This window comes from Aethalodelphis obliquidens, unplaced genomic scaffold (genome assembly GCF_003676395.1).
Source record: "Aethalodelphis obliquidens isolate GAN/ISIS:26980383/991018 unplaced genomic scaffold, ASM367639v1 scaffold4, whole genome shotgun sequence".
Taxonomy (NCBI): domain Eukaryota; kingdom Metazoa; phylum Chordata; class Mammalia; order Artiodactyla; family Delphinidae; genus Aethalodelphis; species Aethalodelphis obliquidens.
The window spans coordinates 84,603,328-84,675,171 of record NW_020837948.1 but is presented as its reverse complement, the minus strand read 5'-3'; the positions used below and the strand labels follow the sequence as shown (position 1 = coordinate 84,675,171).

The following is a 71,844-nucleotide window of genomic DNA, read 5'->3' as shown; positions in this document are numbered from 1 at the left end:
CCCAATATTCTATTATGAAATATTTCAAACTTAGAAAGCCTGAAAAAAAATTCCTATCCCATGATAACCTATATTTTCATCTATGACTCTTTCCCAATATTCTATTATGAAATATTTCAAACTTAGAAAGCCTGAAAAAAAAAATTCACAGTGGAAACCTATATTCTTGCCATCTAGATTCTACCACTATCATTGTTCTCTTCCTTTCTTATATATCTATCCATCTTTCCATCACTCTATCCATCACATCAATCTATTTTTATTCATTTCAAAGTGGCACTCATCAATTACATTTCCCAAATGCTTCACTACGCATACTGTATGTATTTGATATATATATTTTGCCTTTTTACTTTTACATGTAGTTTTGTTTCCTATGGCAACTGAAACTAATTACTAAGAACTGGGTGGCTTAAAGGAACATATTTATTCTCTTACAGTTTTAGAGGCCCAAAGTGTGAAATCGGTTTCACTGGGCTACAGGTGGCAGGACTGGTTCCTTCTGGAGGCTCTAGGGGACACTCCGTTTCCAAGCCTTTTCTAGCTTCTAAATGGCTGCATCCTTTGGCTGGCAGTTGCTTTCTTACATTACTCCAACCTCTTTCTTCCATTGTCACGTCTCTTCTGTAGTCAAATCTCTCTTTGTCTTCCCCTTTCTTATCACACTTGTGATTACATTCAGTGTGTACCCAGATATTCTAGGATGATCTTTCCATTTCAAATCCTTAACTGAATTACACCTGCAAAATCTCTTTCGCAAGATAAGGTAACATTCACAGGTTCCAACGATTAGAACCTGGGTATCTTTGGGGCTGTTATTTAGCCTACCACACATGCAAACATTCATTTCATCTTTTTTTTTTTTTTTAACAGTATGAAGTAAGAATCTGATTGCATTTTTCCCAAATAATTGCCCCATGTCTTTGAAAATACAAATATAAATGATTTTAAAATTAAAAATTCTCTAATCTAATTGAGATGATACTTTTATCATATACTATGTTCCTCATGTTTTCTCTATACACTGATTTAAAGTTTAGTAACTTTTTGTCATTAGTATGACAAAATGTGGTAATAATTTGATTTTTTGAGTCTAATTCTAGGTGTTTTTCTCATCAAAATTTCTTTAAAGTTGGAAAAAAGAAGTGAAAAAATTTGAAGAATGTATGTTGGTTGCTGCGGGAAAATGGCTACCAAATTCCTATAAACTAATTTATTCTCTGCCAGAAAGTTTATATCAGATAATTATTTTATATGAGAGTAGGCTATTTCAATTCATTTGTGGAATACAAGAAAGAAAGAACAAAATAACACACACTCAACTCTGTCAGATATTAAATGATAAGGAGCTAAAACAAATGACACTCAATCAGAAAACAGGCCAGGAGGCTAAAAGCTGTGTATATCAGAATCTTCATGCTAATTCTAAAATATGTAGAGCATTATAATTTGAGAGTTAGCTTCCTTCCAGTAAAAGCAACACTTGTACTTAATAAACATTGTTTTTCCCAGTTGTCTGTTTTCTAAGCAAGTTATGGAATTACTAGCATTAAAATATTTTAATTGAAACAAAACCTTTGGCACTGTAAGATAGTCTTTAATCTTTGGTAAATAAACATATGACTTCGCAAGCAAACACATTACGGGATAAATGCTCCATGTTGAATGGATCAGGCCCATTTGTAGAGAGTGTGTTGCCAGTTCATTGGTTATACAGAGCACGCTTTTTACAAAATAATGGATGATGCATCTATTCCCAGGGCCATCCCTTAAATTGCCATGTGAAGGTTTCTTCGTCATTACTATTCTAAACTATGGAATCATGGCTCAATATGCCTGTAACTCAATTATGAATAAATTCTGTCTGCATGGCTCTTTCTTTTAATAGGATTTCTTTTTCAGGTTCACAGCAGAATGGAGCAGAACACTGAGAGTTCCTACATACTCCCAACCATACCATCCACATCCCACACAAAACTGGTATATTTGTTATAATCTATGCACCTATATTGTTACACCATTGTCACCCAAAGTCCGTAGTTTATGTTCAAGCTCACTCTTGGTGGTGTGCCTTTTATGGGTCTGACCAATTTATAATGACATGTGTACTCCATACAAAACAGAGTAGTTTCACTATCCTAAAAATCCTCTGTGCTTTGGCAATTCATCCTTTCCTCCTCCACCACTCCCCAACCCCTAGCATTGATCTTTTTACTGTCTTCATAGTTTTGCCTTTCCACAGTGTCATGGTTGGTATCATACAATATATAACTTTCTCAGGTTGGTTTTTTTTCAGATCACAATGTGCATTTAAGGTTCTTCCATGTCTTTTCATAGCATTTCATGACATTTCTTTTTAGTGCTGAATAATATTCCAACTGTCTAGATGTAACACTGTTTATCCATTCACCTATTAGAGGACATCTTGGTTGCTTCCAACTTTTGGCAATTATAAACAAAGCTGCTATAAATATCCATGTTCAGGTTTTTGTGTTTTGTGTAGACATAAGTGTTCAATTCATTTAGGTAGATACCAAGGAGTGCAATTGATGGATCGTATGGTAAGAATATGTTCAGTTTTACAAGGAACTGCCAAGCTGTCTTCCAACGTGGCTGTACCATTTTGCATCCCCACTAACAATGAATGAGGGTTTCTGTTGTTCCACCTCTTTGCCAGCATCTGGTGGTGTCAGTGTTTTGGATTTTTGCCACTTTCATAGGTATGCAGTAGTATCTCATTGTTGTTTTAATGTGAAATTCCTTAATGACATATGATGTTGAACATGTTTTCATATGCCTATTTGCCATATGTATATCTTCTTTGGTGAAGTGTCAGCTCAGATCTTTGCCTAGTTTTTAATCAAGTTGTTCATTTTCTTATTGTTGAGTGTTGGGAGTTCTTTGTGTATTTTGGATAACAGTCCTTTACCAGATATGTCTTTTGCAAATATTTTCTTCTACTCTGTGACTTGTCTTCTCATTCTCTTCCGTGAACATATATATTTTGTTTTCCTTGTTATTTTATATATCTGACATTTAAGTATATTTCTCTTTCCATTATAATGTTTATTAATTTAATGTTAACTATAATGATTGTTTAATTAATGTTGACTTTTAGAGGCATCTGAAAGAACTTCCTGTGACGGTCAGATACTCAATACAATGGCAATATAAAATCCTCACTGTAAATTGTGTGGATGACAAGGAGTTAAATGTTACAGAGTCACACTGTGATGGATGTTGGGTCAGACAAGGCTTACTTATTAGCAGTGACTAACTTGGACATACCAGTCTCAAAGCAAAATTCAAATGGTTGCCTCTGCAAAATGACAAGGTACTGAATGCCAAGAACCTTCTGAGTTGCTTAAAAATAGCTGAAATATGGAATGCTAAATACACAAATGTAAATATGTTTAAATCACATTTGTTAAAGCTTGATTTTCTTCCCCAAGTTTTATAGACTGGATTTCATGGATCCTTAGGAGATGCACAGATGCATTAGCAGTGTTTCTCAAACCATCTATCGTGAAGGGTTTATTTTCTAATTTGTTGTAGGTTGATCATTTGCCTTATATATACCTCTCCTTTATTTTTACAATTATGAGTGTGTGTTTGTGTGTGTGTGAGAGAGAGAGAGATAGTGATAGTGATAAAGGTTGCAGCTTTTTTTTTTTTTCGGTACGCTGCTGTGGCCTCTCCCGTTGCGGAGCACAGGCTCCGGACGCGCAGGCTCAGCGGCCACGGCTCACGGGCCCAGCCGCTCCGCGGCATGTGGGATCTTCCCGGACTGGGGCACGAACCCGTGTCCCCTGCATCGGCAGGTGGACTCTCAACCACTGTGCCACCAGGGGAGCCCAGGGTTGCAGCTTTAAAAAGCATTTTGACTGTTTTCTGTTGTTTGTAGTCCCTGGTAAAGAGAGTGCTATTGAGATTGGTTCCCATATTTCAGAGAAATGAAAGAATCTCAAGTTGTCGGAGACAAATGGCAGTTCTAAATTTCCAGACAGTAGATGGGCTATGTTTATCAGAGTAGGCAGAAAGTGTGTAAAAGTAATCAGAAAGATCTGAGCACACGACAGAAATATATGTGTAACCCACTAGTTTTATACTTGATTTTTATAACTGAAAGGACTCTAGTTCTGTCCACCAGAGACCTGATTTAGGCCATCACCATATAAAGTCAAAATATCTCACCCCTAATCCAAATCTAGCATCCCCTGAATTAAAAAGAAGCTGGGTAACTTTGAGGCAGGATGGATCAATCACTTCACAAATACTTTCTGTAAATTTTCTTCTTACTTTTCTCTAATATGCTTACATCCATTTATCAGAGTAAATGTGCACTGGGCAAAGAGAAATAACCAGACCCTTCAGGTTTCATTGAGTAGAGACTACGAGTCAACTCCAGCTCCTGAGATCACAAACACAACAGCCAACCAGGAATAGTGGAGCCTTGTGTAGTGAGCTGATAAATGTAGTTTTAATTTGATTCCATCTCACAGTAAGCCCAGTATATACTGAGTCCAACTCTATTTCCAACTGTATGCTTGAAATAAATATTCTCTACAACTAGAAGAATCCCAGCCTGAGTTTCTGTCACTGTGAAGAGCCATACCAACCTGGACAGGATATCTCCAGACCCTTGACTATGAGATAGTAATGAGTAGCTAACTTGTTTAAGCCACTGTGATTTGGGGTTTTTCTCTTACAGTTAAAATTAATCTTAACCAATATATTATTTAGTATCCTTTCATAATTATTCGAGAAATGCAAATAAAAACTACAATGAGGTATCACCTCACACTTGTCAGAATGGCCATCATCAAAAAATCTACAAACAGTAAATGCTGGAGAGGGTGTGGAGAAAAGGGAACCCTCTTGCAATGTTGGTGGGAATGTAGATTTATACAGTCCCTATGGAGAACAATATTGAGGTTCCTTAAAAAACTAAAAATAGAACTACCATATGACCCAGCAATCCCACTCACTACTGGGTATATACTCTGAGAAACCCATAATTCAAAAAGACATATGCACCCCAATGTTCATTGCAGCACTATTTACAATAGCCAGGACATGGAAGCAACCTAAAAGTCCATCGACAGATGAATGGATAAAGAAGATGTGGTACATTTATACAATGGAATATTACTCAGCCATAAAAAGGAATGATATTGGGTCATTTGTAGAGACGTGGATGGACCTAGAGACTGTCATGCAGAGTGAAGCAAGTGAGAAAGAGAAAAACAAATATCATATATTAACATATATATATATATATATATATATGGAATCTAGAAAAATGGTACAGATGAACCTATTTGCAAAGCAGAAATAGAGACACAGACATAGAGAACAAACATATGGACACCAAGTGAGGAAAGGAGGGGTGGGATGAATTGGGAGATTGGGATTGACATACATACACTACTATGTATAAAATAGATAACTAATGAGAACCTGCTGTGTAGCACAGGGAACTCTACTCAATGCTCTGTGGTAACCTAAATGAGAAGGAAATCCAAAAAGGAGGAGATATATGTATACATATAGCTGATTCACTTTGCTGTACAGCAGAAACTAACACAACATTGTAAAGCAACTCTACCCCAATTTTAAAAAAAATCCTTTCAATTCTTTTTTCTAAGTTAAGTTGTTTCTTTATTTATAATCAAAAAAACTTAAATAGGACCTATTCAAATTATATCAATTCTCAAAACACCAAGAGTTCGGCATTATTATTTTTATATGTTAAGGCTCTGGTGCTCAGAAAGGTTAAAGATATTGGAAAACATCACAGGGGAGGAAGTAGTATATCAATGCTACAGGTCATTCTCTCTTGATGCTTATACAATATTACCTCTTAAGTTGAGAATACCCTACTTTATGGGGTCTATTTTCTCTGTGAAATAGAGAATGAGATAATTTCCTGACAGTGACAGGGATAGTGCTAGGTTAGTGGAGAGTGATGATGAATATTTGAAATAAGAGAAGGCGATAGAGCCTTGTGACTCAAAGAGTAGCCATTAGTCAAGTAGCTTTGGCATCCCCTGGTAGCTTGATAGAAATGCAGCTCTCAGCACTCCACCAACTGAATCAAATCTTCTTTTTGAAATATCCCCAGGTGATTTGTGTGTACATTAATGTTTGAGATGCACTGGGACAAGCAGGCGTATTGTCAAGTACCACTGAAGCGCCAACTGAAAATGGAGACTATGCATTTATAAGCATCAATGTTCATGTTTAGGAAACCCTCATTGTTGCCTATCCAGAAGCCAATCCATGCTTGGTGACAAACCTGAACTCCTTACTAAAACGCCAGATCCTTGCTTTCTCTCTCGCATTTATATCAAGGGCTTATGACCCAAACCTGGCCAATGAAAGCTTAGGGGAAATACACCGAGAGAATTTTCAGAGAGACTTTCATCTCATTCAAACAAATGAATAGGATTAAACTCGTACTTTCTTGTTCTGAATATTTTTCTGTCTATGTGTGATGCATAAAACTGTAGCAACCATTTTGCAGTCTTAAAGGCATAAGCCCAATGACCAAGCCAAGATCACAATCTGATGAATCAATGTTAGGAATGAAGCAGCATTCCTTTGGATTTCTTGTTATATGAAATAATAAACATCCTTATTGTTTAAAGCATTTTCATTTAGTTTTTCTATAACTTGAAGCTAAGAATTTCCTAAGTAAAAGAAAATGGTTTTGTGGTTTTTCTGTTAAAATGCTCAGAACAGGGGGCTTCCCTGGTGGCGCAGTGGTTGAGAATCTGCCTGCCAATGCAGGGGACACGGGTTCGAGCCCTGGTCTGGGAAGATCCCACATGCTGCGGAGCAACTAGGCCCGTGAGCCACAACTACTGAGCCTGCGCATCTGGAGCCTGTGCTCTGCAACAAGAAAGGCCACGACAGTGAGAGGCCCGCGCACCGCGATGAAGAGTGGCCCCCGCTTGCCACAACTAGAGAAAGCCCTTGCACAGAAACGAAGACCCAACACAGCCATAAATAATTAATTAATTAAAGTTGCAACCTCCCTTAAAAAAAAAAATTCTCAGAACATTAGATTAAGGTAAAATGAAGCAAATTACCGGATTACCGGTGGAACTTGTACAGGGTGAGTTTGTCTGAGTAAAAGCAGTTGAAGGTGTAGGCAAGTGTTTCCCTAAAGTACTGAACCATGAGGTTGGTGCTGGGTAGGGACATGCCAACAGCCAGGATGGTGTTTATGGGATGACCAAAAACAGAAAGTCAATATTTGATGAGACTAAAAAATTGTCACATTGGGAGAAAGAGTTAGAGGGGAAGCTGTAGTCAGAAAAAGGGCTTTAGAATTTAAGATTCCAGAGGTGAAACAATTCCTATGGATGCCATCCATGTAGATGGATGAAATGGAATAAATATGAAGACCACTGGGGTTCAGGAAGTCAAAGAAGTGTCAAACTAGGTTGTCAAACGAGTCAACCACATGGATATTGGAGACACTTGGAATTATAATAGATCTTGAGGTCGAAATAGAATTTGATGAATATGGGGGAGCGATTAGGACATTGGGGAACAACGAAATTGAGAAAAGCTTCATAAAAGGGGGGACATCTGACTTGGATCTCATAGAAAAATAGGAATGATCTACATAGAGAAAATGTAATGGTAGGTATGTCTGGCAGAGGAAATAGTATGTGCAAGGTTCATGGACACAAAAAACCACTCGGGGGATGGTGGGTGGTTCTATGCTGCTAGAACAGAGAGAGGAAATACAGATTTGTGCCAGCTTATGAAGCCTCTTACATGTTATAAAAAGGGGTTTGGATATATTCTGGTTAACAACTGTTGCTGATTATAGTTTTCTAAACCTAGGGCATCAAAAGCTTTTATTTTATGTGTGTGAAAGGAAACATTCTCCACAATACAGATAAGACAAATATCCCACCTCCACCCCTTTCTTTTTGGACTCTGTGCATTGCTTGGGACGGTTAGGAGGCAAACAGGTCTGACTTAATTACAATTTTATTTCCTTTGCTTTATTGAATCCATTTGGGCCTGGGTAGATGTAGTTCATCACCCATGTCTGACTGAAGGAGGGGGAAAGGTCAGGTGATAAAGCATCTTCCAGGACAAGGGTTTCATGGCTTATCAGTCAGCTTTGCTACAGCAGTAAACGATAGCATATAGGAAACAACATTCATTTCTTGCTGTGATTATCTGCTACTTTCCCGGTCTCTTCTGGGATCTATTGGATGTCACTGGCTTCACTGGGCTCTCTTGGGTTTTTCTAGGCCTTTTCGAGCTCTGTTGGACTCTACTTAGCCCTACTAGTAGGCTTTTCTGAGCTCCATTGGGTTCTGTGGGCTAGACTCAGCTCCATACATCTTTTGGTAGTTACTTTTGGGGATATACTGTTACCACAATGGAAGGCCAGAGGAAGAGGGCAGTAAACAAGTCATTCTGTGGTGTTTAAAGCTTCTTCTGGACAGCATTATGGCAAAGAGGGTCTCTCTGACCAAACTCTAGTCAAATTCCTCTGATCCTCTGATCCTTTTTCTCCACTAGGAGAATCTTGGCTCATAAAAACATCAGAATCTTGGCTCATAAAAACATCAGATCCTCAGCACACCCCTCTTCCCTTCCCCACTCACACACATCTTGGATGACCCCAACCCTTCTTAAAATGCATGCCTGAGAAAGCTCAGTACTGCCAGGAAAATTTACTGTTTGTTGCAGCCCAAACCTGGTGATAGGTAGGTTCCTAAAACCCCTCTTAGAGCAGTTACTTGAGAAAGCTTGCAATTATAAATCCCTTCTCTGCCTCTTTGACATGTAACTCTTTCACCAACTAGAACCATCTCCTCCGGGACCTGAGAGCCATCTCTTTGAAACTTAAATATGTGACGACTCTAGCTTCTGGTCCCCATGGGAGGATAAGAACCTAACTTCTTACATCACTACCTCCTGTCATAAAGATACAGAAATTTGTTTCTCCTCCAGATAAACACCAGTTAACAAACCCAGATGGCCTGGTCACATTATATGACCCCCTTCCTGCTTTTTGTAAGTAAGTTTTCCCTTCCCCAATTCTGCTCAATCTCTATTCCCTCACTCTTCCCTAAAATCCCAGTCACCTCTGCGAAGTTGAGTTCAGTTCATGTTAGACCCTTTTCCCTATTGCAAGAGTTTATTACTGAATAAAATCCATCCTCACTGCTTTACCTAGTGTTTATTTATCTTCGACAGTGACAAATGTCACATTTCTCATACAAGGGCAGAGAGAATAAGCAACTAGATAAACCAATGATAACACACATAGCTTTTTAACAAAAATGAGTTCTTTAGATTCCAGGAAGTGGTCTTCCTATCAGATTTCATGAAAGAAATGTTAAAAAAGTGTTTTGACACAGCAAATATGAATAGAAAAAGTTACAGCCGTGTGGCTTTCTTAATTGGCCAGTACAAAATTTCCTCAAGGGAACTAAACCCATAAATTGAAAAAGTGTATAAACTTTAATATCAGAAATATTTTAGGGCTCCCCTGGTGGTGCAGTGGTTGAGAGTCCGCCTGCCAATGCAGGGGACACGGGTTCGTGCCCCGGTCCGGGAGGATCCCACATGCCGCGGAGCGGCTGGGCCCGTGAGCCATGGCCGCTGAGCCTGCGCATCTGGAGCCTGTGCTCCTCAACGGGAGAGGCCACAACAGTGAGAGGCCAGCGTACCGCAAAAAAAAAAAAAAAAGAAGAAATATGTTATTCATTTTCATTCTGAACTGATGAGTAATGTTCAAATGCTCTTTAAATCAAGCCAGTTAGATGTACTGCCTTGTTATTATTAAAAATGTGTATTTGGTAGTGAAAAATAGGAAAAGCCATAAAAATTGCAGGCAAATCAGAAGTTTAAAAAGCATCTAAGATCCCTACTTCCTGTAAATTTTGTTAAATATCTCTCCACCAGATTTTATTTTTAGTTTACTTAACAAAATCAAGGTACACTGTGTGACTGCCACTTAATGTGCCTTGTCAGATCTTTTACAGCCATTTTTTTTAGGCCACATTAGGATAGATAAGGCCAACTATTTAAGACAGTAGGGTATCTAGCGAAATTGTTCAGCCTTTTAAATTTCAGCTCACTATGCTCCAGCACAGTACAAAATGTACTACTTGGATCATATTCACAGCCCAGTGTTGACAAACAGTCTCAGAATATTAAATTCCATCCTAGTGTGTGTTCCCTTATGTTCTGTGATATTTGACTTGAAAGGAAAACGCCTCTGCAATGTAGTGTCAAATTTGAAGTGAGAGAGGTAATATATCTTCACTTCAAATACATATGCTTAACATTTTTAGTAATTAGTTGGCGGGGGGGGGGGCAAGAGACACAATAATAAGTGGACAATTATATTGAAAGATTTGAAATTACTTTATTCAAGGCATTAAATGATCATCTATTAGGTGAAAAGATTATCTGCATTTTGTAGGTGGGGGAATAGAAAAAAAAGGGAAAAATTAATGAGGTATCATCTTTGTCCTCCATGAATTTGTTGGGTAGTGAAGAGTTCTAGGAATTGATGTTAAACATTTGTGTGTTTGATGTTGCTCGTGACATAATCTGTGTTCACAACAATATCATACTGAGTGGAGGACAGGAAAAAAAGAGGAGGAAGCTGCTCTTTAGAGAGGATTAGATTTCAGAATCATTTGAACAAATTGGAACCATAAATGAACACTGCCAAAATAACATTTAAAGAGAAGCAAATTTATCTAAAAATAACTTGTAGTAAATTTGGAGAGATTGTTTTATATAAATATGACTAAAATTTACACAAATTTTAGTTACAGCAAATCAAATAGGAAGCCAAATGATCTAAGGAATTAGATCAGATTTAAAATAAAACTAATGACAGAAATAACAATATTAACAATAGTAAAAGCTACATATTCACTGAGTATTTGCTCTGGTGCCAGTCATTGTGCTAGGCCATTTATATACCTTACTCTTTTTTTTTTTTTTTTTTTTTTTCCGGTATGTGGGCCTCTCAGTGTTGTGGCCTCTCCCGTTGCGGAGCACAGGCTCCTGACCCGCAGGCTCAAGGGTGATGGCTCACGGGTCTAGCCGCTGCATGGCATGTGGGATCTTCCCGGACTGGGGCACGAACCTGTGTCCCCTGCATCGGCAGGCGGACTCTCAACCACTGCGCCACCAGGGAAGCCCTACCTTACTCTTTTTTTTAATTTAAAAATTTTTTGCAGCCATTTTTAAAATTGACATATAGTTGATGTACAATATTATACAAGTTACAGGTGTACAATACAGTGAATCTCAATTTTTAAAGATTATGCTCCATTTATAGTTATTATAGAATATTGACTAATAAGAAAATAAATAAATAAATAAACATTAACAAAAGACTCTTTTGTATTTAAAGGAAAAAGATTTGTATTTAAAGACATTGCTTTCAGTGTAATTTATAATGATGAGAAACTGGAAATAACCAAGTTTTCCAAATAAAGAAAGCTGGTTAAAAAAAAAATTTGGCTATATTCCCTGTGTTGTACAACATATCCTTGTAGCTTATTTTATACCTAATCATTTGTACCTCTTTATACCTTACTCTTTTAATTCTTAAAACTGGCCTGTGAGTTTTGGTGCTATTATTATCACTATTTCACCAGTGGTGAAAACTAAGGCTTGGCATGATCTGGTAACTTTCCCAAGTTTGAAACCTGTTAAGTTAGGGGAACAAAGATTTGGATCTGACTCCAGAGTTTGTATTAGCCTGAATAATCAGCTGGGGTACCTTTTTCAGTAGTAAGAAGTAAAAAGTCTCTAGTTATATGATCACAGTATCATAATACTCTACAGACTACCAAATAGGGTACCATGAGTTTTTGGTTTTATTTTCTCTACAGAATAACTCATAGTTGGTTCCAGGAGAGTAATTCTTTATGTTGGTCCGTGTCATCCTAGGGGGAGGTAAGTGACTTTAAATGGGGGTGAAGGGCAGGCACAGAGAACAGACTTGTGGATGCCAAAGGAGAGGAGGGTGGGGAAGGAAGGATTGGGAGTTTGGGATTAGCAGATGCAAACTCATATATAGGATGGATAAACAATAAGATCCTACTGTATAGCACAGTGAACTACATTCAATACCCTGTGATAAACCATAATGGAAAAGAATATGAAAAATAATGTATATATGTATAACTGAATCACTTTGCTGTACAGCAGAAATCAACACAACACTGTAAATCAACTATACCTCAATACATTTTTTTAAAAATGGGGGTGAAGGAGATGAGATTTTTCTGACTTGATTAGCTAAAAGAGACATGATTTTAGAGAAGACAAAAACTGGAACAATCTTATTCTGGAATCTTTCTTGCTAGAAAGAAGCTATTTACAAATATTATTTTGCCTTATTGGAATTTTGCTATTTAGGAGTGAGGCCTGACTTCTCCCAGCTGTTGCGTGAGTCTATAGAGGGTAAATTATCCTGAGTCCTGGCATTTGGTAAATACATGTGAGATTGTCCGAACTCCTGGGGTAACATTCCTGCCATCTAAAGTTCCCTGAGCTGAGCATGGGGTCTTGGTGGCAGTTGAAGCGACATTTCCCCTCATCACTTGCTCAAGAGAACCACAATATAAAGTCAAGTCAGTCAAGGAAAACTATTGATAAAATAGATAAACTCTGGTTTATGTAGAGAAATTCCAGACTGAGACTCCTGCTTCCTAGAGAGACACTTCTACCCCAGGAGTGATTTCAGTGATGCTTTACTGCTAATGCCCCTTCCTCACTGGATCTCCAAACCTAGAGAATGCTCTCTGTGCTGCAAAGATTTTCCCAGGATAAGCCCAGTTCCTGGTATAGGTCTTGGACATTGTCTTCTACAACCCCAAACAAACTGGCCCCGTCAGGACACAGAGGAGACTTGACGAACTCAAGAAGGTCTCCGAAGACTCTCTGGGGTCAACTCTTACTACAGTTTCAGCAATATTATGGTTTTAAAATGGTTGGATTAGACGATTTTTTAAGTCCCCTTAGCTCTAACACTTTATGACTAAACAGTTCTTGGGCAGGCCTAAGAACACACCCATCACATTTCTCTGGGAAAATACATTACAAATCCACACAGGCTCAATAAATGGACTTCTGGAACACAACTTATTAACGCTGGGAATAGGCTAAGTCGGGGCAAAGCATATAGGCTTTGGAAGAGAACATGTTGTGTCAATATTTGGGAGACCCTAGGGTCACTTTGCTACTCCAAATGCTGAAGTAAACATGGGGCCCATTCTTTTGGTCTAAGAATAATCCTGAATACTTTGACTGAATTTGGTGATGATTTTTTTTCTCTCTGAATTGATCTACTTAGCTGGTTGTTTTATTATTACAATGACTATTCACTCACAAGGAGAGTTTTTAAAGTAATAGAAACTTTGGAAAACTGACTTCATGAGGAAAAACTCAAATATTCAGTATATGATGCTATGAAGGAACTTAAATTTTTTATTTAATTTGATGCTATGTAGGTAGCTATATAGATAAAACAATGTTACTTCTTGTACCAAAAATGAGGACACAAAATAAGCTAAATATGAATATTCTTAAAGGGCAAAATAGAAAATAGTTTTTACTATCCTTGAAAATCTGAGAACTATATGCGTGTCAAATTTATAGGTTTTGTATTTATTTCCTAAGCTTGGAAAATGAGAATGTGAGATCAGTGGACTAAAAGCTAAGAATGAGACAAAATCCTGGTTATGAAAAACAGGAGTTTTAAATGGTGAACAGTTGAAGATTCTTCTTTTTAACTTTCAGGGAATAAATTTCCTCTTCCTCCTTCTTCTCAAATGTTGTATTTCACCAAGGGGGTGAGGAGATGAGGTTGGATTTTAAAAGTGAAGTGAGGTAATGTTTGGTATGAGACAGTGATGGTCTGAAACTTGGGGATCATGCATGCTGTTGATAAAGATTTTGAGCTGAGATAGAGAAGCACTGCCAGAAGATGACCCAACCCCAGAGATAGACTATCATAGCAGTAATGTGGTGAACTAATGGTAAGAATGCAATTGAGAGATCCAGCCTGGATACTATATATGGTCAATATTTATTACATGTTTGTCCAATGAATGAAAGATCCTTTATATCAGGGATTCTTAATTGGGATTGCAAGAGGATGGGGCTATACCCACAGGGACAGAGTAAATCACAATCATAAATCATTTGGGGGATCATTTTTACACTATGTACTGTACTTCAGAAATGTATATCTAGGGTTGTGTTTTGTATTTTCTGTCCTCCTTCTCCCCTACCCTGACATTAAAGCAGTAAGAAACCCATGTGTTTGGGGTGGGAAAAAGAAATCCTGACAACTAGTGTCCTATATGAAGATAGAATGTATATGAGAAGAATAGTTGCTGGAAGCAAACCAGAAAGAAAAAATACCCTTTTTTAAATATAAAACTTTGGTCACTCTGGTATCTCTGTAAAATACTTAGTTTCTATACATGTACCCACACCTCTATTTCTTTCTTTCTTTTTTAAGTGTATTACCCAGGTAACAGTTGGATTCTCCTGGCCTTGGGAGCATCATATGAACCTTGACAAGATTTTTACTAGTTCTCAGAGTTTATTCTATCTTGATGCTGTTTGGATCTGTGCACTGGCACAATTTGGAGTGGATAATATTTTTTGTCAAAATTCTGCTTCTACATGATAAAGTATTCTTAATGCTAATCATGAAATTAAATAATACTAGTGGCCAGAAAAGATAGTGGAAGTTCTCAGGTATTGCACTGTATATATATACATATATATATTTTTCTTACATATATACAATTATGACCATAAAAACATGAAAAATAGAATAAATACAACAGTACTGAAAGAAAAACTTATGGGCTAATATTTTTAAATTTCATTGATTCATTTTTGAAACAAAGACATAAGGACTTATAACTACAGATTAGTCTGTCACAATAATAAATAACATTACTGTGTCTGTTTTTAATCTCTAACTTCTGAAAAATTGAAGTGACTTCATAGAAATTATTTTTCTTTGTGTATTTATGTTCAATAGAAAGCATAGTCAGATTTTCTCATACTTAATGAAAGAACAATTTTTACTAATTTTAGCTTCAAAATTTTTCTTCCACATGCAGTAATAATTATATAAATAATCATGAAGCTAGCTCAAAGAGTTCCCATACACGAGCACCCATTTCCCCCTATTAACAAGCTACATTAGAATGGTACATTTGTTACAATTAATAAACTGATATTTAAGCATTATTATTAACTAAAGCACGTACTTTATTTAAATTTCCTTAGATTTTTACCTAATGTCCTTTGTTTGCTAGTTAGGAAAAAATGTAAGCATAAGAATGTTAGGCAGAGATCCATAAAACCCCCCCATTTTACAATACATTCAAGAAGTTGCAAAACTGTCATGTCTGCCTAGATCAATTTTAGTTAGTGGCTTTCAAATGATATATTCACCAAAAAAATCATAATTTCTGTATATGGTTTGAAGAAGTTTGAGATCTAATATTACATATTCCTGAATTTAAATAGTCAATTTGAGTTGATCAAGATGGCAGAGCAGGAAGATCCTGAGCTCACCTTCTCCTACAGATACACCAAAATTACAGCTATTTACAGAGAAACAAACTGTCTATGAGAATGACCTGAAGACTAGCAGAAAAGATTTTCCAGAACTAAAGAGAAAAAGAAAGAGCCACAACAAGATAGGTAGAAGGGGTGGAGATGCACTCTAGTCAGGACCCACACACCCTTGTCAGTGACCCATGAATGGAAAGGATATCACAACGACAAAGGTCCTCCCTGAGGAGTGAGGGGTCCAAACCCCACATCAGGCTCCCCAGCCCACGGGTCCTGCCCAGGAAGAGGAACCTCCCAAAAGTCAGGCTATGAAAACTAGTGGTGCTTACATGAGGGCTATAGGAAACAGAGACTCCACTTTTTTTTTTTTTTTTGGCTTTAATCAGCAAAAATTTAATATTGCTCATAATTCCATGAATTGGCTGGGCAATTCTGGCCTTGGCTCGCTCAATTGGGACTGGAAGGTCTAGAGGTCCTCTACATTCACATGTCCAGCAGTTGGCTCGATGACCATGCATCTCTCATCGTCCAGTGGGCTAGCCCGGCTCCTCCCCACAGTGGTGACTGCAGTGTTCCCAGCAACAAGAGGCAACAATCCCCAGTGCACAAGTGCTTTTCAAGCCTTTGCTTGCATCATGTTTGCCAACATCTAACATGCCAAAGCAACTTACATAGACTGGAGAAATGGACACCACTTCTTTTTTTTTTTTTTTTTTTTTTGCTCATGAATGTAAAATTTTTTTTTACATTTTAAGTTATTATCAATTTACAAGGTGGAAACCCATTGTTGTTTATGAGACCCCACACTTAAAGGGAGCATGCAAAAATCTCACATGCCCCGAGTCCCACAACAGAGGAGGCAGCAGGGACACCCCCTGGGGACTGATACACTGGTGGCAGCCATTTTGAGGAGCTTGGATTATTTTTTATTTCTTTCACTAGCCTGATTGCCTTGGTTAGGATATCCAATCTTCTTAGATTTAGTGCGATTGTTTTGTGGCCTGTCATGTGATCTATCCTGGAAAATGTTCCATGTACACTTGAAAAGAATATGTATTCTATGTTTGGATGGAACATTCTATACACAAAACTATTAAGTCTATCTGGTCTAATTTATCTTTAAAGCCAATGCATCCTTTTTGATTTTCTGTCTGGATGATCTGTCCACTGATGTAAGTGAGGTGGTAGAGTTTACTATTATTATTGTATTACTATCAATTTCTTCCTTTCTGTCTGCTAATATTTGCCCTATGTATTTAGGTGCTACTATGTTGAGTGCATATGTATTTGCAAGTGTTCTATCTTCTTGTTGGATTGGTCCCTTTATCATTATGTGATGCTCTTCTTTGTCTCTTATTACAGTCTTTGTTTTAAAGTGTAATTTATAGGTATGCTACCCAAGCATTCTTTTTGTTTCCACTTGCATAGAATATCTTTTTCCTTCCCCTCACTTTCCATCTATGTGTGTCTTTAGATCTAAAATAAGTCTGTTGTAGCCAGCATATATTTGGGTCTTGTTTTTTTATCCATTCAGTCACTCTTTGCCTTTTAATTGAAGCACTCAATCAAAATTAACATATGGAGATCTGTTGCATTTTTATACACTAATAATTAACCATTAGAAAAAGAAATCATGAAAACAATTCCCTATACAATTGCATAAAAAACATAAAATACCTGGGAATAAATCTATCCAAAGAGGTAAAAGAATTATACTTGAAAAACTATTAAGACATTGGTGAAAGAAATTGAAGATGACACAAACAAATGGAAAGTTATACCTTGCTCAAGGATGAGAAGAATTAATATTGCTAAAATGACCATACTACACAAGACAATCTACAGATTCAGTGCAATCCCTATCAAAATACAAATGGCATTTTTCACAAAACTTGAACAAGTAATCCTAAAATTTGTATGGAATCACAAAAGACCCTGAAGAGCAAGCAATCTTGAGAAGAAAGAAGAAAGCCAAAGGTATCATGTTCACTGACTTCAAACCATAATACAAAGCACAGTAATCAAAACAGTATGGTACTGGCACAAAAACAGATACATAGGTCAATGGAAGAGAATAGAGAGCCCAGAAACAAACCCATTCTTATATGCCCACTAGTCTATGACAAAGGAAGTAGGAATATACAATGGATGAAAAGACAGCCTTTTCAATAAATAGGGCTGAGAAAAATGGACAGCTACATGCAAAAGAATGACACTGGACCACTTTCTCACACCATATACAAAACTAAACTTGAAATGTATTAAAGACTTAAATGTAAGAGGTGAAACTAAAAATTCTAGAAGAAAACATAGGCAATACACTCTTTGGCATTGGTTTTAGCAATATTTTTTTTGACCTGTCTCCTCTGGCAAGGGAAATAAAAACAAAGTTAAACAAATAAGACAGCATCAAACTAAAAAACTTTTGCACAGCAAAGGAAACTATCAACAAAATGAAAAAGTCAGCCTACTGAATTTGCAAATGACATATCTGACAAGGAGTTAATAACCAAAATGTACGAAGAACTCATACAACTTAATACCAACAAAACAATAGGATTAAAAAAGGGCAGAGGACCTGAATAGACATTTTCCCAAAAATGTGCAGATGGCCAACTGACTCATGAAAAGATGCTCAACATCACTAATCATCAGGGAAATTCAGATCAAAACCACAATGAAATATCACCTCACAGCTGTCAGGATGGCTATTATAAAAAGTAAAATAAAATAAAATAAAAATAACAAGTGTTTGCATGGATGTGGAGAAAAGGGAACACTTGTGCACTGTCGATGGAATTGTAAATTGGTGTAGCTACTAATGAAGATGGTATGGAGGTTCCTCAAAAAATTAAAAATAGAAGTACCACATAGTCCATCAATTTCCTTTCTGGGAAGGAAAGAAAACCAGAAGCAAAAAAGTCTCACTAATTAGAAAAGATATATGCACCCCTATGTTTATTGCAGCATTATTTACAATAGCCAAGTTATGAAAGCAACATGTGTCTACTGACACATGGATAAAGAAGATGTGATATATATAGTGAACTATTACTCAGCCATTAAATATGCCACTTACAATAACATGGATGGCTCTAGAGGGCATTATGCTAAGTGAAATAAGTCAGACAAAAGAAATACAAATACCATATTTTATCACTTACATATGGAATCCAAGACACAAAACAAATGAATAAACAAATAAATGGATAAACAAACCAGAATGAAAATAGACTCATAGACACCAAGAACAAACAGGTGGTTGCCAGAGGGGAGGAGGTGGGGGGATGGCAAAATAAGTGAAGGGAATTAAGCAGTACAAGCTTCTAGTCATAAAATAAGTAAGTCATGGGGATGTAATATACAACATTAGCCTTATGGTCAATAATACTGTAATACCTTTGTATGGGGTCAAATGGTTACTAGACTTACTGTGGTAATCATTTTGTAATGTATTTAAACGTTGAATCACTATGTTGTATGCCTGAATTTAACATAATATTGTACATCAACTATATTTCAATGGAAAAAAAAGAAATTTGAAATGAACAATGATACCACAGTGACTGTAAAATGAAAGAAACAGTTGACTTCTTGGTCTTGAAATGAATACATGACACCAAGTCTGCATATTTGGGGGTTGATGGTTTAATTGGAATTTCTTCAAATTAACATCTATGTAGAAGACAATGCTTATTAAAAGATAAGTAATAAAAGTGTGCCCATTTTTAGCTTACTTATATGTTATTAAATTTCAACAGTAATAAGGGAAATTGTTTAGATTTAGAACTTAGAGCAAGAAAAAAACAAAAGTTTTTCCAAGGAAGAGTACTGTATCACTCATGTTGTTTAGAATTGGTAGCCTAAACAGACAGACATTTAGTTCATTTTAGTAGTGCCTTTAAAGCTCCTACTGGCAATCCCCTTTCCCATCATTCACTGTGCCTCTCCCATTACCCACAGCTCTGCACTTGGTACCTCAATGGGTATGTCAGGGCTCATAGCACCTTAGATGCAAATCTCAGCTTCCTTCAGCTGTTTTCACAGGAAATCTGTTTACTCCAGTCCAAGAAAGCATTTTCCCTCCTCCTTTATTTTGGTATAATTGACAAATAAAATTGTGAGATATTTAAAGTGTACAGTGTGATAATTTGATATAAATATATATTGTAAAATTCATCCCATCTCGATTCATCCCATTGAGTTAATTAATACATCCATCACCTCACGTATGTATCTTTCTTTGTGTGTGAGAGAACATTTAAGTTCTACTCTCTTAGCAAATTTCAGTTATACCATAACAGTGTTATCAACTATAGTCATCACATTTTACATTAGACCCTCAGAACTTTTTCATCTTATAACAAAGTTTGTACTCTTTTATCAACCTCTCCCTATTTCCCCCACCCCTAGCCCCTGGCAGTCACTTTTCTAATCTCTGTTTATATGAGTTCACTTTTTTTTTTTAAGATTCCATATATAATTGATACTATGAGGGTATTTGTCTTTTTCTCTCTGGCTTGTTTCACTTATCATAATGCCCTTTGGGTTTATCCATGTCATTGCAAATAGTAGGATCTCCTTCTGTTTTAAGGCTGAATAATATTCCACTGTCAAATTTTAGAAGATGTACTGATGATGTGATGTGTTAAGGGCAGCCTCACAGAGTTCCATCTCCTGTTGGGGTCAAGGCTGACACTGCCCCACCCAACCATATTTTTCCTTCCTCTCAGAAACAACAAACAAATCCCTATCTCTCTTTGTCGCTGCATGCCTGACAATGCCCCTTACCAACCCCCTTCCCCTCCACTTTCAAGATTATAACTGATTGTTTTAACAAATGTGTGTCCCTCCGTAAAAGAATTCTCATAGGGACTGCCAAGAGAATGGCATTTTACCTATTTTGTTACATAAATGACAGGTTATATGTAATTTTTTCAGAGAGTAGTTCATTTTTTTTCCCCAAAGGATTTTAGCTTTGAGAATGTATTGATAGTCATCACTGGTCAAGTTCATGATCTGTAGCTAGAAAAACATAAACACTAAGAAGCAAAATTGGTTTCTCCTTTCTAGAAAGACTGACTGCAAGCCTAATTCTACAGCTTGTCCCAGATGCTTAAAAACTATTGCACTTAAGTTTTGTCACTGATTAAGCCCCTTTATTAACATTTTGAGGAAATTAAAGGAAACACAAGAATTCTTTTATATATTTTTTGCATATTTATAAGCAATTATTAATAAGTGCTTGCCTGTCTTTTCCTTTTAAACTGATTGCATAAATTTCATGTGAAACTTTCTCTCCTGGTTACCATTTTCTAAAACTTTAATCATACCTCTTGCTCTTTTCCTAACTTTTCTGCATTTAACATTCTCTGCACTTATTTGATTAGTTGTGATTAAATAGTAAAACTATACACAAATAATTTGGATATTTTTACTGATTATAACATTTAATAAATATATTTTGATTTTAATTATATTTAATCCACATGAATTAGTGGATTCTAATTTCATATACGTACTTAAGTGTCTTCCATGCTCACATTTTGGTTATTTCCTTTACACAACCCATTTCCTGCTTTTACTGGAAGTTGAGCAGGGTTTTTCTATTTTTGTTTTTAATTTTACTGTTCCCCAAGGCTTTCTTCATTGTGTTTTTCTTGGGTAGGCAACATCTTGCCATGGAATATTTGAGCAATCACTAAAGTATACCCACACGCCACTTATTAAATGAGTTGTTTTTTTTAAAATGAAGTATTTGGTTAATAGGTAACAAAGACAATTTCCAATACATCACTCCACAACCCAGTATCTAGAATTTTCCTAGTGAAATATAATTCTAGAAATGATCTCCTTTCATATTTGTTATTTAACTTATCACATTATGGATCTCAAGAGTTGGTGGTAATAGCCAATGAAATACTACGCTTAAGAAAGAAGGTAAATAATGTTATTTGAACGCATTCATTAGTTCTGTGCTTTACATAAAATATTTTATTCTATTCTCTCAACTCTCATAATATAATTAATTCCAAAATTTAGAGATGAGGAATTTAGGATTTATAGATGTTCAAAACCTTGACCAAGGTCATATTAGTAAGTGGTAATGCTCCTCTCCCCTACTGCTTAAGTTTTTTCATGATTTTTGCAGAGCCCGTGAATTTTAAGACTAAATTGTTTTATTTTCCTGGTGTACTTAGGCCTACATTTTTTAGAAGAATGATGTATCAAAAATAGTATCAAAAGGATTTTCAAATGAAATCAGCTCTACAGAAAGTCTTCCTGTTTCTTTCCCTTATTCACTCCTGTGATTGTGATGAGTGCAACGATGTGTTCTATTCCATATGCTCTTCTTGCAACTAAATTTTGACACTTTTCCCACCAAGGAAAGGGATCTGTGTTCTTTCCACTTAAATCCGGTTGTCAGTGGTAGTGACACTTTGTGACTTCCAATGCTAAATCATAAAAGGTGACTTTTTTATTTTTTGCCTTGTTCACTTGGGCCCCTCACTCAACTCAGTCACCATAGTGTAAGGAAGCCCAAGAAGCTCGTAGAGAGGTACACATGGAGAGCCTCCAAGGCTCCAGTCATCAGCCACGTATGACTAAACTCCCAACAAACAGCCAGCACCAACTTGCCAGTCATGTGAGTGAGTCACCTTGGAAGTGATCCCATAGTCCTCAGCTGAGCTGATGCCACGTGGAGTAGAGATGAGCCTTCCACACAGATCACAGTCCAAATTGAAGGTATGAAAGCTCAATAAACTATTGCTGTTGTTTTAAGCCACTAAGTTTTGTGGTGATTTGTAATTCAACCACAAATAATTATTGAAAAGATACATGCACCCCCATATTCATAGCGGCACTGTTTACAATAGCCAAGATAATGAAGCAACCTAAGTGTCCATCAACAGATGAATGGATAAAGAAGATGGGGTACATACATATAATGGAATATTACTCAGCCATAAAAAGAATGCAATAATGCCATTTGCAGCAACATGGATGGACCTAGAGATTATCATACTAAGTGAAGTAAGTCAAAGACAAATATATGATATCACTTATATGTGGAATCTAAAAACTAGTACAAATAAACTTATTTACAAAACAGAAACAGACTCATAGACATAGAAAAAAAACAACTTATTTTTACTAAAGGGGAAGGCAGAGAGGAGGGGAAAATTGGGAGTATGGGATTAACAAATGCACACTATCATATAAAATAGCTAAACAACAAGGATTGACTGTATAGACCAGGGAACTATCTTCAATGTCTTATAATAAACTATAATGGAAAAGAATAAAAAAAGAATATAGATATATACATATATGTATAACTGAACCACTTTGCTGTACACCTGGAACTAACACAATATTGTAAATCAACTGTACTTCAATTTAAAAAAAACAACGTAAACAAGTACCAAATATTCGTTTGGATTCATGGAAAACTTACTTTTAAAAATCATTTTCATTGCACTATATTTCTGAAAGTTTCCTATCCATTAGGTGAATTCAGAACTACTCTGATAAACATGACCCAAGCAAAATTGCCCAGCTCCAGGAAGACTTGCACAAACAGAAATCATTTCTGTTTTGTACTTTTATACTTATTCTGCTTTACTGTAAAGCCCTGTTTGTCTATTTTGACCAGAAAGTTCTAGGAAAAAGGAAATTAATTTATTTGACCTGGACTTGCTGCAGTGGTATGAATAGAGGAAGTAACCTTTGTACTAGTTAACAATTTAAAATAAATGTATTTGAACCTCAGACTGTTCTATTGCTACAAGTTATCTAACTTCTATTAATTCTATAATTGGATAAATATTTTATTTAAGTTAAGGATTTTTTTCCTTCTAAAAACCTGCTTCTTTCAGTCACAGCTTATCCCCCTTTAGTCCATTTTTTGTATTTTATTCACAGATTTTTTAAAATGTGATTTTTCTTAGAAATATAATTTTTCTTTCTCATTTTCCTTAGTCTTACCATGATAATTGGTCATAAACATCAAGGTCATGGTTTGCAATTATCCAGATTAGACATCCATTTGATAAGCTTGTAAGATCATCAATTATATTGTCTATTTGCATATTTTAACATGACATAAATAGACCATATTCTGCAATGTTGTTGAATATATGTACCAATAAATACATAACTCATATTAACTATTTGAAAGGGTAAGTGGACAGGAACTCAGGAAATTTGTATAGGTGGCCTCAATTGTTTCTGAGGGTCCATTTTCTAGGGACACTAAATCCGAGTGTCTAGTGTCGCAACTGCCCTAGCCTCGGTTGCCCTTCCCTTTCAAACAAAGCTTGAAACAGGGGCTTGTGTGTAGGTAATTCATTTAGGAAGAGACCCCAGGTAACAGGAATGGGGACTGAGGGAGTGTAACCTGGAAGGAGGGAAAGGAATGATTGGAGTAATTTATCAAACTGGTCATCACTGTAGCTACAGGGGCTCAATTCCAGCTTCTGATGAGCTGTTTAGAAGGTACATGCACCATTGTCCCGTCAGACTTCACTTCGGAAACACAAGTTCAAAGACAGAATAATTAAGAATTTCAAGAGAGTTACAACAGGGGACTAAACTCAGGTCCTTCTGAATGCAGGACCATGCATAACTGCAGTGGTTACATGCTCATGAAGCTGGCCCTGCTTGTGATCTTTGAGATGTGGCACTAAAAGGCTGGAGATGGTTGTCTCAAGGCAAAGCAGAGACTGAAGTGTGAACGCAGGAGCTGGGGGGCTGAGGGGATTGTGAGAACATGAGCTCACAAGCTTTAGGAATGCACGGAAGTCCAGGGAAGCATTTATATGTAAGCAGCTTAGAAATTGGCAATTCAATGCAAGATCATCTAAATCTAATTGAGACGAAGTCCCAGCCGGCATTTGGGATACACCTGTATTAGGACAGCTTTGGCTATATTACCTTTTGGAACAGCTTTAACACATTTGCAATTCATATAGAGTTTTTGATGATAAACTCTTTTTTTATGTTTATTTATTTCCTTATTAGTCAACCATCTTATACACATCAGTGTATACATGTCAATCCCAATCTCCCAATTCACCACAACACAACACCCATCCCCCCGCCGCTTTCCCACTTTGGTGTCCATACGTTTGTTCTCTACATCTGTGTCTCAATTTCTGCTCTGCAAACCAGTTCATCTGTACCATTTTCTTGGTTCCACACATAAGCGTTAACATACAATATTTGTTTTTCTCTTTCTGACTTACTTCACTCTGTATGACAGTCTCTACATTCATCCATGTCTCTACAAATGACCCAATTTCGTTCCTTTTTATGGCTGAGTAATATTCCATTGTATATATGTACCATATCTTCTATATCCATTCGTCTGTCAGTGGGCATTTAGGTTGCTTCCATGACCTGGCTATTGTAAAGAGTGCTACAATGAACATTGGGGTGCCTGCGTCTTTGTGAATTATGGTTTTCTCTCGGAATATGCCCAGTAGCGGGATTGCTGGATCATATGGTAATTCTATTTTGAGGGCTTTAAGGAACCTCCATACTGTTCTCCATAGTGGCTGTATCTATTTACATTCCCACCAACAGTGCAAGAGGGTTCCCATTTCTCCACACCCTCTCCAGCATTTGTTGTCTGTAGATTTTCCGATGATGCCCATTCTAACTGGTGTGAGGTGATACCTCATTGTAGTTTTGATTTGGATTTCTCTAATAATTAGTGATGTTGAGCAGCTTTTCATATGCTTCTTGGCCATCTGTATGTCTTCTTTGGAGAAATGTCTATTTAGGTCTTCTGACCATTTTTGGATGGGGTTGTTTGTTTTTTTAATATTGAGCTGCATGAGCTGTTTATATATTTCGAAGATTAATCCTTTGTCCGATGATTCATTTGTAAATATTTTCTCCCGTTCTGAGGGTTGTCTTTTCGTCTTGTTTATGGTTTCCTTTGCTGCGCAAAAGCTTTTAAGTTTCATTAGGTCTCATTTGTTTATTTTTGTTTTTATTTCCATTACTCTAGGAGGTGGATCAAAAAATATCTTACTGTGATTTATGTCAAACAATGTTCTTCCTATGTTCTCCTCTAAGAGTTTTATAGTGCCCAGTCTTACATTTAGGTCTCTAATCCATTTTGAGTTTATTTTTGTGTATGGTGTTAGGGAGTGTTCTAATTTCATTCTTTTACAGGTAACTGTCCAGTTTTCCCAGCATAACTTATTGAAAAGACTGTCTTTTCTTCAATGTATATCCTTGCCTCCTTTGTCATAGATTAGTTGACCATAGGTGCATGGGTTTATCTCTTGGCTTTCTATTCTGTTCCATTGATCTATATTTCTGTTTTTGAACCAGTACCATGTTGTCTTAATGACTGTTTTGTAGTAGCTTTGCAGTATAGTCTGAAATCAGGGAGTCTGATTCCTACAGCTCCATTTTTTTTGCTCAAGACTGCTTTGGCTATTCAGGGTCTTTTGTGTATCCATACAAATTGTGAAATTTTTTGTTCTAGTTCTGTGAAAAATGCCAGTGGTAGTTTGATAGGGATTGCATTGAATCTGTAGATTGCTTTGGGTAGTATAGTCATTTTCACAATATTGATTCTTCCAATCCAAGAACATGGTATATCTCTCCATCTACTGGTATCATTTTTAATTTATTTCATCAGCGTCTTATAGTTTTCTGCATACAGGTCTTTTGTCTCCCTAGGTAGGTTTATTCCTAGGTATTTTATTCATTTTGTTGCAATGGTAAATGGGAGTGTCTCCTTAATTTCTCTTTCAGATTTTTCATCGTTAATGTATAGGAATGCAACAGATTTCTGTGCATTAATTTAGTATCCTGCAACTTTACCAAATTCATTGATTAGTTCTAGTAGTTTTCTGGTGGCATCTTTAGGATTCTCTATGTACAGTATCATGTCATCTGCAAACAGTGGCAGTTTTACTTCTTTTCCAATTTGTATTCCATTTATTTCTTTTTCTTATCTGATGGCCATGGCTAGGACTTCCAAAACTATGTTGAATAATAGTGGTGAGAGTGGATATCCTTGTCTTGTTCCTGATCTTAGAGGAAATGCTTTCAGTTTTTCACCATTGAGAATGATGTTTGCTGTGGGTTTGCCATATATGGCCTTTATTATATTGAAGTAGGTTCCCTCTATGCCCACTTTCTGGAGAGTATTTATCATAAATCGGTGTTGAATTTTGTCAAAAGCTTTTTCTGCATCTATTGAGATGATCATATGGTTTTTATTCTTCAATTTGTTAATATGGTGTATCACATTGTTTGATTTGTGTATATTGAAGAATCCTTGCATCCCTGGGCTAAATGCCACTTGATCATGGTGTATGATCCTTTTAATGTGTTGTTGGATTCTGTTCACTAGCATTTTGTTGAGGATTTCTGCATCTATATTCATGAGTGATATTGGTCTCTAGTTTTCTTTTTTTGTCATATCTCTGTCTGGTTTTGGTATCAGGGTGATGGTGGTCTCATAGAATGTGTTTGGGAGTTTTATTTCCTCTGAAATTTTTTGCAAGAGTTTGAGAAGTATGGGTGTTAGCTCTTCTCTAAATGTTTGATAGAATTCGCCTGTGAAGCCATCTGGTCCTGGATTTTTGCTTGCTGGAAGATTTTTTTTTTTTTTTTTTTTTTTTGTGGTACACGGGCCTCTCACTGTTGTGGCCCCTCCCGTTGCGGAGCACAGGCTCCAGGTGTGCAGGCCCAGTGGCCATGGCTCATGGGCCCAGCCGCTCCGTGGCATGTGGGATCTTCCCAGAGTGGGTCATGAACCCATGTCCCCTGCATCAGCAGGTGGACTCTCAACCACTGCACCACCAGGGAAGCCCTGTTGGAAGATTTTTAATCACAGTTTCAATATCATTACTTGTGAATGGCCAGTTCATATTTTCTATTTCTTCCTGGTTCAGTCTGGGAAGGTTATACCTTTCTAAGAATTTGTCCATTTCTTCCAGGTTGGCCTTTTTATTGGCATTGAGTTGCTTGTAATAGTCTCTTTGGATCCTTTGTATTTCTGCGGTGTCTGTTGTAACTTCTCCTTTGTCATTTCTAATTTTATTGATTTGAGTCCTCTCCCTCTTTTTCTTGATGAGTCTGGCTAATGGTTAATCAATTTTGTTTATCTTCTCAAAGAACCAGCTTTTAGTTTTATTGATCTTTGCTATTGTTTTCTTTGTTTCTATTTCATTTATTTCTGCCCTGATCTTTATGATTGCTTTCCTTCTGCTAACTTTGGGTTTCATTTGTTCTTCTTTCTCTAGTTCCTTTAGGTGTAAGGTTAGATTATTTATTTGAGATTTTTCTTGTTTCTTGAGGTAGGCTTGTATAGCTATAAACTTCCCTCTTAGAACTGCTTTTGCTGCATCCCATACGTTTTGGATCATCGTGTTCTCATTGTCATTTGTCTCTAGGTATTTTTTGATTTCCTCTTTGATTTCTTCAGTGATCTCTTGGTTATTTAGTAACGTATTGTTTAGCCTCCATGTGTGCATGTTTTTTACATTTCTTTCACTGTAATTGATTTCTAATCTCATAGCATTGTGGTCTGAAAAGATGCTTGATATGATTTCAATTTTCTTAAATTTACTGAGGCTTGATTTGTGACCCAAGATGTGATCTATCCTGGAGAATGTTCTGTGCGCACTTGAGAAGAAAGTGTAATCTGCTGTTTTTGGATGGAATGTCCTATAAATACCAATCAAATCTCTCTGGTCTATTGTGTCATTTAAAGCTTGTGTTTCCTTATTAATTTTCTCTTTGGATGATCCATCCATTGGTGTAATTGAGGTGTTAAAGTCCCCCAGTATTATTGTGCTACTGTTGATTTCCTCTTTTAGAGCTGTTAGCAGTTGCCTTATGTATTGAGGTGCTCTTAAGTTGGATGCATATATATTTATAATTGTTATATCATCTTGTTGGATTGATCCCTTGATCATTACGTAGTGTGCTTCCTTGTCTCTTGTAACATCCTTCATTTTAAAGTCTATTTTATCTGAGATGAATATTGCTACTCCAGGTTTCTTTTGTTTTCCATTTGCATGGAATACCTTTTTCCATCCCCTTACTTTCAGTCTGTATGTGTCCCTAGGTCTGAAGTGGGTCCCTTGGAGAAAGCATATATATGGGTCTTGTTTTTGTATCCATTCAGCAAGCCTGTGTCTTTTGGTTGGAGCATTTAGTCCATTCATGTTTAAGGTAATTATTGTTATATGTGTTCCTATTACCATTTTCTGAATTGTTTTGCATTAGTTTTTGTAGGTCCTTTTCTCCTCTTGTGTTTCCCAATTAGAAAAGTTCCTTTAGCATTTGTTGTAGAGCTGGTTTGGTGGTGCTGAATTCTCTTAGCTTTTGCTTGTCTGTAAAGCTTTTGATTTTTCCTTCGAATCTGAATGAGATCCTTGCTGGGTAGAGTAATCTTGGTTGTAGGTTCTTCCCTTTCATCACTTTAAGTATATCATGACACTGTCTTCTTGCTTGTAGAGTTTCTGCTGAGAAATCAGCTGTTAACCATTATGGGAGTTCCCTTGTATATTATTTGTTGTTTTTCCCTTGCTGCTTTCAATAATTTTTCTTTGTCTTTAATTTTTACCAGCTTGAATACTATGTGTCTCCGCATGTTTCTCCTTGAGTTTATCCTGTATGGACTCTCTATGCTTCCTGGACTTGGGTGGCTATTTCCTTTCCCATGTTAGGGAAGTTTTCGACTATAATCTCTTCTTGGGTCCTTTCTCTCTCTCTTCTCCTTCTGGGACCCCTATAACGCGAATGTTGTTTTGTTTAATGTTGTCCCAGAGGTCTCTTAGGCTGTCTTCATTTCTTTTCATTCTTTTTTCTTTATTCTGTTCCACAGCAGTGAATTGCACCATTCTGTCTTCCAGGTCACTTATCCATTCTTCTGCCTCAGTTATTTTGCTATTGATTCCTTCTAGTGTAGTTTTCCTTTCAGTGATTGTATTGTTCATCTCTGTTTTTTTATTCTTTAATTCTTCTAGGTCTTTGTTAAACATTTCTTGCATCTTCTCGATCTTTGCCTCCATCCTTTTTCGGAGGTCCTGGATCATCTTCACTATCATTATTCTGAATTCTTTTTCTGGAAGATTGCCTCTCTCCATTTCATTTAGTTGTTTTTCTGGGGTTTTATCTTGTTCCTTCATCTGGTACATTGCCCTCTGCCTTTTTATCTTGTCTATCATTCTGTGAATGTAGTTTTCATTCCACAGGCTGCAGGGTTGTAGTTCTTTTTGCTTCTGCTCTCCGCCCTCTGGTGGATGAGGCTGTCTAAGAGGCTTGTGGAAGTTTTCTGATGGGAGGCACTAGTGGTGGGTAGAGCTGGCTGTTGCTCTCTGATGAGAAACTCTTGAGTCTTTGTCACATTTTCTATTCATCTTCTCTCTTCATCTTTTATTAGTATTGTCTTAGTCAGATCAGGCTGCCATAACAAAGTACCATAGTCTAAGTGGCTTTAAATAACAGAAATTTAATTCTCACAGTTCTAGAGGCTGAGAAGTGTAAGATCAAGGTGTCAGCTGATTTGGTTCCTGGTGAGAACTCTCTTCCTGATTTACAGATGGCCACCTTCTTGGTATATCGTCATATGGCCTTTCCTCCATGCATACTAGTGTGAAGAGAGAGATAGAGAGATAGAGATAGAGAGAGAGGCACTCTTTTCCTCTTTTTATAAGGCCTCTAATCCCATTCTATTAAGATCTCACTCTTATAAACTCATTTTAACCATAATTACCTCCTAAAAGCCCTATCTCCAAATACAATCATAAAAGTGGGGGGGCATGAGTAGGGCTTCAATATATAATTTTTTTTTTTTTGGCAGGGGATGCAATTCAGTCTATAGCAAGTATAAACTTTAAAATCCTAAGTGATGGATTTCATATTTATCAATATTCAATCTGATATAGTTTTATTTTGCCCATCTTTCTAACTGTCTGTAATACTTTGAGCTTTTATTCTGTGGAGTAGATACTTATATTGGTGTATTGCCATCTCATGGCCCTATACTTTTGGGAAACTCTTCACATGGAAAACTGGATGGGCTCCACCCCTCCCCCAAATATATCAAAATGCTAATGAGAATAAAGGCTTCTTGCATTTCTCAAGATTTACCTCATTGTAAGGCAGTTTGGGCTGTAATAGTAATATTTTTCTGTATCAGAAGAAGTGTCTATACACCAGAAAAGCTGGTTCTGCTTTCATCTGTTCTAAGGAGTTGACACTGGGAATTTGGCTTTCACTTCTGGATGCTACACTTAGGAGGGACACTGGGATGCCCAGCAGGGGTGTTGAATGTCTACAAGAGCATGGTCTAAGAGGAACAGTTGAAATTCTTGGTAGAAAAGAAAATGGGGGCACATGTATCTGATTTTAAATGTTTAAAGGCTTATCATATGAAAGAGGGATTAGGGTCCTCCTGAGTGCCCTCATAAAACAGAGCTAGTATTAATGGATAGATGTGAGAAGAAGGCAAATTAGTTTATGAGGAAAAACCTTTAAACAGCCAGAGCTGTGCAAAAAATGGTGGCGATGGGAGGTTCTCTGAATCATGACATAGGAAGTTTTTCTTTATTGACAGTATTGAAGCAGGGGAAGAGTATTTTATACCAGCGTCATTGTCCAAGACTGAATTTGTCCTAGGGCAGTGGAATTGTATGTAAATAGTAGGGAATGGTTCTTAAATTGTGCAGCACCACTTGGTGCTCTGAGAAGGCTGATTTTCTGTTATTAAGTGCTGTGTCAAAGAACGCATAGTGTCTGTATTAATTTCCTAGGTATACCATAACAAAGTACTTAAAACTAGGTGGTATCAAATAACAGAAATTTGTTGTCTCAAAGTTCTACAGGCTAGAAATTTGAAATGCAGGTGTTGGCAGGGCCAGACTCCCTCTGAAATTTATAGGGGAGAATATTTCCTTTGCTTTTCCTAGCTTCTGAGGATTGCCATCAACTATTGGCATTCTTTGGCTTGCAGCTTTGTCACTCCAATCTTTGCCTCTGTTGTCACATGGCATTTCTCTTCTCATAAAGATACCAGTAATGTTCGATTAGGGCTCACTCTAATGATTTCAACTTAACAACATCTACTAACACCCTGTTTCTAAATAAGGTCACATTGACAGGTACCAGGGATTACGACTTCAACATATCCTTTTGGAGGACACAATTTAACCATTAATGGCATCTCCAGGAGGCAGATATACTGTGCTTTCATACTGGCTCTGTCCTTGCCATGCTCAATTACCTAAGCAAGTCAGTTTACCTCTTGGCACTTCAGTTATGCTTCTGTAAAATGAGAGCAGTAACTTTCTCTGGCCAGACATAGATAAAGGACATGTGGACACAGTGGGGAAAAGGGAGGGTGGGACGAATTGGGAGAGTAGCATTGACATATATACACTACGATGTGTAAAACAGATAGCTAGTGGGAAGCTGCTGCATAGCACAGGGAGCTCAGCTCAGTGCTCTGTGATGACCTAGAGGAGTGGGATGGAGCTGGTGGGAGGGAGGCTCAAGAAGGAGGGGATATATATATATATATATGTATCTCTTGTGTGTGTATATATATATATATATATGTATATATATATGTAGCTGATTTACTTTGTTGTACAGCAGAAACTAATACAACATTGTAAAGCAATTATATTCCAATAAAAAAATAAATGAATAAATACTATAATAAAAAAATAACTTTCTTTGGCCAACTGACAATGTCTGATGTGACTACGTAAAGTGTTCACACATGGTCATGTGATCTCAGAAGCCCTCATATATAGATATGTTTATTGCAACCCTCTCAATATAGGTGCATCTCCAAATGATAACCTTTTTTCATTTGAACATAATTAAAGCATGAAATGCTTAATCTCTAACAGGTATAAAAATTCTCATAGACACTAACTACAAAAGGCCAAAAGGCAGGGTCTGCAATAAGAACATGAGAAACAGCACAGCTTTATTTCATTTTGGAAGAGTCTGAGAGAATGAACTAACTTAATCAACACAATCTACCCAGTCCACATGAGGAAGAGGAAAACACAAGAGATCTGTTTTAGGATTTATTCTAAGATTTATGATCTAATTTTTCACCATGACAGTCACTTTGTTCCCACAACATCCTATTCAAAGACTTTCTGGTGACCTAAATCTGTCATTTTCTTTTAAAAGCCCCTGTTTTCCATCCTGTCCTTGATTTCCAGCTGTTCTTTGTGCTCATTGTTAATTACCATGAGTGATAATTTGGGGAGGCATGCAACATGTTTGCAAGCAAAGGGAATGAATGGTCTGGCATTTGAGGAAGGACTAAAAGAAACATTTCAGTCTGGAACCAGGCAAGCTGGAAGAATATGTTCTCAACAGCTTAAAGTAATGGATATGGACTGAAAATGGCAAAAACAATCTTGAAAAAGAAGAACAAAGTTAAAGGACTCATACTTCCTGGTTTGAAAACTTATTACAAAGCTACAGTAATCAAGACAGTGTGGTAGTGGCATAAGGATAGACATATAGATCAATGGAATAGGATTGAGAGTCCAGAAGTAAACTCTTACATTCATGACGAATTTATTTCCAACAAATGTGCTAAGATAATTCAATGGAAGAAATAATTATCCTTTTAACAAATGGTACTGGGAAGATGGAATATCCACATGTAAAAGAGTGAAATTGGACATCTACCTCACACCATACACAAAAATGAACTCAAATGGATCATAGACTTAAATGTAAGAACTACATCTAGAAAACTTCTGGAAGAAAACATGAGAGTAAACCTTAGTGACCTTAATTTAGGCAATGGTTTCTTTGATATCATACCAAAAGCAAAGAAATAGCAGAAAAAAAATAGCTAAATTGGACTTCATCCAAATTAAAACTTCCTGTGCTGTAAATGATACAATCAAGAAAATAAAAAGATAACCCACAAAATGGGAGAAGATATTTGCAAATCATATGTCTGATAAGAGATTTGTATCCAGAATATATAAAGAACCCTGACAACCCAATACTATAAGGACAAATAGCTCAATTAAAAAGTAGGAAAAGAATATTGAATATACCTTTATCCTAAGAAAATATACAAATGGCCAATGTGCACATGAAAAGGTGCTCAACATCATTAGTCTGTAGGGAAATACCAGGCAAAACTACAATGAAATACCTATAACTTCAAACTAACTAGGATGATTATAATAAAAAGCATAAGCAAGCTTAGTGAGAGGAGAGTGTTGGAGAGGTCTCTGAGCCCTGACGTTCCAGGATGATTTCATCAGGCATAAGGATCTTAGACCACAGAAAGATGAATGGAAACAGAGGCAAAAGTTTCAGCCAGCCTGCGGAGGCCAGTGCAAATACCCAGAGTATGAATCACTGATCAGACACTCTCCACGTGCCTTGTGGCCTGATGAGGGGCCAGGGCCTCAGAAACCAGAATATTCTTAGCCAGTTGATGGAGATGATGGTGCATTTGCTGTAGATCACTGAAGAACATATGCAGCTGATGACCAAGCACATGCAGCAGGACCTGGTGCTGGAAGAGCAGAGGCATAATCAGGCCAGCCAGGAGCAGGAAGCCCTCCTGGACCACTTAATATGCCAACTGGTCTACCTCCTGTAGTCTGGGGCCATGGGTGGCCTGGGACTCCAACTGCTTTGCCCTTCCCAGGACTCTAGGGGTGAAGTCAGAGGTGGGCAGTGGGCCCATCATCCAGGCAGCCTGACCAGCTAGTTCCTCAATGGAGTGATTTTGAAGCTGCATTTGCCAGCCATGACCTATTCAACTGTGGGATTGACATCTCTGCCTTGTACCATTCCAGCTTCTAGGGCTACAAGAACTGCCATGGAGACAAATACCATGAGGACAAGAACACTTTGGGTTTCATTAATCTTGGTACCAGTGAGAATAAGCTGTGCTTTGATCTGATTACTGAAATTTTGAATCACAGTGACATGAACTGCATTGAGGAGATCCTGCTGCAATATCCTGATTAGAGAGGGCAACCATCCCTGGGAAGAAGTGGGCTCGTTCCTGACCTACTACTGCAAGACACCTGCCCACCTGGATCCAGAAAACTTGGTTGTTCTAAATGGCTGCCACTCTGTCTTCTCCGTGCTGACCATGGTTCTGTGCGATTCAGGTGAGGCCTTTCTGACCCCTCACCACCTTCTATGGTAGCTTCCTCTTCAGCTCCCACCGGTATGTGAAAGTTGAGCTGATGCTTGTCCACCCAGACAGTGAGATCACCGGTGTGAACATCCATCCTTTCCAGCTCAAGTGTAGAAGGTGGAGCAAGCCCCACTTGAGGCTATGCTTAAGGGCAGTAAGGTCAGAGACCTTGTGTTAATTAACCCTCAGAATCCTCTGGGTGACCTCTACTCCTGGGACTCACTGAAGGAATACCTAGAATTTGCCAAGCGGTGCAACCTACGTGTCATTATAGATGAGATTTACATGCTATCTGTGTTGGATGAATACATGATATTTCACAGTGTTCTGGGCATGGAAAGTTTGCCTGGTTTCAACAGGGCCCATGTGATCTGAAGCACCAGTAAGGATTTTATCATTTCTGGCTTCTACTTTGGCACTCTGTATACCCACAACAAGGAGGTGGGCTCTGCTGTGAGCTCCTCTGGCTGCCTCTGCAGCGTTTCTGGCATCACCCAGCACAAACTGTGTTGGCTACTCCAGGACAGAGAACAGATTGACAAAGTGTATCCACCTGCTAACACTCACAGGTACATCATTAACAAGTTGAAGGCATTGAAGATCCCCTTTCTCAATTGTGGCTCTGGCCCCTATATCTGGGTCAACTTGGAAAACTTCCTGGACCTGTGTGCATTGGAGGAAGAGCTGTTCCTCCATTGCTGCTTCCTGAACAATAAGCTGATATTGTCCCGTGGTGAGACCTACAAGTATTAGAAGCCTGAAATTTTCCACCTAATCATGGTGGATAAGCTCATCTGGCTAAAACACACTTCCCACATCAGTTCTATCAGGTGCTAGTGGAGCAGAAGCAGGACTTGATAGCGAAGCAGCTGGAGGATGCACAGAGGGAGTGAGCGCTCTGCCCTCCAGGCAGTCACTCCAGCCAGTCACAACGCTCAGGGATCCCTGCTATCAGCCTCTGGTCTAGAAGGCTGGGGCACTGAACTGGTGCTGTGACTGAGGAAACAATGGGCTCCTCCAGAAATGGGCTCATGTGACGCAGTCATCAACCTCCTTCAGCTGAGCATGTGTAATTTTTGGAAGCTTTGCATCTTTTTAGTCTCTGCTAGCCGTTGTGTGTGCAAAACATTTTTATGGGGTTGGGGTCAGAAAGCCTACAGGAATAAAGGGAACTCCCTGGGGCCCTATTTAGATGGGTGTATTTTTGTATTTGATGTCCTCTAAATTCTATATTCTCTTAAATTCCGGGCCTGCTCTATGTCTTGTTGATATTTTTCATAATCACCTTTGGGAGCTAGATGATTTTTTTGTCCTTCAAAAATTCTAAAGCAGGTTGAATGTGAAGAATAATGTCAGAGGTAGGCCAGAAAGGAAGGGAAAAAATGATCTCTAACTGAAGGAGCACATTCCAGGCGTTGGAGGCACTGTCCCATAGGATCCTGACAAGATCACACCATCCTTACCCATGAATGACTGAATGGCAGGGTGGGGATAGAATTCCAGAAGTTCCTGCTTCCAAACATCAGTTCTTTCCATTCTTGCCTTTTCAAAAGACTTAAAATGAATCTCTGTGACAAGCCTGGGGTTTTCCATTTCTATCTCTAGTGTTTTCAACTGTTCTAATCACACTGCTTGTGAGTTTCTCTGCAAAGCTTTTGCATATCTGAGCTTCAGGCCGAGCACTGATGCTGTGAGATGGGTGAGGCAGGGACCACCATCATTTTATAGATGATGAAAGGGCTTTTAGCACCAACTGGTGGCTTTGGTCAATCACTTCGGTTTGTGGCCATCTTCCCTCTCTTGAGTCTAGGTTTGGTGGTTCTTGTTCTTCAGTGACAATTTTCCTTTAAAAACATCAACAAAAAGCAGCATAACAACAAATCCCAATTCTTGAAGGGTTTTTTTTTTTTAATACCAGAGAGTGTTCTTTAGAAATCGACTACAGCTAATAAAAACATAAAGGGAATTCATTGGAAAGATGAAGGAGCTATTGTGACCAGAGATGCTCTTGGGATCTCTGTTAACAGCAGCTAATAGACAGTCTCATCAGGGAACTGTCCCTGGGATGGAAGTGTGGTGCCTTCCATGTAAGGGATAGGCTGTTTCTGTCTTCTGATCCACAGATTCAAGTAAGAGAGTGGAAAAAAAGAACATTTTCACATCTACACGCATCTCTCTCCATTATTTAGGTCTTTAATTTCTCTCAGCAACGTTTTTCTAGATTTCAGTGTAAAAATCTTACATACACTTTGTTAAATTTATCACTATATTATGCTTTTCATGTTATTTTAAAAGTATTGTTTATTAATTCATTTTCTAATTATTTGTTGCTAGTATATTGAAATAACTGATGTTAGTATATTGTATCTTGTATCTATCAAGAACGTTGAAGGCTCTAAGGTTTTACCCACTTGCAAACTAACAGGTTTCACGAATGCTGACAGAAGGCATGAGAAGCCTGGGTCAGAGACAAATGACAACTTGTTACTGACAGTAATAGCAGTAATCAGAGTATGACTTTTGCTTTGGTAGCCCAAGCCCTGTTTTCTACAGGGCAAAATGTGGAGGACCAAGTGATGCCTGCATAGGCAGTGGAGTGTGTTGCAGGAGAAGAGACCCACACGTAGGGAACCTGCTTCTTTTATAATCAGCAGTAAGCCTGCCTGAACTTTAGCTCTGAGAGAGCCATTATTTTTCCTATGCTGAATAATCATAGTCATAATTTTAGTTCAACAATCCTTGTTTTACAGGTAAGGATACTGAGCCCAGGGAGGAAACCCAAGCTTTTACATCCACTTCTTTTCTTCTTTTTGTCCCCATGGTGCTTATTCTTGGTCAGTCTATTACCTCTTGTCTAGTTTATTGTCACAGATTCCCATATACTATACCAATCTTCCTAAAGTTCTTCTTTGATTATTTGTTAGTTACTTAATTAGTTAAGATGTTATTAATTCTTTAACAAATACATGTTGAACATTCTGTTTGTTTCACCCATGTTCCAGTCTCTGAAGTAAACATGACAGAGTAGTGCTGTTCATGCTGCATGAAGTTTATTTTTCACCTTCTGGTAAGGGAGACAGATGATAAATAAACAACAAAATGTATGTGTTGCTATGTGAGAAGGAAATATGTTAGGTAACGCTATGAAGAAAACTAAAGCAAAGTATAAAAGTATAGAATGGTGGTGTGGAAGGTGCTATTTTTGATTTATCCCAGCAGGTACAACAGTGAAGTGAGGGACCCAGGTAAGCAAAGATCTGAGGCGAAAGCACAGCAATAATGATGTACCAACCAACAAGTGCAAAGGCCCTGAGGCAGGAAAACCTTGATGTATTTGACAAAGAGCAAGAAGGACAGTGTGGCTGGAACAGAGCAAATCTGGTGACGACTGGTAGGAGATAAAGTCAGAAAACATACAGAATGGCCAGGTCATCAGAGTCCCATGCCCCAACCTGTTCAAATGTTTCCATATATTTCAATGAACAAAAGTCAGACTCCTTGATTGGGTAACCGAGGCTCCCCACTGCCTATTTTTTTTTTTTTTTACCTTTTCTAACTTTACTTTCATAGCCCCCTAACATGAATTCTTCACATCAGCCCAGCTAGTGTATTCATCAGACCCCAAGTTACTTTTCATAGCTCTGCTACTAGAACTTTTTTCCACTATACAACCTCTGACTATTGAAATTGGCAAGATAGGTCTAGTTCAAAAGTCCTGCTTGTCAGTGCCATGTATGAAGTTATATCTCCACGTTAGACTTTATGTGTGTGTGTGTGTTTTGTCTTTTCTATAGTGCATTCCAAGCTCCTAGAGACTTGCTCATAGCACCTTTGTATCTCATTTATATCTGGTGTGGAGCCTTATAGATATTAAAATGTGATTTAAAGGTTTTTTGATTGAAGAACCATATGTTTATAACTTTGGAAGACAAAAAGATTGCAAAGTTGCATCCTTTCATCTGAAGGATAAAATAGGGGAATGATAGAAATATACATTATAATTTATTTCTAGATTGTTAGTTAGCTGTTATTGAGTAAATACTTATATGAATGAGAAAATCTCATAGATGAATGCTCTAGGTTTTTCTCAAGTGTGGTAAATTCTCACATCCTTAAACAAAAAATACTTTTTAATCGCTTTTCATCTGGAGAATAGACTGTGTAAACTAAACCATCACTTATGAATCTCTCATTGTAAATAATGAAACTATAAAATTGTAGAAGATATACATTAAAATAATAATGTATTTATTATAATAATTTATAATAATAATGTATTATAATATTTGTTATAATAATAATAAACTCTTAAAATAATATACATTTCTTTTAAGAGTTCCAATACTCTCAGAAGATTTTATCAGTGGTATCATTGACAAGGAAACTGTACAGTTTGTTTCAAATACATTTAGGAAACTGGAATCGATTTTTTCTCAAGGCTTTACAAACTCATCTTTCAAGACCTGCTATAATTTTGATGTCTCAAAGTAATACAAGCAACTTTGTGCCCAGTTTGTCTCTTTTTTTTCTCTTTTTCTTGTTCTTATTCCTTTTTCTTTCCTTCCAAATTGTGAGTTTTCTTTGTTGTTTTGTTAAAAGCATGCATACTAATTTTGAAGATCAAATACTATGGAATATACATAACCAAAAATATCATTCACATAAAAATATTATTAGCATTTTAATTTAATATTCTTTAATCTGTATCTCTATTTCACTTAGTATTATTGAATGGATATCAATAAATATAGATCTATATCTTTATTTTAATTACCTCACAATATTTCTTTGCATGTTTGTGTATACTTAGTTCCCACTTATTTCTAAGGACCATATTTCTGGTTTCAGAAGGAATGCATTATCTTCCACTGAAATAATGGAAGAATTATTGTTATGAAATAATGCTTCCATGAAATAATTTTAGAAGCAATGTTGAATATTTAAGGATGCTTTAATATTTTGTAGTGACATCAATTTTTCAATAGAAAATATTTGGCCAAGCGTGACATAGACAACATACATTTGAGCTTGGGTGAGTTTCTAGAGGTGATTTAAATGCTATGTGATAAAGTTATTTTTACCCTAGCTCACTGGTTCTTAATTCTGGCTGCATATTATACTCATGCCTTGAACTTTTAAAAAATATTGACAGACTACCTCCCAAACAAATGAGATTAAATCTTTGGATGAAACCAGGGCTTCTGCTGGTTTTAGAAGCTTCTAGGTGAATATGAAGAGAGAGGGTTGAGAACCACTGAGACTATTTCTAAAATAATTTGTGCAGAATTTATACCACAAGCCTAATAAAAAAAAATGTTTCTTTTTAATTTTGAGGAGAATGGAAGTTTATCTTAAAATCGGGGAAATGTGTATACATATAGAGTTTGTTCATTCTAGTTTGTAAAATCTCTTTTTGTGTATGCAACTTACTCCTAGATATTCTATGTGAATCAAAATTAAAGCTACTGGATGGTTTGAAAAGAATATCTTATGGCTACTTATCTTTCTACTGAGTACATGCCACAGTGGTTACCTTGAAAGCTCAAAGCTCCTAGAAATATATTAGTTTGTGAAAGTTTTATTCTAAGTGGAACATTTTGATAATGCAGCATTTTGGATTAGCTGAATTGAAGTATATATGGCTTCCTTTGAAAGAGGACAAAATGTAAGAAGGGGGAGGAAAACAGGAAAGGTGAGAGGGAGTCTACTCTCACTTTAAGTCACGGAACTGGATTTTGATATGAATGATGCCTCAAGGCCGTAAGGATAGGTAGGGACAATATCTTACTTTTCATTTCACCAGCTACAGAAATAAATGGAACTTTGTCTACTTGCACAAACTTCAAAGAACGAAAACCTAAAAGCATCCAATAAAGGTGGTTTTCATTGAAATAAAGTCTATAGAAAGCAGTGTTTTCAATGAAATATTGACAAATGATAGGCAAAAGTATCTCACGAAAACACTGATTTTTTTTTTTGGTGTTTCTCTTTCTTGTATATATATATTTTTTAATCACACATAAAATGATGGTAGCGTAGTGGCTAAAGGACAACTCTGAACAAATGGAAAACTTTTGTCTTCGAATTAACGTTATCTCAATTCTCAAATACCAAGAATGTTTGCATTTTGAATAGAATTTTAAGACATACTGTCATGAAAGAAAAGTAATGAAAATATATTTGCTGCTGTTAAGAGTTTGTAAAACAGGCTAAGATGCAGGAAATACATCAATATAACTGGATTTTTTCACCCAATTATTACTGTTCAGGTGTGGTTTTTTGAATCTAAGATTATTATAGAATACACCTCTCACAAAATAATTCAGGGGTGGTTTTTGTTTGTGCTTTTTAAAAATTTCATAAGCAGTTTTAACAAACTGGAATAAATTATTTGATGCCATTTAATGATAAGTGTACTTTGCAAGTTTTCATTTTGAATTTTTTGTGTTTAAGTCCGTAAAGAACCCACATTATGTTATAGCATAATTTATTGTTGTAGCAAATATTCACTGATCAGGACTGACTATTTAATAGTAGGTAGTCCTATAATTTCATGTGAAAATTATGTGGAAAAAAATAAACAGGATAACTCAGACAACTGTGGAGGTTTTCAATATCTAGAAATTTGACAATATGTAGATAAAATGGTCAAATAATTATTTCAATATTTTAAAATGTTGGGATAACCTTTAGGTATAAAATTATACTTCCTCTTCTCCATAAATTAAATGATCTTTCACTTAAAGAATTGGCTTTAGATAACAGCACTTCACAGATAAAAGGGTTTTGTAAAAGCTCTTGAAATTCAGACAATTAACACTCCTGGAGCACTGGGTTCACAAAATGATTTAGAAGACTATCAAAAATAGAAGAGATAAATGAAAAGTTTTAAATGAGCAGAATTTCCAAATTGATCACTAGAATCAATCAGAGATTAAGTCATTTTTCCTGGGAATGATTTAGGGCAAATAGGTATGAGATGGTAGGACTGGATCAAAAAGTGTTCTTCTCTTTTTTTTCCTTCCAGTTTTATTGAGATATGATTGACATACTGTATAAGTTTAAGCACTATATAAGTTTAAAGTGTATAGCATAATACTTTTACTCAGATATATCATGAAATGATGACCACAATAAGTTTCGTGAACATCCATCATCTCAAATAGATACAAAATAAAAGAAAATATTTTTCCTTGTGATGAGAACTCTTAGGATTTACTCTTTTAACAACTTTCATATATAACTTACAGCCTTGTTAATTATATTTATCGTGTTGTACATTACATTCCTGGCCCTTATTTATCTTATAACTGGAAATTGGTACCTTATGACTATCTTCTTCCAATTCCCCCTTATTCCCACTCACCGTGTCCTTCTTTTTTAATCCTAAGAGGGCATACTTATATCAGTCAAAGAATTTAGTTATGATCATGTGATTTTTTTCACATCACTATTTTTTGTTTCAGTTCTGTTCTAGCCTGAGCTCAGAATTGTACTGCTTGAAGCAGTGTTACAGTAAGTCCCCTACATATGAAACTTCAAGTTGCGAACTTTCAAAGATGCAAACGTGCGTTCGCATGTCCAGTCAGGTAAGTTAGTTCACGTGTCTGGCGTACATTGTCACGTGCACGCATCCTCTACAGGTAGTTGTGCTTTTGTGTTCTTTACTGTACAGTACTGTATAGAGTACAGTAGTACAGTATCTTTATTTCAAGCCCAGGATGTCCGGAAGCAAGCGTAAAAGCAGCAGTGATGTAGCCGGTAATGCTAAGAAGCTCCAAGTGTTAATGATGGAAACAAAAGTGAAAATGATTGAGAGAGTGGAGTGAGGCAAAAAGATGGTAGACCTGATGGAACTGGAGGCCCAGAGAAAGGACAAAGAAAGAAAAGAGGAAGAAGAAGTAACTGAAGAACCGAAGAGATTCAGGATGCATGAAATGGCGAGGGGATTTTCTTCATTTGAGGAGGCACTGTTAGTTTTTGAGGCATAGGACCCAAACATAGAATGGTACACGAAGGTTGGAGCAAATGTTCACAATGCAATCCAGTGCTACCATGTCATCTATGATGAGAAAAAAAGAGCTACTACCCAGACATCACTGGATCACTTTTTCAAGAAGGTAGATAGAATTGAATCCAGCAAGGAACCAGAACCTGTGCTATCAACGTCAGGCATGAGTGAAGTTGCAGCTTGCCCTCCAACTCCTATTGTTGATGATCCTTCAGCTCTACCATCTCCCACCTCCTCTCCCTCCTCCAGTCAGTAACTCTTCTTGCCTGTTCACTCGATGCCAGCCCCTGGATGCCAGCTGTTGTACTGTACTATTGTACTTTTCATGGTACAGTACTATAAGATTAAAAATGTTTTCTTTATCTTTTGTGTTTGTTTTTTTATGTATTATTTGTGTGAAAAGTATTATAAACCTATTACAGTGCAGTGCTATATAGCTGATTGTGTTAGTTGGGTACCTAGGCTAACTTTGGTGGACTTAACAAACAAATAGGAGTTATGAATGTGCTCTCAAAATGGAACTTGTTCGTATGTAGGGGACTTAACTGTAATTTCAGCCTATGTGAAAATTTTGTGTTAGAGTTAAATATTACTTTTATTTTGCACTAAATATGATAGTGGGTGGAGGGAAGCTATGAAAAAAATGTACAGTATTAGGTAAGCCTAATTGCATATGGTGATGAGAACATGTAAGTGGTAGCCAGGACCTCTGAGTTCTGGCTTAAAATTTGCCTCATTCTCCTTGTGTGACCGTAGCAAATCATTTAACTTCCCTGTGGTTCTGTTACTTCATCAGTCAGACGGAGACAATAATATCTACGCATTCATTCACAGATTACAATTTCCTTAAGGGCAGAGATCTTGTCATTTTCAAGAGATTTTTCCTAGCATTTTTTATAGTGCTAGGCACTGATAGGTACTTGAAAACAATTGGTCTAAAGTTTAATACATGAATGAAACGAATTGAGGCATTAGGCATTAAATTTATTGAAAATTGTAAATATTAAATAATTATACCATGGTATTATCAAAGAAAACATGTAGATGGATTGTGGAGACATATGTCAATTAAGTTTGATTACTTTCATTAAATCGAAGATGATAACCGTACGATTTAGCAGAAATATCACTGCACTGGGAATCAGGAGACTTAGGGTCCAAGAACAGCCTGGAGTCCCCCCAAAGGCATTGAGTCATGGAGTTGTGTTGGTGGAAATGTTCTCCGAGGTGTACTTCTCTTTGTTATTTTATGGAAGAGGAAAGCAGCACTCATGTATCTGTGGACATAGAGCTGCTGACAACCAGGTCTCTTTGCTTCATCTTTCGAGCTCTTCCCTCCATGACTTGGCCAAGTCCCTGACTACACTAGCTGGCTGTCTTCTCTAAAAGGTTGAGCTAGGTGATCAGAAGAGTTTCTTAGGGTTACAAATTTCAGATCATTTATGGGGGATATCTCTTCCTTTCTTGGTTTTTATCTCCTATTCGCATCTTTAGTAAATTCAAACAAGGCTTCCTTCAACACATGGATGGATAAAAGATACTTCAATAATGTTTGTTGTCACCTTGCTGATACTTTATTTCTGAGTGAAACAAATGAACCATAAAATAACAACAGCAACTCTATAATACATTTTAAAGGAGCTTGATTCTCAGACTTCTTTGCCAAGGAATATGTCTGGCCTTTTCCCATCCTAACTTGTGCAAGGCTTAATCCTGTTTCAAGGCAAAACATTTCCAAAGTTGCTAGTGAATATGGAGCAAACAGTTCTGGAATCCCTCCTGGTAACCTGAACAAACTATTCTGCAAACTTTCATTATATGGGGGGAAGGAGACCACAGAGACAGGAAGGCCCTTCTTGCCAAATGGGTAAAGTTAGAAAGAAAACAGGATGTTGACATGGAGAAGAAACAAAGAGTTGCCTGAAATCCTTCAGAGAATGCAGAAGTTTCCACAATTGTTTTACTCTCTGGTAATGATTAAGGATGCTTTAAATTTGTTGTGCCTTAGAAAGTTAGGTGTTGAAACATTGAATATCCATTAACATTTTAAAATATTACATTTTCTATCTATCTTTCTTTTTAAAAAAATTCCCTTCCAAGAGATTTATTAGTTTCCAAGGAACCTGGGTCCCTGATGATTTTGTCAAGTTCGAGACTTCTTTTAAGTGAGAAAGAAATCAATTTCTAGTGTTTAAAGAATGCCATTAGTTTAGATTTTCTTGCTTTAGAACAGAATTCTAACTGAAATTTCAATTTTTCCTCAGAAAACAGTCAGTTTTGGCTTTACTGTAGAAACTTACACTCATCTAGAAGAGGGATATTCCCTACATCTGTTCTGATTTGGACAGTTCTGGGATTTCTGGTGCATTTCTAAGTCATTCATAGATCAGAGGACTCTTCAGAAATCAGTCCTTTGATGGGGGTTGGGTGGAGGCAATTTAGAAATTTTGAAATTGTCGTTTTACTGTCGTTCACCTATAAGTATTTTCTGATTTGCTTTATTTCATTCTCCTTTACACAAGGATTACTAAGTATATGTTATCTATTTATTTCTTTATGTACTTTTTCTTTATTTATTTTAGTTTCCATATGGTGGGGTTTTCGTTGCTTCATTTTGCTACTTAACTCACTGCAGTTCCAGGAACTGATTTCCTGATACTCACAGGGCTAGGCTGGATCTGGATTAGATGGTGTGGTAAGGCCTTTGAATCCTCCTTATGTTGGCATTCACCCAGCTGTACGATATTAAAGGAAAAGGTCAAGCTCAGCCCTTCCATTGGCTCTGTGGGATTTCTTGCTCAGTTTGCCCAATCTAATAGTTTTTCCTAGTTCTAATAAGCCTCAATTTTTGATATGCAAATGTTGGAATTGTTTTCCTGAAGAAGCTCTCAATTCCTTGCTGCTTTTGTCCAATAAGAACATAGAGTGGGGGACCATTAGCATCCTGTGGGCCAGCCTCCTGCTTTCCATTCCTATTGGTATTACAAACGGACTGCTTTTCCTTCCTTCATTCAACAAATATTTATTGAGAATTCACTATGCTTCAGTGCCTGGGATGTAGCAATAAAATGGTAAATAGTACAAATAAACTTTCTTGATTCTTTCCTTTTAAAATTGTCTTCCTTTTTTTTTTTTTGTGAGGAAGATGTTCTGTTCCTCATTTCTTGATTTGAATTCTTGACTCTTATGTTTTCAGTCTTTCCTGTTTTCTAATATGACTATAGCCATTTGTCATGTAAAAGGGCTGCTTAGCTGCAATTCAGAAATTTTGAAATTGTCCTTTCATTGTCATTCACCTATAAGTATTTTCTGATTTGCTTTATTTTTTTCTCCTTTACACAAGGATTACTAAGTATGTGTTTATATATTTATTCATTCATGTACCTTTTCTTTATTTATTTTAGTTTCCATATGGTGGGGTTTTATTACTTCATTTTGCTTTTAAGCCACCGTAGTTTTCCTTCAACCATATAAATATAAATAATACATTTATATAAATAGAAGTTCCCGAAACATCTCTTCCTAATCACCACCCATGATTTCTTAGCTTCTCTCATATATCTTTCTTCTCCTACCATTCCTTCAGTTTTATTTTCCCCCACAATTGATTCTCATTTCTCATGTGAATTCAGTTTAAAAATAAAGAAATATAAATAAAATAATGAAACTCATAACTCTGAGTAGACAAGGGGCTTTATTAACCTAGAAATTAAAATGTGTCAGGAAGTGCAGGCTGGTTTAGACCAGTGTGACTTCTAGCTCAGAAAAGTTCACAAGGATGTTTCTGAATTTGAATGTCATTCAAATGCTTTGGAAGACTTGTTAACTGATGTGGGAAGAATGGCAGATGAAATGTGACAGGTTCCAAGGAAATGAAAATATTTTCTCTAATATAGGATATAATAAATGGTAATAATAATAAAAATAAATTAAGTAAAAGGTTTTGGTGTGTGTTTGATTTTTTAAAGGAGTGGTTCATGATAGGAAGCTAAGTGATAAATTTCCTTAGCTGGGAAAGAGGAATCTACCTTGTCCCAGTTAACAAAATATGACCAGTACCAGGAGAGACTCATTAAAACGTTGTCCACATTCTCTGAGCAGAATGGAGAGTTTGAAGACAAACATAATTTATTGAATGTCAGATTATTTCAGGCCTATGAGTGTCATGCATTTTTACCAGTTACTTAATTGCACTGTCTCAATTGTATAAATTTGAAATAATGTCACCTGCTCAAACATACCTAGAACTCTTTTATGTATCAGATAAAGATGTTCTAAAAATCATGTAGTTTCAAAAAATGTAGTATATCATTACTATTACATGTCGCATAGTAATAGAAATCATCTCGTTGGAATTAAAGGTCCACAATGACATGAAATTTGTGTTATGACATTATTTTTAAACATAATTCTTAAAAAATACTGCCCAGAGAATAGTAGATAGAAATAATAACAGCTTGCATAAATTGAGCATTTTCTGTCAGGCACTATGTTAAACAGTTTTCATGATTATATCATCACATTCTCACAATACTAGCTATCGTTGCCCTTTGTAAAGAGGAAATTGAAGCTTAGGGAAGTTATGCCAACTTGTCTGGGGTAAAAGTATGTAGGGGTGATAAGTGGTGGCTCTTGAATTAAAACCAAGCCAGTCTGACTCCAGAATTTAAGCCTTTAACCAAAGTGCCCAACTGCTTCGCCAGTTTGAAATCTGAAATTTGATTAAACTAAGTGTATGAGAATTGTGAGCTTGGCCGGTGGTGACAGAAAAATAATTGTTAGTTCAATATGACAAAGAGTCCAGAATTGTTATTGCCTCTGACAACCACACCTTAACTCTGGTCTAGACCTGCATGAGCCTGGTCATTCTGGGTGAGGGAAGTCAAGGAGATCAGGTGGGGTCATAGCTGCATGGAGGCTATTGTCAAGGACCTTGCTTTTGTTTGTGGTGGTGGGTCCATCAGGCTTACTACATTATTGAAAAATTTCAGTTCAAGAATTCGCTAACTGGGGCTTCCCTGGTGGCGCAGTGGTTGGGAGTCCGCCTGCCGATGCAGGGGACATGGGTTCGTGCCCCGGTCCGGGAAGATCCCACATGCCGCGGAGTGGCTGGGCCCGTGAGCCATGGCCGCTGAGCCTGCGCGTCCGGAGCCTGTGCTCCGCAATGGGAGAGGCCACAACTGTGAGAGGCCCGCGTACCGCAAAAACAACAACAACAAAAAAACTCACTAACTAAAAGCAGACCTTGCCTTAAATGCAACAGTGATGACTCTGTCATGAACCGGGATTACGACTAATCCAAACTCCAATCCTCTGTACTCGATTATGCAAAATAAATGATAATAAAAGGGAGAGGGAGAATTAAATTTGAGTGTTCTCAGTTTGAGAACTTTCCTTTAAATACCATTTTAGAAGTATCTGAGGAGACAATATTCTCTTTTCCCAGTGTGTGGCACTCTTCTTCCATCTGATCTCCTGCCCTTCTCAGAAAACCATCTCCTGAGAACTTAAAAGTTCCTGTCTCACTTCTCAGTCTCACCTGATGACTTATTTTGTCTGGAGTCTACCTGTTAGAAGTTAAGCAAATTATTTTATTAAAGAATCTAATCTTGAAGAGAATTTGGGAAATTGGACATGTGGGGAAATTTTGAATGATCGGGTTTTAAAAATGGGGAGGGAACAAAATATAAAGCTGACCTGCCTGATGGACTTATGACCATGGATCAACAGTTTTAGAGAGAGTAGGACCAAATCTTCTACTTTGACTCACTGAATGTAGATCATGGCTGTTTGTGTGTGGTCTTTTCCACCTGGAAATCTGGAAACCTGAGCACTTTTCTCCTTGTCCCTAACTTTGTAAGTTAAGAAATAATAAACAACTCTGGCTTAGATTTTGTTTTCTTTAATATTAAGAGACTTGAGCAGATGGTATTTAAGCTTCTCTTTACAGAAACAGATACATAGATAGATAGATGATAGACAGATAGGGATATAGGTCTCTCTCTCTCTCGAAGTACCTTGGCATATTGAATAACGAGTCAAGTTTATGTAACAGTATTCTTACTTTGCAAATTATTTGTTGAATACTGAATACTACATGTCATAAGAAGATAAGTTTCTGCTTTGGAAGTTTATACTGCAAAAGTCCTCTCTAAGTAGCCTGTGACATATGTGAATTGACTGCACATTCACAAATTGCTTTTATTCAGCCTAGGTTCCCTAGGCTCTCTGCTATGCCTCAACCCCTTCCTTTCTATGTATATTCTACTCTCTTACTTCCTCTGGAACCCTTATTTATCCCTCCTTAGAGTATTGCAAACAGGAGTCCTTGTGTAGGCAACTTGCTTAAAGGAAGAGAATTGCACATAAATTAGTCTGTTTTACTCTTTATTCTCATTCCCTGTGATTCCTCTGCCCAAGTTGGGGGTGGGGAGGGTGGAAGTTGGGGAGGAGTACTTCCATTTAAACAAAAGAAGTGTTTTTGTTTTAGACTTTGCAGCTGGCTTGCCTTTGGGTGGTCATAGGTTAGGGAGAAACACATGTCTATAAAACTCAAATGAGGAAGATCATTTACAATCAGTGTTTAACATTACTTCTTGTTCTTACAATAACTCTGCAAGATAGATTATTACAATCTTTATTTACGAATGAGGAAACCAAGGCTTAATGAGTTAAATAAGTTGTCTATGGTGGCAACATTAGTGAGTGGCTGAACTAGAGTTGTGGCCAGGTTCACTGACTGCAGGGTGTGGCACCCCACAGGTACGGGGTGTTTCGTGAACAAATTCAAGAGAGCAGAGGTTGTGGGGTGCCCTCTTGAATTTATTCACCAAACACCCTGAACATTAGATCAGTGATCAGAAAGAGAAGACATCTAATTACTGTCTACAGTGGAACTTTAGCTTCCTAACCATCATATCAAAGAATTTCAGAAAGAAAATTTAAATTTTTCGCTGAATTGTAAGAAGAAAATGATTCATATTACTTATATAACTAATATCCTAACTTGGTTTCCCCACACAGTTGATGATATTGTTTCTTGAAACACCTGAATTGAATTTAGCAGTATGACTATGTAAAAGGATCACTTTTCACATCTCACTGATATTAATATGGGAGTGAATCCACTATAACCATGGCAAATTCTGAAGCTAAAGGGCATGCTAAGAGAATTAAATTCAACCCTGGCTTGGCCTCTTCTTACTTTTGACCTTCAGTGACAATATATCCATGAATATGAACACATATACCTTACTTATTTCACACAGTAAAGAATAAAATTAATAAGGTTACAAACAAAAAAAGAATGTCCCAGAAGCTTTTAATGCAGTTCTAAGATAACTTCCTTAATTTGATTTTGGCCCTTATCACCATTATTGTTTTTAACTTTCTTTTTTTTTAATTTTTATAAATTTATTTTATTTATTTTTATTTTTGGCTGCATTGGGTCTTCGTTGCAGTGCGCGGGCTTCTCACTGCAGTGGCTTCTCTTACTGCAGAGCACGGCGTGTGGGCTTCAGTAGTTATGGCGCACGGGCTTAGTTGCTCCGTGGCCTGTGGGATCTGCCCAGGCCAGGGCTTGAACCCGTGTCCCCTGCATTGGCAGGTGGATTCTTAACCACCGTGCCACCAGGGAAGCCCATTAACTTTCTTTTTTGATCTGTATTCTTTCCTCATTTTAAATCCAATGACGGATGAACTCAAGGGATGAAGTTAGACATACACCATCAGTGTTCAATCATATCTGTATCATTTCACTGGGCAACAGTTCTAATGCAAAATTAATGGCACACGATAGTGGCAGGAAGATGTAGATTGCTTTAATTAGTGCTATAAATTGTCTAAGTATCTGTACATAAGAATCAAATGGGATTTACATTCAGCCTCCCAAGTTTCCTTACATGATCTAATTTTTAAGATTTATTTCATGTTTTACTTATCTAACTTTGTCATTACTTGGGATATAAAGGCTTAGTAAATCAAGAACAAACATTATCTACATGACAAAATCTGCCTCTGGAACTATTGCAAAATGGTCAATTCTAGAAGTGTTGCTGCTGGAATATTTTAATAAGCCAAGCTACATTTTATGATTTGAATGCCAATTGTAAATATATGAACTAGATACAGTTCATGGCACATTTGGGATATAAACAGAGCTTTAACATGAATAATTTAGTTACAACTCCTACGTAAAACTGAAGTTAGTTAGGGGTGCTAGTGGACTTTCTTTAGGAATCTTTGCTAGTCACAAAGGAAAATTGCTGGGAGGATCTAAAACTGTGGCCTTAATCTAATAAAAACAACTGTTTCCTTACTCTCATCCCTCCTCTATAGTTTCTGCTGCCCCAAGTGGAGTTGATAATGTTGTGGGATTGACTTGGAAGACACGATCAATGGACTTGGAAGAGAAACTACAGATCCTCTTACGAACTCTTTTTTGATTTAACAGTGAGAAAAACCAAGGCTCAGAATCCAGTTAGGCAGCCTTCTGATTCCCAGTCCCTTGTTCTCTTTTCTACTCTCCCTCTACTTCTGTTTAGCACCTTCAAACCACACAAGGTCAGCAGCTTATTTGATGCATTAAGTCACTAACTGTCTGCTTTCTGCCCAACCTAAATGAGGTTTCTAACAGGTTGTTGAAGAGCCGCACAGCTCTTGTTTCTACCTATAATAACAAAATTCCCCTAAAGCAAAAGATCCCTTACTCAAAAGCTATGAGAGCCAGAAATATGTATTTCTTGTTATGCAGTAACAAGTTTTGAGAAAAGAAAAATAAACTTTTTAGGTGGCTTCAAATACCACTGCACTCTGTTAGGTTAGATTTTTCCTAGCTTACTCCCGTTCATCTCTTTAGGCATTTAGACTTTAAATTTTAACAGTGTTTGACTTCTATGATAATTTCATGATATTTAATGATAAGACTCTCATGCCATTGCACACTTGAAAAATCTATATAATGCATTTTGGACTTCATAGACTCTTGGAACTAGGAAGATATTGTAAATAATAAAATGTAAAACAAATCCACTAAGGTACACTTCTCTGTTGGATGACATATGTACTAGCAAACCACGTTTTAAGAAATGTAAGTACTCTTTAATGACATATGACTAAGAGGGCCCATTTAAAAGTGCTATTCGATATGTACTTAGTAGCAAATCAAAATCAAATGATTCCAGTGTCAAGGATGCCCCCTTTTCATATTCTATTATGTACATAATTGAAATCTGAAAGGGAAAAGTTTGTTTTTCTCAAAGAATGCTACATTTACTTTGAGCTCTAAGTGATTTATAAAAACAGATAGGAGTACCAAAGTACTTTCCAGATAAATGAATTACATGCTAATTTTTAAAAGGTAATGTCTTCTAAACTATTTGTCTTATAATTTTTAGTATACAAAGTAACTATTCTGGGTAGCGTCAGGGAAAAATGAGATGTGTGAAAAAAGTATTTCCCTGCATGACAGGATATACATTAATAGGAACAGACAGAGGAAAAGCAAAGGGGCACATTTTGTCCTGAGCACCGCAGCTCTCTATGTTCTAAGCCTCTCATCTAGGTCAATGGAAGCACTAGCCATCACAGACCTTCCCCGAGTCATGGAATCAGTGGGAGGACCCTGACCAGGACAGCCAGCCACAGGCTCCCAGCCAGACTTCCTTTCACCTCTCCTTCCCTTCTTCTCCCTACAATCCTATGCTGGTACTCTTTTATGGAGTTTCTCTTGGCTAATTTCTGGAATAGGTTGCCCTGGTGGGACTTTTTATAAGAAACTATTTGAGACTGAAAACAAAGTCCTTTGTTTTTAAATTTCATTTGATCAGATGGTGCCTTGTAGAGATGACACCTTAATGGTAGTATTCTAAGCATCCGGGGGAGGACGTAGGTGAGACATTTAAAAACACAGGCTTTCCTGGTTCCTCTACTCAAATTATACAGTCAGCCACCATAGCAAGCTGATCCGTTCCAATAATGTGAGTCTCCCGGGCAGTTTGTATTTTCATTCATTTATTCATCCAACAAAAATTTACCGAATGCTGACAAAGGGCCAGGCACTGTCCGAGGTGTTGGGCCAACAGCAATGAACAAGATAGGCACAATCTTTGCCTTCATGGAATTTATAATATGACAAGTGAGATACATGTGATGCATATAATGAAAGGTGAAGGACAGGTTGTTATGGGAACACAGGACAGGGAGAGCTAACGTATCTGAAGAGGCAGAGAAAGACTCTGGGATGAATAAGCCAGAAACAAGGGCTGACCAGGTAAGTTAGCCACCCAGCAGAGCCCCAGATGCCTGCTATCTCGCTAGCCAAAGACATTTCTCTGCTTTCTGTCAGGCTGTTCTCGTCATTCCCAGCCTAATGATGGTTGGCACAGAAATGAGAGAAACCATAACCTTTGCTGAGGATTGACATTTATACTTCACTTTCTATTATTTACTTGGTTGATTTGGCTTGTGCTTTATTAAAGAGTAGAAACTTAGGACATTTTTTGTAAATGTGGTAGGTCTTCTGATCAGTTTTCATTAGTCTGACATGAAACTGAAGGTTTGGGAAATAGATAAGTACTTAGAATTATAAAAGATTAATACATAGTAGGGGCTGAGCCAGAAAGAATGCTTAAAAATAAGGCAAAGTCAGAATATTTACTTAAAACACGACTAAACAGTTCAAAGACTACATTCAGAAAAGAAGACCTTTTAAAAGACCTGGTAAGAATTATAATTCACTTTTCATTGGACACTCCACACTAGAATACACACACAACACACACATACAACTCTCTCAATGACTATGTGTTTTTCTTAAGGTTAGAATGGTGCTTTAGTAATAGGAATATTTTAAACATTGTGCTGTTAGAAATTTTTGTTTTAAAACAAAGGCAATATTCTTTAAACAAATACTTTCTGGATAGCTGTGGGTGGCACTCTGCCACACGCTAGAAACGAGGAAGGGCACAGGACAAAAGCAGTCCTGCCTCTGCACTGCTCGCAATGTATTTTGATTGTTTTACTCAAACTCAGAGTGTTTTCACTGCTGTAAAAACTTTCAAATATGCTCTTTTATTGGAAAACTTCAAAACATTATTCTAAAATAATACCATGTAAAATGTTGTCATCTACTTCATCTTAAGTGTTCTATAAAATACTCTCAAGTTCAAACGAGTACGGTTTTCATTTGACCAATCCGCCCAATAAGCACTAGATTGCTGAGAATTTTATACAGTACCTACTTTTCACCTCTCAAGGGCTGACACACTGGTCTACTAGATTATTTCTTATATGACTGTACCATTAACAGATTTGAGGAAGTTTATTTTCTTTATTGGACCCCTTGTTTCTTTAATGCCTTTTTAAAAAATTATTAATTCTTGTTAGGTGGCAATCACAAGTCAGGCCCTCTCCTATGTCTGTGTCTTTTGCTTCTGTATGTGCCATTTTTTCTGAGTTTGAACTCTAAGAAGAAAAGCATCATCATTTTTTACTCCACTCAGCACAAGTTTTGTAGGTGAAAGCAAGATACTCTGGGCAGAAATCTAATTCAAATAAGATTAAGCACTGTGAAGAAGAAGCTATATAGACCTCCTTTTAGGAAATATTTAATGAGTGTAAGACAAGTATATATAGGAGGCACTAGTTAAAATGTGAAGGAGTTAGTTTTAGAATAGGCAGGTGCTAATTTTAACAAGGGAATAAAACAATCTATGAAATTCATTAATTTTAATGCCTGGTATAGACCTCCAGTAATCTTTACATCAGGGTTGTCAAACTGCCCTGCAGGACAAATCTGGCCCATGGTCGCTTTTTGTAAATAAAGTTACAGTGGGACACAGCCTTGCCCATTCCTTCATGTACTGCCTATGGCTGCTTTTACACTATAATGTCAGAGTTGAGTAGCTGCAGCAAAAACTATATCACCCACAAAGCTGAAAATATTTACTATCTGCCACTTTACAGAAAAAGGCCTACTCTAAATAATTTTGCTTTGTTTCTCCTTTTTTGATTAACAGTAGATCAACTTCTACTAGTCAAAGACAGTTGTCCAACAGAAGCCTTCAGTGTTATACAAAATTGGGCAAAAGAATCAGATTTATAAACCGATCATGAATTATATTGCCTTTTAGTACAGACAGTAAGTTATATGACATACGAACCCAACTGATCTCTGCAAAATTCTCTGGAACTCAGATGCAGGAAGGCAAAAGTTTGTAAAAATGCAAACTTCAGAGAAATATTGTGTCTCATTATGAAGCGAAAAAAGTCAGAAATACCTCTGTGACTTTTTTCACAAACACAGATAGATATAGTGATTACACCCTCAGGCAGCAATCTATTTCACCCTCAGGCAGCAATCTATTTCAAAAAGAATAGGCTATGAGGATAAGTACATCTGCTTTGAATTCTTATTGATTTTCTAAGTCAGTGTTTATACAACAAATGACCTGATTACGTGCAAATGTCAATTTCATCTAGGACTCAAGTAGAAAAAAATGCTAATTGAATGACTATTGTGAAATGTTTCATAGGTTTGTACATGACTCAGGCTTAATCCATCAAAAATCATCTTCCTGTCTAAATTATTTACCTTTCCAGCCTACGGCTTTTTTGATGAGCATCTTTATATTCCTATTCTCTATATAGCTTTCTATTCATTATAGTCCTATAACCTCATGCCTGAGCTTGATATGTGGGTATATGATAAAATAACAATACTAACCTATATCAAATTGTATCAAATATAAATTATTATAGCTTATACAGAGCATGTGAATATTATCTGATCCCCTCAACAACTCCCTGAGATAGAGCAGATATCCTCAATTTGTATGTGAAGAAACCGAAGCAGAGAGAAGGTAAATTCTTTGTCTATAGTTTAATAATAATAAGTAGAATCAGTATAAAAAGTATAAATCCAGGGCTTATGTCTTTGAATCTACTGCCTTCTCAGACAGAGAATCAGGTTATTTTTAATCTGTGAAATGTCATGATATATAACCATTATGTTTAATACTATTATTGTCATTCATAATGCAATAGTTGGTTTTCCCACTGTGAACACAGGCTAAAATTTGAGTGTTGAGAGGATCACAATAAATAGCTATGTTAAAAATATTTGTATAATTTGTAACTCTGATTTAATCAGGCACTGTACTTGATTTTCATGGAACAAGTTTAAGGGTTCCCTGAGAGAATCAATGGGTTGGGTGGGATCATTATAGAAATTCCATTTGTGTATTATTTTATTATCTCTATAAAGCAAATTGTATACATTTGCAAGATAGCAGCAGATTTTTAAGGAGTAAGGGTGAGACACAAAGGCCAATGATATTTAATTAAATTTGTAAGCTCATTTCTTTCTTTCATTCTTTCTTTCTTTCTTTTTTTTTTTTAAACTGATGTATGATTGACCTACAACACTATGTTAGTTCCAGGTGCACAACATAGTGATTCAATAGGAGTTTTATGGTTTCAGATCTTATGTTCAAGTCTTTAATCCATTTTGAATTTATTTTTGTTTACGGTGTGAGAAAGTAGTCCAGTTTGATTCTTTTACATGTAGCTGTCCAGTTTTTCCAACACCATGTATTGAAGAGGTGGTCTTTCCCCCATTGTACATTCTTGCCTCCTTAGTCATAGATTAATTGACTATATAAGTGTGGTTCATTTCTGGACTCCCTATTCTGTTCTACAGACTTTTCTGTCTGTTTTTTTACCAATACCATACTGTTTTAATTACTGTACCTTTGTAGTATAGTTTGAAATCAGGGAGCATGATAACTCTAGCTTTGTTCTTCTTTCTCAAGATTGCTTTAGCTATTCAGAGCCTTTTGTGTTTTGTGTTCCATACAACTTTTAGAGTTATTTGTTCAGTTCTATGAAAAATGCCATTGGTATTTTGATAAGGATTGCACTGAATGTGTAGATTGTCTTGGGTAGATGATCATTTTAATAATATTAATTCTTCTGATCCATGAGCAAGGTATGTTTTTCCATTTCTCTTTGTTGTCTTCTATTTCTTTAATCACTGTCTTATAGTTTTCTGAATACAAGTCTTTTACCTCCTTGGTTAGATTTATTCCTAGGTATTTTATTCTTTTTGATGCAATCCTAAATGGGATTGTATTCTTAATTTCTCTTTCTGATAGTTCATTGTTAGTATATAGAAATACAACAGATTTCTGTATACTAATTTTTTTTTTTAGATTCCATATATATGTGTTAGCATACCGTATTTGTTTTTCTCTTTCTGACTTACTTCACTCTGTATGACAGTCTCTAGGTCCATCCACCTCAATACAAATAACTCAGTTTCATTCCTTTTTATGGCTGAGTAATATTCCATTGTATATATGTGCCACATCTTCTTTATCCATTCATCTGTTGATGGACACTTAGGTTGCTTCCATGTCCTGGCTATTGTAAATAGAGCTGCAATTAATATTTTGGTACATGACTCTTTTTGAATTCTGGTTTCCTCAGGGTATATGCACAGTAGTGGGATTGCTGGGTCATATGGTAGTTCTTTTTTAGTTTTTCAAGGAACCTCCATACTGTTCTCCATAGTGGCTGTACCAATTTACATTCCCACCAAGAGTGCAAGAGGGTTCCCTTTTCTCCACAATCAATCCAGCATTTATTGTTTGTAGATGTTGTGATGATGGCCATTCTGACAGGTGTGAGATGATATCTCATTGTAGTTTTGATTTGCATTTCTCTAATGATTAATGATGTTGAGCATTCTTTCATGTGTTTGTTGGCAATCTGTATATCTTCTTTGGATAAATGTCTATTTAGGTCTTCTGCCCATTTTTGGATTGGGTTGTTTGTTTTTTTTTGATATGGAGCTGCATGAGTTGCTTGTATGTTTTGGAGATTAATCCTTTGTCAGTTGCTTCATTTGCAAATACTTTATCCCATTCTGAGGGTTGTCTTTTCGTCTTGTTTCTGGTTTCCTTTGCTGTGCAAAAACTTTTAACTTTCATTAGGTCCCATTTGTTTATTTTTGTTTTTATTTCCATTTCTCTAGGAGGTGGGTCAAAAAGGATCTTGCTGTGATTTATGTCATAGAGTGTTCTGCCTATGTTTTCCTCTAAGAGTTTGATAGTTTCTGGCCTTATATTTACGTCTTTAAACCATTTTGAGTTTATTTTTGTGTATGATGTTAGAGAGTGTTCTAATTTCATTCTTTTATGTGTAGCTATCCAGTTTTCCCAGCACCACTTATTGAAGAGGCTGTCTTTTCTCCACTGTATATTCTTGCCTCCTTTATCAAAGATAAGGTGACCATATGTGCATGGGTTTATCTCTGGGCTTTCTATCCTGTTCCATTGATCTATATTTCTGTTTGTGTGCCAGTACCATACTGTTTTGATTACTGTAGCTTTGTAGTATAGTCTGAAGTCAGAGAGCCTGATTCCTCCAGCTCCGTTTTTCTTTTTCAAGATTGCTTTGGCTAATCGGGGTCTTTTGTGTTTCCATACAAATTGTGAAATTTTTTGTTCTAGTTCTGTGAAAAATGCCAGTGGTAGTTTGATAGGGATTTCATTGAATCTGTAGATTGCTTTGGGTAGTAGAGTCATTTTCACAGTGTTGATTCTTCCAATCCAAGAACATGGTATATCTGTCCATCTATTTGTATCATCTTTAATTTCTTTCATCAGTGTCTTATAATTTTCTGCATACAGGTCTTTTGTCTCCTTAGGTAGGTTTATTCCTAGATATTTTATTCCTTTTGTTGCAGTGGTAAATGGGAGTGTTTTCTTAATTTCACTTTCAGATTTTTCATCATTAGTGTATAGGAATGCCAGAGATTTCTGTGCATTAATTTTGTATCTTGCTACTTTACCAAATTCATTGATTAGCTCTAGTAGATTTCTGGTAGCATCTGGTAGCATTTCTGGATTCTCTATGTATAGTATCATGTCATCTGCAAACAGTGACAGCTTTACTTCTTCTTTTCCAATTTGGATTCCTTTTATTTCTTTTTCTTCTCTGATTGCTGTGGCTAAAACTTCCAAAACTATGTTGAATAAGAGTGGTGAGAGTGGGCAATCTTGTCCTGTTCCTGATCTTAGTGGAAATGGTTTCAGTTTTTCACCATTGAAGACGATGTTGGCTGTGGGTTTGTCACATATGGCCTTTATTATGTTGAGGGAAGTTCCCTCTATGCCTACTTTCTGGAGGGTTTTTATCCTAAATGGGTGTTGAATTTTGTCAAAAGCTTTCTCTGCATCTATTCAGATGATCATATGGTTTTTCTCCTTCAATTTGTTAATTGATATGGTGTATCACGTTTGTTGATTTGCATATATTGAAGAATCCTTGCATCCCTGGATAAACCACACTTGATCATAGTGTATGATCCTTTTAATGTGCTGCTGGATTCTGTTTGCTAGTATTTTGTTGAGGATTTTTGCATCTATGCTCATCAGTGATATTGGCCTGTAGTTTTCTATACTAATTTTGTATCCTGCAACTTTACTGTATCCATTTATTAGTTCTAATTGTCTTTTGATGATGTGTTTAGGATTTTCTCTATATAGTATCATGTCAACTGCAAACAGTGACAGTTTTACTTCTTCCTTTCCAATTTGGATTCCTTTATTTATTTATTTATTTATTTTATTGTCCAGTTGCTGTGGCTAGGACTTCCAAAACTATGTTGAATAAAAATGGCAAGAGTGGACATCCTTGTCTTGTTTCTGATCTTAGAGTAAATGCTTTCAGCTTTTCATCATTGATTATGATGTTAGCTGTGGGCTTGTCATATATGCCCTTTATTATGTTGTGTTATGTTCCCTCTATGTCTACTTTGTTGATAGATTATATCATAAATGGATATTGAATTTTATCAAAAGCTTTTTCTTAGCAACTGAAATAATCATATTATTTTTATTTTTTAATTTGTTAATGTATTGCATCACTTGGATTGATTGATGATGGTGTGTGGTTCTTTTAACATGTTACTGAATTTGATATAGTAATATTTTGTTAAGAAGTCTTGCACCTATGTTCATCAGTGATATCGGTTTATAATTTTCTTTTTCTGTATGTTGTGTCTTTGGTCTTGGTATCAGGGTAAAGCTGTCCTTGTAGAATGAATTCAGAAGCATTCCTTCCTCTTCAATTTTTTGGGAATAGCTTCTTTAAATGTTTGGTATGTAAGCACATTTCTTATGTAAGCTAGTATATCCTTCTTTGTAGCTTCATGTTATATCTCTAGGATTTTTATTATTCTCCTTTATCATTAAAGAACACGAGCATATATTGATTGAATATGCTCCTATAATAAATATGCATATTTTCATTATTCTATGATTTATATGTGTATTTATAGTCTAATACATTATGCAAGTTTTAAATAAAAATGAAATAGAAACAAAATAGTATGAGAAAATAATTTTAAATTAGTTTTTAATTTTAGCTATTTGCAGTCATCCTGTCTCTTTCCTTCCCCCCTAAACAAAAACAAAACTGAGCCCATACAGACTTCTTGACTGCTATTTTTATATTAATTTCTATGTAGCTCTTTGTGATACTTATTACTACTGGTTATCATAGCTGAGGAAGATTCCCATAAGTGTATGCAAACCAGAATAAAACAAGTGCTTTATTGGCTGCTTTACTAACTCAGGATACTATTATTTTTAAATGTCAGTCACAGATTAAATAAAGGGCTTATTTGGTGATTTTATCAGTAAATTTATATAGTCCTTAAGGTCAATTGTTTATTCATACAAAACAATCAGATTTTGTACAATTTTAATAAATTAGTTCAAAATCCACTGAAATATCTCACCTGAAAAATTTTTAAATGAGTCAGATAATTTTATGTCCAGGTGATATTTTTCCAATGTTTTTGCGCATTGCATGCAAAGTTTTATTAATTTATTTCTGAATCCAATCATGTAATAATGGAAATTTCTCCAAACATCCATTTTCAACATACTCTTTCCACAGCACAGATATTTTTTAAAAAGCAATTACTTCTTCAGTGATTAAAAAAAAGTCTTCTTTACAATACGGATATGGAAAAAGATCTTTTATTTTTTTCCCCAAATACATCCTAGGTAACATTAGCTTACGAGATCATTACTTGTCACCCCCTTGCGCCCATGTGGCTAACAAAGACAGAAGAAGTCAGCTCTGCCATTTTTTTTGGTTGACTGCTTTTGTTGATATGTGTAATAATAATGATATTATGTTCAATCCCTAGTTTCCTGGAAAAAAAATTTATGGACCTTCCGCATTTTAAAAATAAGTATTACTTTAATTAAAATCACATAATATAGTTTACTAAACCACTTAACTGGCTAGCTTCAAACCGTGGGACTCTTACTTTTCCATCAGGATAATTATCTTCTTTATGCTATAGAGGTCTAAGTGAGCCTGACAGCATCAGCTTTATATTAATATTAGCTGAACTTAATTTTTTATTTTTTCATAACAATTATACAACAGGGTTCCCAAATTTTCTTCTCTTGTTCTAGTCTAGTAGAGGACCTTATACATCAATAGATGCACACAGCCCACTTTGGAGCAAACATGGATCCATGGTTCTACTGGTGAGACAATTGTAGTTGACTATGGAGCATTTGAAATGCAGATGCCTAAGCACTGACACCAAGCCTCTGGAATCAGATCCAAGGGTTGGAACCCCACTTCATTTAATGTATGAATCTAGAGCTTATGGAACACCAGGTCCTGGGGCAACAGTGTATGCCCCCACTCTGGTACCCTTTTGAGTAACTGCAGGAACTCTGGCAGCATTGGAGTTTGTCATACCTCAGAGCCTAGAGAATTGTAATCACCTGTTGTATCCTAGGATCATCTCTGTGACAGCTGGAGAAAATGAGTCCTGAGTTTTCAAAAATACTTCCAGCAAGATAGTAGCAAAGCTGGTCCAAATGTGATGACAAACAGGACTGCTGCTTTCATTTAGAGCTCTTACTCTTTTTTTTTTTAACATCTTTATTGGAGTATAATTGCTTTACATTGGTGTGTTAGTTTCTGCTTTATAACAAAGTCATTCAGTTATACATATACATATGTTCCCATATCTCCTCCCTCTTGCATCTCCCTCCCTCCTACCCTCCCTATCCCACCCCTCTAGGTGGTCACAAACCACAGAGCTGATCTCCTTGTGCTATGCGGCTGCTTCCCACTATCTATTTTACATTCGGTAGTGTATGCGTGAAGTCACTACAGGTTTCTGTCAAAGTGAACTTTACTTGAACCTGTTTCAAAGGAAAATACAAGGGGCTTACATGAATGCATAAAATTTTCATAATTTGGACATTAAAAAGAGCCAGATGTCCTTTTATTAAATATATACTCCTATTCTGAGCATAGTCAATATTAAAGGAGGTGAGTAGGGATGGGAACATTCAAAACAGAAGCAATAACACAGTGTAGTTGTTGCTGGAACATTTTTAGTTCTTGGATATGATTACAGGTGTATCTTTGATGCTGGAAATTGAAATTATTTTATACAAAGTTGTTAAGTATCTATGTCTAAGAAAAAAACAAGTTGTGTTACAGTTAATGATATGTACCTTTTGTCAGAGACTAGCCAGATGTTCACCAAAGGCATTTATTTTTCTTTCTGGATAAGCAGTTAGGCTACAAATCCCATTCTCCCTTGCAATCAGGTCTGGTCCTGTGACTGAATTATAGCCAATGGAATATCAGTGGAAGAATGGGTGCTACTTTAAGGCTTGGGCTATAGAATCTTTCTGTGCATGATTATTTCTTCCTCTGTCTGCTAGCCAGCTTCTGAGAACCTGGCAAAGACCTTGGAGATGGCCTAGTTGTAAGATGGAAGGAGCTGGGTCCCTGAATCACTGATTAGAAGATTCTGCAGTAAACACCTCATTGGACTGTGATGGACTCTGTATGGATGTCCAGTGGATTGTGTTAAGCCACTGAGAGCTGTCCGGTTAAGCAGCAAGACATTCTGCTGGCTGATACATCGTGTACCAGTCCCTTTCTCTTCTGCAAACTCACGCCACATCAGTGCCATATACAAAAAAGAAATGGTCAATTTTATTTAAAGAGATGGAAGATACCATCCTTGAGTGGTAACTTGAAAAATCATAAGGTGAAGAGCAGTGTTATGTACAGGAGGACAATTCTTCTAAAAAGGAATTTGGAGTTTTGGGTAAGACAACTTTGAATTTATAAAATTGATTTTTTATGTAGAATAATATGAAACACAATAAAACCCCTTCCTTCTCCTTCCAGAAATACCATCTCCTTGGTTTGTTATGGTGTACAAAGGCCCCTTTAGCTTAAGAGATTATCTTCAGAAATCTGGTACTAAAACACATATTTTAACTAAAAGGGAACAAAGTTATGGGGACCACCTTTTTTCTAAGATACTGCGCATGTGTTCATTTATCCTAGGAGCTTGTCACTTTGGAAATCAGAGAGTAGAATATCTAAATATACAGAAATCCTTCAGCGGGATTTCTCTTTATTAATATCCAAATAAAAAGCTTGAGCTTCCAGTCCACATTTTGTGAGAAGTCTCCACCCTCTCTCAAATTATGTAATTTCACAGGGGACTATATTATTGGGTTTATTCCTTAGTCCACATTTCTGATAATGCTGAGTCATTAATCATGTCAATTGTTGCCTCATTTCCTTGGCTGTCTTCTTTTCTTCACACCACTCTGGGTACCATTCTTCCTTCCACTCTTCTTTAATTCTTCAAAATAATAATGTAAAACTTTTGAGTGCATCTGATTATGAAAACAATGATACTTTGCCCTGCTGACATCATGGATAAGTGGAAACTTCTTTCGATAAATAGAGAGAACAATCACTACATCCTGAGATAAGTCCAAACAGCAAAACAAAACCAACAGCAACAGTAGCAACAACAAAATAGGTTTCTGATTGAATTCTAGTCTTCCGAAGAAATGAAAACTCCAGCATTCGCCTTAAGTTGTTGACTTCCTAACACAAAGAGCTTTATTCCTGAATTTTGCAATGTAGTACCTGATGATATGAAGACATTTGTGGGTCTGATATTCATGTAAGAAAATTGCTTTACATTATGAATAGATGAAGTCTAAACTCAGTAATATGGTTAAACTTTTACCATAAAGTACCTGTTTTATTTTTAACATCTTTATTAGAGTATAATTGCTTTACAATGGTATGTCAGTGTCTGCTTTATAACAAAGTGAATCAGTTATACATATACATATATCTCCATATCTCCTCCCTCTTGCGTCTCCCTCCCTCCCACCCTCCCTATCCCACCCCTCTAGGTGGTCACAAAGCACCTGATCTCCCTGTGCTATGCGGCTGCTTCCCACTAGCTACCTATTTTACATTTGGTAGCGTTTATGCGACCTAATGAAACTTAAAAGCTTTTGCACAGCAAAGGAAACCATAAACAAGATGAAAAGACAAACGTCAGAATGGGAGAAAATATTTGCAAATGAAGCAACTGACAAAGGATTAATCTCCAAAACATACAAGCAACTCATGCAGCTCAATATCAAAAAAACAAACAACCCAATCCCAAAATGGGCAGAAGACCTAAATAGACATTTCTCCAAAGAAGATATACAGACTGCCAACAAACACGTGAAAGAATGCTCAACATCATTAATCATTAGAGAAATGCAAATCAAAACTACAATGAGATAACTGTTTTATTCTTATTTGATTAACCAGTCTTCTAAAGTCTAGATCCCTTGTAATCCTTTGCAAATAACTTTTTTTTTTCTTTTTCAAATCCTTCCTCTCTAAAGGGAACCCCCCTACACTGTTGGTGAGAATGTAAGTTGGGGCAGCCACTGTGAAAAACAGAATTGAGGTTCCTCAAAAAACTAAAAATATAGCTGCCATATGATCCAGCAATCTCACTCCTGGGCATATACCTGGACAAAACTATAATTAAAAAAGACACATGCACCCCTAGTTCATAGCAGCCAAGGCATGGAAGCCAAGACACGGAAGCAACCTAATGTCCATTGACAGATGAATGGATAAAGAAGATGTGGTACATATATACAATGGAATACTCTCAGCCATAAAAAAGAATGAAATAATGCCATTTGCAGCAATATGGAAGGACCTAGAGATTATCAAACTAAGCGAAGTAAGTCGGAAAGAGAAAGACAAATGCCATATGATATCACTTAATGTGGAATCTAAAATATGACACAAATGAACTTTTATGAAACAGAAACAGACTCACAGACATAGAGAACAGACTTGTGGTTGCCAAGGGAGGGGTGGCGGGAGAGAGATGGGGTGGGAATTTGGGGTTAACAGTTGCAAACTATTATATTTAGTATAGGTATGGTCCTACTGTATAGCATAGGGAACTATATTCAATTTTCTATGATAAACCATAATGGAAAAGAATATAAAAATTGCATATATACGTATAACTGAATCATTTTGCTATACAGCAGAAATTAACACAACATTGTAAATCAACTATATATATATATATATATATTTTTTTTTTTTGCGGCACGCGGGCCTCTCACTGTTGTGGCCTTTCCCGTTGTGGAGCACGGGCTCCGGACGTGCAGGCTCAGCGGCCATGGCTCACGGGCCCAGCCGCTCCATGGCATGTGGGATCTTCCCGGACCAGGACACGAACCTGTGTCCCCTGCATCGGCAGGCAGACTCTCAACCACTGTGCCACCAGGGAAGCCCAAATCAACTATATTTTAATAAAAAAATTAAAATCTGGGGAAAAAATTCCAACAAATACTTCATCTCTGAGTATGAGAAAACAGAGAAATCTTTCCACAAATTTAAGGGATTTATATGTTTAGAGAAATGTAGGAACATATTTTTCTTCTCCTATTTGACCAGGAATATATGTTTTCTAAAAGCATGTGGTGACTGATCCTACAAACATAATTTCACAGGTATTTGGGAAACCATTTCAAGTGAATAAATTCATGCTAGTTGAAGGCAGAAAATAGTTTTCTTTCTTAAAAATCAGAGCTGAATCCAGCACACTGTCAGCTAATATAGTAGCAGTAATTTTAATACAAGAATATTATTACATACAATAAAATAAAACATAATTCAGAAATTCTTGTTTTGTGTTTCTCAGTATAATGTGGCCCAAATCCTTACCAATATGGGCCTCTTTTCTCATGTTCTTTTTTTTTTTTTTAATAGATCTTTATTGGAGTATAATTGCTTTACAATGTTGTGTTAGTTTCTGTTGAACAACATAGTGAATCAGCTATAAGTATACATATGTCCCCATATCCCCTCCCTCTTGAACCTCCCTCCCATCCTCCCTATCCCACCCCTCTAGGTGGTCACAATGCATTGAGCTGATCTCCCTGTGCTATGCAGCAGCTTCCCACTAGCCATACATTTTACATTTGGTAGTGTATATATGTCAGTGCTTAAAGATGTGTTTACTGTAGAAATAGGTCATATGGTTCTCTAGTAATGAAGAAGCTGGACACTGGTCTGTGATCTCAAGCCCACAACAATGAAGATAATTCATGGCTGCTTATTTTTTGCTGTAGCCCTGGTTGGGCCCCCCCAATTATAGGTGAGCACACATAGAATTTTCCAAATGAAGACAAGTGCTACTGCTAGACTGTTGGGTCCTGCTGTCTATTGTGCATTTGTTATTCATTATTTTGGAGTCTCCATTCCAGACTCAATTTTCATTTGCAAGGATTACTACATTAAAAGAAGTAGCTCTATTAAGTCAAATGTGCAATAACAGAGCTACCTGCTTTCACAGGGAAGGAACTATAGGGAGAGGGCTTATACCTCCAAAAAAACAAACCATAAGATCCTTATTTTATCTCAGAGTGATAGGAAAAATAGTGAAAACAAGAGGGAAACTACTGGCAACTGAACCCACTTCCCATTTGAACAACTTAGATCCTTACAGACATCGAGTTCTGGCTCCATTGGACCTTTCTGAATCTGTACCTCGGGAAGGGACTCAGGGTTTGGAAAAAGTGCTCCCAGTGGGATCAGTGTTTGACCAAGTTCTATTAAGATTATTTCGATGTTCACTCTATGCTTATTCAGTTACGAATAGATTCTAGTATTCTAAATTAGAAGTAGGATGATGTTCATTGTATTATGTTTTCTTCTCTATTGCAGATGACTTTTTGAAAGCAGGCCCGGAAAGTTGAAGTAGAAATGTGTCTTTGAATTTGTCTCTAATGAAATGGAAATGGATTCCAAGCTGTTGGAAATTTTTGTTCCTTCTAGAAGAGAAGCAGGACTGCCCACAACAACAACAAAAAAATGGGGAATTGCTATATAGTAAGTGGGATAAATAAACTGGTACAAGGTTCCTTATGGGATGATTCTTTTAGCTAAATTTGTCTTCACCCTTCACCCTCTTCCTTCCCACTCAAAGAGGGAATCTCAACCTCATGTCTTCTTTTCCTGGCCTCATTCCAATGATGCCAAAAAAGTTGCTCAATTTAATAAACTTAGGGAAATATGTTGGTAAAACCATCTTGAAATCATAAAAGTAGATATTCAGTTGATTGAACTATTTATTTTTCAACTGAATTTCACAATTTTTTCCCCCTCACTTCAACAGAGTATTACTGACAAGCAAATTGATTTGATTTCAAGTGCAATCTGAAAACAACACAGAAGCCAGTAGGAGAAATAAGTCTCTGATCCCATCACCTTCCCTTTTTGCAGCTAGCTTACTATTTTGCTTTGTTTTATCTTATATCTGCCCAAAGGTACAAAATGCCTTCCTAATGCTCCTGGTGAACCAAGCATGTTACTCCAGCTTGCTTACTTATGGGAGGGCTGAGATACTGTACTAGCCCAATGTCCCTCATTCTTTCATAGTCTACTCTTGATGTACGTGCTTAGAAAGGAGTTGATGTACTTAGCACATTATTCGCTTCAGGAGTGTTTAAACAAGAGATGTACTCATCTCATGACTAAATGAAGCTCTAATGGTGAAATGTTGGCATCTAGAAGTCCAGGGGGAGTCAATTTAGAGAGAAATTGACTCATCAAACCTTAAAATCCCAAATGTAGTTGGTTTTCTCTACCTCCTATGAAGTCACCACAGGACAATACCCGAATCAATTCTTAACGCAGAGTTTATTTATTTCCCCTCATCCAGAACTGAGTGCTTGGGTCATAAATTGTGCATAAACTCACAAGGCTTGGTAAAGTCTGAGTGCCCAGCAGAAATAAATATTATTGGTGAACTGAAGGCCCACCACTCTCCACACTGAAATTGAGATTGGCAACAAAAATCAATGGTCTTGGAAATTTGGCCCCAAGAATAGTAAGAACTAGGAAAACATTTTGAGCTTGGGTATGTCATAGTGCATTAGCCTTGCTGTCTGCACATTTACATATGAACATTTACAAGAGTTTTTTTTTTTTTCGCATTCTTCTTTGATTTTAATAACTCTACGAAAATATTCTCTCACGATACAACCTATTTACTCTTGTTTCCAAGCCAAAGACAAACTTATTCAGCTCTCCCATAGTTATAAAGGAAGGGCAAAAGACTCCAAGTTAGTCAAAATATGTTTTGTTTGTTTGTTTGTTTGTTTGCGGTACGCGGGCCTCACACTGTTGTGGTCTCTCCCGTTGCGGAGCACAGGCTCCAGACGCGCAGGCTCAGAGGCCATGGCTCACGGGCCTAGCCGCTCCGCGGCATGTGGGATCCTCCCGGACCGGGGCACGAACCCGTGTCCCCTGCATCGGCAGGCAGACTCTCAACCACTGCACCACCAGGGAAGCCCCTCAAAATATGTTTTGACTAAACATATTTTGAAGTGCATCCGGGCTATGCTTTTAAAGTTTGCAAAAAGCAATCCAGTCCAATTTTTCAATTGATTGTCACTTAAGATAGAAGTCATTTTAATTTTCAAGATCTTAAGTAATGCATTTTTCCACCAACGTGCTATTACAGAAAATAATCAAAGTTACAGTTTAGCAATAGCTCTCTATTTTTAGTACTCTGATGAGAGGTCATGTTGATAGAGAACTGGCATTTTCAAGGACTCCTGATGAATATAAGTTCTCAGACTTGAGGTTGGAAATCTATAACGACAGAGACATATTTCTAATTTCTAATCTACCACAAGGAGGAAGGAATGGTAAGAATGAATGGTGATACTGATGGTAAGGTTATTCACTTTTAGTTTTGTGTGTGTACATAAAAATTTATATTATTGTGTTAACTGAGATTAGGTTCAGTTGCATGTTACAGAAAATCCCAAATAACAGTGGCTTAAATAGGATGGAAATTTATTTTTCATTCAGGTAAAACTTCTAAAGGTGTCTAAGGCATTGCAGAGTATCAATGACTCAAGATTCTTACAGAATCCTGCTCCACTGTGTCTGACTGCCATTCTCAAGATCACCTCATGACCCAAGATGGCTGCTGAAGATCTAGCCATTACATCTGCATTACAGCAATCAGGAAAGAAGGCAAATAAGAGAATATAGTTTCTCCCTCTACGGCCACTTTCTATCACTTCTACTTTTACCTCATTAGTCAGAATATAGCCAAGTGGCAATACCTAGTTCCAAGGCACTGTAAGAATGTAGTCACTATTTTTGTGAATATCTGTTCAGCTAAGACTCAGGGGTCTAGTAATAGGAGAGAATGAATATAAGAAGACAAATACAAGTCTCCATTATAATTACATATATAATGTGTGACTTTGGACATGTTACTTTTCTCAGTCTCAGTTTTCTCAACTATATAAAAAGGATGATATTTTCTACCTTTTAGAGTCATTGGCAGGATTATATGAGATAGTATATATAGACACATTTGCAAGGTGTTTGACATACGACAAATTCACAGTAAGTCCTGTTATTGCAATATACAGCATTTTGGGTCCAAAAACCTCCCATAAGTGTCGGTGATCCTTTATAGCAATGGTTCTTAACATCTTCCATAATCTATGGAACTATAGGGGTATACTATACCCCTAGATTTCCCTGTGATCCTTTCATACCAATATGACCTCAGGATTAAGAAGAGTACTTTGAACATGCTAAAGCATGATGTTGAGAGACAAAGGAAGCAGTCTTAAAGAGACTGAGAAATATCTAAGCATTTAGCAGTAAATCATTTACAATAATGCTAGGCCTCTCACAAGTATTAGGTAAGTGTTAGCTATTACTATTATTATTATTGTTTTAATATTACTATCATCATCATCATTTTAGTGGATAGACTCTATGTCAGAATGTGGTTGGAAATATCTCATTTGAGAGGGTTGAAATTAGAGATCATAGGTCTAAAATAATATGAATGCATTAGTCAGGGTTAAGTCAGGGAAGCAGAGCTCCTTTGAGCATTTGGGGATTGAGAGAGTTATTACAGACATTAGATCTTAGAGAAATGTGGGAGCAGCTGGTGAAGTGAAGGTCTGGAACAGGGAGTAGAGATCAGACACAGACTTCTAACCAGTTCATCTGCCAAAAACATTGGCAAGAATGGATAAGTCAGAGCTTGAAGGTAAATACAAAAGCTAAGCGTGCCCAGACAATGAAGTAGGTGCAGAGGGGAATGCCATGGAGATGTCTACAAGAAGCTCTTAACCTCCACGTAGCCATTGCCAAACACCTACTTGTGGGCCCAGAACAGCAGTTGCCCAGCCTGGTCCTGGGCTGGGAAGGCAAGCTGATTAGAGAGCAGGAAGGAGTGGGGACAAGCTAGGATCGCTGGGTGCCTCTGTATAGGAACATCTTTGTAAATGATCTCACTGTCCTTCAATGAATCATGGCTGCTATTTAACTTCCACCTTCCAAGTCCCATCTAGCACAGAGAAGGAGATTCAGGAAAACATAAATCCCAGCTTCACCAAGTTGACGTAGAACAGTCCAGCACCGGATTTAATAAATGAAACTCTTGTTTTCAACTAGAAGTTCACATTAGTTAGCAAATTTGCTCCCCTTAAATCAATATGTATTTAGTAACTTTACAGTTTTTAGATTCTTTAATAATTTATTTATGATGTTACAGAGAACTATTCTTAACTTGGAAGTAAATCAGCAAGATGATTGTGCAACCTTTTTTTTTTTTTTTAACATCTTTATTGGAGTATAATTGCTTTACAATGGTGTGTTAGTTTCTGCTTTATAACAAAGTGAATCAGTTAAACATATACATATGTTCCCATATCTCTTCCCTCTTGCGTCTCCCTCCCTCCCACCCTTCCTATTCCACCCCTCTATGTGGTCACAAAGCACTGAGCTGATCTCCCTGTGTTATGCGGCTGCTTCCCACTAGCTATCTATTGATTGTGCAACCTTTCAATACTATGCCAAAGCGTTATCCAACACACCTGCCTCCCTCAGAAAATGGAACTTTCACTGTAGTAATCAAAATTGATTAAGATCCAGGCATTTTACAGATTTGAAACACAGAATTTAAGTTGTGGAAAACTGATAAGATGCAATGATTTGTTTTTCTTCTGTCAGACTTGAGGACTTCAAAGTCACAGTTTTATTGCTCTGTAGAACATAACTCAATTTGCATTTAATTTAGCCATTTTATTTCAGCACCTTTCTTCACTGACCATATTAAATTCCTATTTTTCATTCTACTGGTTCCCTCGTTAATGAGTTAAATAAAACTGTTAGGTATGCTCACCACTATCTATATATGTGTGTGTGTGTGTATACACACACACACACAATTAATTTTTTAACATTTTGAAAATTAAACTTTGATAATCATCACAGGCTATTATTATTTTTATAAACAAGAGGACTTTTCAAAGCCTGATAACACATAAAGGTAGGTAGGACTGAACGTGGGGAATCTGAGAATATTAGCACTGAGAATCTCACTGGAACGGTGTAATGGAGAAAGGAGGCAATTGCAAAGATACTTAGCAGGAGTGGGGAAAACAAGAGTGTTTGGAGGAACACTAAACCCCATAGAATGATGAGGCAATAGAATGGTTACCTAAAGTAAAATGAGCCTGGTTTCCATATGGCACTACAACTTTGGAAACATGGGACTCATAGGATGAAATCAGAAAATTACTCTATG

The 71,844-nt window shown here is 36.8% G+C and overlaps 1 protein-coding gene across 1 annotated transcript; it reads left to right on the top strand.

Annotated features, from left to right (window-relative positions):
* The first annotated feature begins 33,997 nt into the window (after positions 1-33,997).
* ACCSL (1-aminocyclopropane-1-carboxylate synthase homolog (inactive) like) lies at positions 33,998-35,694 on the top strand. The gene is given in 6 exon segments (XM_071066760.1): positions 33,998-34,337; positions 34,340-34,643; positions 34,645-34,792; positions 34,794-34,905; positions 34,908-35,614; positions 35,617-35,694. Coding segments are annotated over 6 exon segments (1,689 nt in total).
* The last annotated feature ends 36,150 nt before the right edge of the window (positions 35,695-71,844 follow it).